This window comes from Ptychodera flava, chromosome 2 (genome assembly GCF_041260155.1).
Source record: "Ptychodera flava strain L36383 chromosome 2, AS_Pfla_20210202, whole genome shotgun sequence".
NCBI classification, from domain to species: domain Eukaryota; kingdom Metazoa; phylum Hemichordata; class Enteropneusta; family Ptychoderidae; genus Ptychodera; species Ptychodera flava.
Window position 1 is genome coordinate 7,182,313 of NC_091929.1, and position 72,089 is coordinate 7,254,401.

The 72,089-nt window shown below is 37.1% G+C and overlaps 3 protein-coding genes and 1 long non-coding RNA gene across 4 annotated transcripts; 2 read left to right on the forward strand and 2 right to left on the reverse strand.

Annotated features, from left to right (window-relative positions):
• Positions 1-3,979: 3,979 nt before the first annotated feature.
• LOC139146974 (uncharacterized) lies at positions 3,980-9,263 on the reverse strand. The gene is made up of 5 exons (XM_070717831.1): positions 9,219-9,263; positions 6,673-6,847; positions 5,692-5,823; positions 5,035-5,129; positions 3,980-4,327 (listed from the first exon to the last, which is right to left on the reverse strand). The coding sequence occupies exons 2-5, from the start codon at positions 6,827-6,829 to the stop codon at positions 4,031-4,033; spliced, it is 681 nt and encodes a 226-aa protein (XP_070573932.1). The 5' UTR covers positions 6,830-6,847; positions 9,219-9,263; the 3' UTR covers positions 3,980-4,030.
• Positions 9,264-17,597: 8,334 nt separating this feature from the next.
• LOC139124150 (DC-STAMP domain-containing protein 2-like) lies at positions 17,598-20,272 on the forward strand. The gene is made up of 5 exons (XM_070690293.1): positions 17,598-17,803; positions 18,260-18,417; positions 18,790-18,954; positions 19,860-20,027; positions 20,256-20,272. Exons 1-5 carry the CDS (start codon positions 17,598-17,600, stop codon positions 20,270-20,272), a joined length of 714 nt encoding a protein of 237 aa, XP_070546394.1.
• Positions 20,273-20,339: 67 nt separating this feature from the next.
• LOC139146985 (uncharacterized) lies at positions 20,340-22,951 on the forward strand. The gene is made up of 4 exons (XR_011555620.1): positions 20,340-20,568; positions 20,836-20,963; positions 21,210-21,309; positions 22,496-22,951. It is a non-coding gene; the product is annotated as an uncharacterized lncRNA (long non-coding RNA).
• Positions 22,952-24,287: 1,336 nt separating this feature from the next.
• On the reverse strand, positions 24,288-58,790 carry LOC139152466 (protein O-mannosyl-transferase TMTC3-like). Its single transcript, XM_070725594.1, has 17 exons — positions 58,687-58,790; positions 56,837-57,035; positions 46,130-46,348; positions 43,737-43,836; positions 41,188-41,303; positions 39,778-39,950; positions 38,614-38,866; positions 37,018-37,166; positions 35,466-35,549; positions 34,699-34,836; positions 33,580-33,808; positions 32,446-32,601; positions 31,356-31,516; positions 30,642-30,762; positions 29,665-29,766; positions 29,125-29,208; positions 24,288-28,538 (listed from the first exon to the last, which is right to left on the reverse strand). The coding sequence occupies exons 2-17, from the start codon at positions 57,026-57,028 to the stop codon at positions 28,089-28,091; spliced, it is 2,727 nt and encodes a 908-aa protein (XP_070581695.1). The 5' UTR covers positions 57,029-57,035; positions 58,687-58,790; the 3' UTR covers positions 24,288-28,088.
• Positions 58,791-72,089: the final 13,299 nt, after the last annotated feature.

The following is a 72,089-nucleotide window of genomic DNA, read 5'->3' on the forward strand; positions in this document are numbered from 1 at the left end:
ATTTAAAAAGATGCCAATCATACTGCATCTGTACTAGCTCAAGATGACAGTTGTCTAAAATTAATGTTGATTTGTGAGAAGTTTAAAACGTACACCAATTTCGCTGAACCATAGACCCTCGAGCTCGAGGGTCTATGGCTGAACAGACAAGACAGGTAGGAGCCCAGCTACCATAATTACAACTTGACAATTTCACTCAAGTGTTTGGTCTGTTACACAATAACTGCTGCACAAGTCTTGAGAGCAACCTAAGGCACCCTTTATATCCTGTGACGAGATGCCTGTTTAAAAAAACAAAACCAAAGCAATCGAATTGTCGTATTGTGAACACGGCACTCATCGACGATTTGAGTTCATTAGTGAAGCGTGTCACATGGTCATACACCATGCAGCTCTAACTTTCAGCCAACAACCATCTGAAGGGAAAAAATAATACCATACCTCTCAAGGAAAGAGAGTAACTGATGAGTGTTCCCAAAATCACGGAAAATGGATCGTTTTTGTTCATTATCACGGTCCGTGAAAACAAGAAAACGAGGACACGTCACTGTACGAGAATCACCCTGATTACTATCACAGGCGCTCCTTAGCCGGGTATTCTGCTAAGTAGATCGATTTTCGGATCGATCTACTGATCCCGTAGTCGATATGCCCGCCACTGCAACCTATATACTCACATTTGGGTCGCAGAGACTGGCATATCGACCGCGGGATCAATAGATCGATCCGAAAACCGATCTAATTAGCAGAATACCCAGCTAAGGAGCGCCTTTGATTACTACGTTCAAGTAAGGGAAGCCATTCCGTGTGAAATGTCGACCCGTCACGCCAAAGGCTTTATTGTTAGCTGCCATGCTGTGTCAGATTGATTGTATAAATCACGTGATCGACCGAGTTGTCCAGTGTAAGAATCACTCAAGGCAGGAAGGACTGCAAGTTCACTTAAATTAAAAATGTTTGCGGTATGTATGACTTGAAAGCATTCCTACTGTATCGTTGCTCTGAGAGTACATCACTATTGGTAAAAATTGCGAGACTGGAGCGAGAAAGTGACGCTTTCTCGCAATTGGTGAGAATCTCTTGTTATTGTCACCGCTGTCGGTGACTTCCAATGAGCTGCGAGAAATGCACACCTCGGTGGGAACAAAGTATTCTCACCGATGAGACTGGGAATTCTCACCAACCACGATGAGCATGGTAATTTTCCCTGTGAGAATGTATCATACTCATCATTTACTGGTGAGAATCAACCAGACTCGCCGTTCATCGGTGAATGGTGAGACTGGTTGATCTTCATGCACTAGAACGGTTGATTCTCACCAGTGAATGAGGAGTATAATACATTCTCACTGTGCTTGGTGAGAATTTCCAGTCTCGCCTATGAGAATACTTTATTCTTACCAAGGAGTGCTTTCTCGCAGCTCACCGGTGAGAATGAAAAAATTCCCACCGACAGCAGTGAGTATAACAAGAGACTCTCACCATCTGCGAGAAAGCGTCACTTTCTCGCTCCAGTTCAGAGTACATGTATAGCCAGTCGATGAAGTCTTGTGGATCACGCTCTGAAGTCGAATCAAAAGCTCTGCTGACCGCATGATGTGAATACGATGACCCGTACACTCAGGAATGGAAATCAGTTGTTCAGGCCGGCTAAGCTCTGAATTAGTAGGTATGGTTAAAGCCCCAGTGCTGCTAAGTTTCGATGGTCTTTTCATTATTTTTAATTTATAAATGAATTGCAACATCTTATTCTACTCCCCAAAGAATGTTGAAACACCCACTATTTAGCTTGTCAACTTAGCGTCTATATGTGTAAAATGCATGGTTATTGTATTGTTTACATTTGAATTCTAGTACGGACCAGAAGTCAGTTTTCAACAATAACAATGCAGTTTACAACCATAGAGGCTGAATTGACAAGCTGGATACTGTGTATATCAACATTCTTTGGGGAGAAGAACAAGGAATTATGGTTCACATTCAAAATAAAAATGGTGAAATTATCATCAAAAGTTAGCAGCACTGGGGCTTTAACATATAGTGACCAAAGTCGTATCTGTCAAAGTTCTAAAATCTTTTTGATATATTAAATGTGACCTCTACTAACGGCTGATTTAGACCATCCACTCCAACAAATAAGAAAGAACGTTGCTGTACCGTCTGGTTGTCTTGTGTTTATCTATAATCCTTACTATTATTGGACACATGCCAACCTGTCTATATATGCAAATGTTCATTTATGTAAATATCACAAAGGTAACTGAAACAGACCAATAAACATAATATTTCATACATTAACAAACAAGGAACAAGAAAAGGAAATGTTAAAATTCAGAGAAATCATGACATGAATGGCAGTATGGTGGTTGTAAGCAATCGAGAAAAGTCATTACTACATATTATACCCTCCACGATTAAATATCAGGTGTTAGACTATATATTCACGAAAATGATGATTTTCGACTGCATCTTAGGTGGTACTATGTGTCTTTCGATATCAAATATCTCGATTTCTTGTGTGCTATGTTTTCGGTGTGGACATAATAAAGATAACAGGATGCAAAACCATACACAAAGTAAAACTGATCTCTTCCACTCGTATAACAAGCTTAAAAATTAGGAATTCAAAAAAATATTACAGGTTTCAAACAGTTGGGAATGGAATGGTTTTTATGGGTTTTTTTCAGGTCCCTTTGTAAAACGTACTGAACAAATGTCATTAAAGCTAGCGTTGAGGCCTTTTTAAATTCCTGGAGAGGAACCACACGGGTTGTGACGGGGAATTTGCACTTCATAGGGACGCAACTTCATCGGAATTGAAATGAACAAGGTGCTTTTAAGAAACAAACACCGGCCTTCAATAATGATCGAATAGGTTGGCACAAGGGTAAAATGAAATATTGTATTAACACAAGTACTTCTATATTATGTATTTCAAATAATCTACAATGGAGAGAAGGGATAAGGTGAATATAATCCATATGCATAATGTAATATTTCTCATACGTTACCACGTATGATGAGAAACATGTTTTGTTGCTTTCGGGAGGGCGCTGTTCGGAAATGTGATAGAACTCAGAAGAAGTCATAGGGTCAATGTATGTGCTTCTACCAGACTAACAGCATCCGTTTCCTCAAACTTATTGTTTTAGTTTAATTCCATGCATTGTTCAGCGAAAGTTTTACCTCAAAGAGGGTTTTTAATCTGTTTTTAGTCCGAAGCTTAAGTCTCAAATTGACTCCTGTTTAGCCGTAATGTGAAATACAGGTTCTCAATTTGACTAATAATCTTCTTTTTCTACGGTTGAAACGAAGCAGATTGTGGTCAAACGGACTCTTAATAATAAAATGCGAAACACAGGTTTTCAGATTTTACATTTCCATGTAATATAGCTGTGCACTCCTTTGTCCACTAAAGCAGACTGTGGTATATCGTAGCCACTCACAGTATATAGGCTGTATGGCCCAGTTATCGTTAGATACTAGTTAGATACTTGTAGTAGTTTGGAGAAGAATCAAAACATTTGTCCAAAGAACCACTATTTAACAACGTTGCTACGGTGTCTTTATACAGAGTGAGACCGATTGTTGTTTGGAATAACTTTTTATAACAGTTTTGTTTTATTTGGATCAGCTAATAAACACTGATATGTTACTCACATTACAGAATACATTTCCACTAGCTATACCATAGCGTCTATGTAATGTTCACCATGTTTTATCTATATATGGCAAGCACTGAAACACAGTACCATTGATAACTTTGTAAGGCCTAACGGCAAGCAAATGAAAGTAACGAATTATTCAAAACCTAAATGGTGCATTAAAATCAGCCAATATGACATTCTACAAGTCACGTGGTTGTTTTTCCAGCAATATGGAAGTAAATCTATTTTTGACCATGAGCCGACATCCTTACACTTCATAGATTGTATGCAGCGATCACATTTATTTTGACTTTGCAAGTAAATCTATTTTTGACCATGAGCCGACATCCTTACACTTCATAGATTGTATGCAGCGATCACATTTATTTTGACTTTGCAAGTAAACCCTCGGGCATCACTTGGTAAAGCGACGTGTCACCAGACACCCCGTTAGGAAGTTTAATTCCGCGCACCAACTCCACCAAGTCCCATCCCTTGTTCTCGGACAGCGTGGTGAACTCACTGCGCACCACATATGAGAATTTCCCATCTTCGGTGAAGCGTTTGTACAAGCCCGAATTTGTGAAACCTTGCGTGGGAGCATTTTCACTCAGTTTGCTTGCCCCGGATATGTCTTTCCATGCTGCTTCAAAACCAGCTAGGTCTGCATCAACGCCAGCCTGTAAGAAATCGTGTGAGAAATCTGTTTAACTTATGTAAAATCGCGTTTGAAATTCTACAGCTTAGCACTGAGAACAGTTACAATTTGGTAGTCGATATCACGAGTGGCGAAATCATATATCAGAAGACGTATTGTTGCATTGTCTTCTGAGATCGTTAAACGTAACAGAGACCAATATAATTGACTGTAAAGAAGCTTATCATGGCTTGTTTGTTTTGACAATGATGTGTTGCACATTGGCTATTTCAGTAGAATTCGGACAGAAGTCTTGCAAGTTATATTAGAACGCAGTTTCTGATTCGCTCAGCACGAACAACGTAGCACAGGCTGAATAAATAATTAGATGATTGACACGTTGAGTTTAAAGTATTCTCAGAAAATCCAACAAATCTATCTTTCCCTGCTCATTTGTAATCGGGCATTGTAGCTTTGAAGGTCGGGCAATTTTTCAGGAACACGTGACGCCAAGGAAGAAATTATTTAATTTATTATGTTGTGATTTATAACTTTGTTGCTAGGTTTACTTTAGAATCAAAGTCCCCATCGTCGCCAGTATTTATCATTCCCACATGGTGCCGAATATTAAATATTAAATAAAGAATTAAATCGATATCAAGGGTATAATATATGTATGTGGTATATTAACTCATCTACACTGTGTAAATACACGCAATTACAATATACATTATTATCAATCATACATACCTCATAGCATGAGATGATGAACAAGGAGGAGTCTTTGACTGGATATGCTGGGGCGATAGGTTTATCATCAAAAGTGGCTATTTCAAAATATCCACCTGAGAAGACGAGATATCATGCAATGTTACAATTTTATATCCATTTTCCCCGGCATAGTCTAAGTTCCTGGTACCCTTGTTGGTATCTGTACGCAATTTAACGCTATAACAAACTCAACAACGCTTGTGTCCTTGAATAAAGTATGCGTCAATTATGAATTAGTTTTCACATTCTTCGTATAGATACAAGAGCAAGAGCCATTTCAAATATAAATACCAGAACGTATGGTCGCCTTGGTCACTAAAATAGTCGACGAGTGACGATTGTTTTCAACCATAAGTTTTACAAGCTCGAACATGCGCACTCTAAAATATTAAATTGTATTTTCGAAAGTGGAAAATAAGCTTCGAATGAACAGCTTTGCTGAAAATGAAACGTCCCTTAAAACATGCCATATACTTGAGGTATCCGATATCTCTGTCCGTTTGGCTGTTAAACCATATCGACAAGTTTCTTTTCAAAGCTCCAACTATCGGTTGAAAATCGACAAGCGGAAAAGGGTCAGAAGAGTGAATGTGAATGGCTTAATTTGTGAACTTTGACCTTGAGATGGACACTTACCTGGATAGGCTACTTTCTGAGTGTCTCTGTATTTGGTCATTTCAGCTTTCCATTCGTCGGTTCTAAATTCGGGGCGGAACATGGGAACTTCATCGCTGTCAAACATTGCATAGTTCACATATTTGTACATACCTACGAGTAAGAGTTTGATTAACGTCTTGTGAGATATAATGGACATGCATGCATCGTCTCTGTTTGCAAGGCAGAGAGCGCTCGACTTCAGAAATATTGCTGAAAAAAATTTGATCTTTTTTTGCCAAGCCAGTGATAGCCTGCGTGCAAAAGATTTTTATTTTATTGTATCTCTGTTCAAAATCCATGCCAAAATGTGCGATATTTTGGAAAGCTGTCTGCAGACAAAGTCAAATAGGTAATTATCTATGCCATATTGCGTTCACTACATCTAACTTTACTAGCGTAACGATAACACAAGCCTAAAAACAAAACGTTTTTCTTTTTTCATACATAGTTCTCACAAAAAACTCAAAATAACTCTCTTTAAATTCTGCCACGCAAAGTTTTGTATTATAATAATAACTTTCATGCACTTTACCAGTATTTAGCATTCAAAATGGCGGCAATAACCTATGTTAATTTTACTGGGAAAATTATATTTTCGATTCGCCCCCCCCCCTCCCCCAAAAAAAAAAAAAACCAAATTAATCCCCAAAAAACGTGAAAATGTCCTTTTACTACCCCTAGTTCAAAATAAGTAAATAAATATAAACTGCGAGACGATTATTTGTTATTTTTAAGGGATTTATTTTATTTTAGTGAAAATTCCAGTGACCGCAAAGATCTGTCGATACGCATTCTACCTTAAATTCCAACTCAGATATACCGAGGATTTCTGTACATGACTCTAAAGCTTGATTATTAAAGTCATAATAAAGGAATGATGCCATACTTATGATTCGGTTGAATCTTTGTCTTTTTTGCCAACAAACAAATTCAAAACCGTCCACAGTATTAAAACAGTACCTTGCTCATTCAGATTCCGGTGAAGTTGCGTGTTCAAAAAGTGTGGGTTCTTAAGCACCATATCCGCCGTATGCTTCCATCCTTTGAAAAACGCCTCGGTTCCTGACGATCCAATCTTTTCAAAGAAGTTGAAAAGAATATGTATCTTCACTGACATGATGTATCTTTGTCCTGTCTTTTGAAAGAAAAAAAAACCATCACATTATATAATGCCATTAAGTGAGAGTGTAATTGACAATGTTGTATGCCGATAAAATTCACTTTGTTTGTTTGTTTGTTCTTTCGTCTCGAGTAAAGCGAGCTACGTCAGTCGATTTCCCTTTGAATAATGCAGTGCCATGGCAACTGCAACCTAACCATACGACAGTAGAAAGTGCTTTCTTAAATTTGCCCCTGTCCTTTCGTTACGTAAACTTGTGTTTACCGTGCAGGGCCTGCCACGAAAAACAATTCCCATTTCAAATATTGATAGAGATTCACTGTCAAGTACATATGGGAGCGAACGAGAAACAAATTTGAACTTTAAAAATCTGCTTAAGGTAGCATGTGTCTCGGGGAAAGATATTCGATGCCAGTCTCTTTTTTTTCAATACTTTCTTTGTCTACTGCTTGTGGGGATCATTTTAAGGCTCTCAGAGTAAGAAAATTACATCATTTTAGTTTGTAGGAAATTGAGAATTTTATTTTTCTCTGTAGAGTTAATACAGGGATGGTGGCAAAATTTCAAACTCGATAAGTGTCAGATACTTTGTTTCTCTAACACAAAACTATGCACGGTCAATTCACATGTACATTTGACAAGAGATAGAATTGTCGAAAGTATTATTGGGCAGATTTTGAGCAAAAGTATAGTCCTTAAATTTCGAGGCGCATATTACCATAGACGTCTTACGTTACATCCCTATTCCGACGGAGCCTATCATTTCTTCGATTTTAAATCAGATTAAGGACAGACTGAAGCAGATTATATTGCACCATAGACCCTCGAGGGTCAATGATTGCACACCTATAAGTACAGCATGTTGTTCAGCTGCATTGGCGGTAAAAAAATACGCTAATGTGATGTGAATTTTGAGTAGGCGCGACAGCTGTGTTGCTCACCTGGTTCAACCATAGACCCTCGTTTTTCTCGAGGCTATGGTTCAACGAAAAACTTCACACAACAACATTCAATACACTGACCATATACAGCTAATGTAGCCGTTCGTGTAAAACGTTTTCGAAAGTGGTTCAGTGGCGGGAGATCATGTATTTATTCTATCCGTGGGCGACGAAAAGCAGATTTCTGCGTCAGGGGGCGTTGTTGTTATTACTTTCAGCACACTCCAGTGGAAAGGACAAGCAGTGGGGAACTTTTCTTGAGAGAAGAGGACACTCGGGAATTCATGTGGTGGGGAATTTTGGTAGAGGGAAGGGAATCGAATGCTGTGAATAGCATGGGAAGCGTTTCACACAAAGGTATAAAAAATAACATGACATTAAACTGGTCCAATAATCATTTTCATTAAAGGTAATGCATTACCAGGTACATGGGACGTTTGTGATATACAAGTAGGACCATAGTCGGATATCCACACTTGCTATAGTGTGGCGGTGTGGCAAGAACTGCTAATTTTTGAATCTGATCGTCTTGTCCCGCCAGTTTTCCGGGCACTCATTGGTGCATAGTAAGCTGTCGGTCCAGTGCATTACTGGAGGTTTCATCGTATTCCTGTCGCATGCGTGACCTTGAGATGACCCGTTGGAAAAAAGTCCGCCGCCATTTAACGTAGTAAAGCCCAACCTGAATAGGTGATATCTTACTAGCATTTTCACTGCTCTGGGAATATCGATGACCTATGACCTAAGATTTATGAAGTAGACAAGTCAAAAAAAAATCCCTTGAGCAAATAAAGAGGTGACTTGGCAAGCATACCGGTTAAGTATTAATCCTTAAATGGATGCATGCAACTATTATATGTCTAGCACGCAAATGTGTGAATAAATTATCGAGTATACTTGTAAATTATGAAACGTTCCTAAAATTTGCTAATAATGTTTCACTTTCAAATATTTGTTTATCTGCTTGACTGGTCGACAGTACACACACTGTCTTTGTTAAACGTACTACTGCTGAATACGTAGACGCTATGAACATCCCCCTCGCTGGCTACGCACTGTCCTAACTGTTGCCCCAATCATCTGCCTCCTGACCTTGATCTGGATATATGGCGATGTAACCCGCTCGGCGAGTAGCTTTCGCTACAGGTGTGGCTGAGACTGAGAGGTTGGCCAGATAAACTACAGGCCGTTGAGGGCACACAAGTGTGGAAGCTGTGTAGCTAACTTGGAGTTGTTCACCTTGTTTTCCGGGACTGGGGAATGTTAGGCTTATATGGTCTAATGGGTAACAAATAGTTTCTCTGTGATACACAAAGGTCAATTGTGAAGAGACATCTGTTTTCAATCCTGCATGGGAAAAAGTCCATACTTATTACTACCGGCCCCGTTTAACTTCTCTCCTTGACGTACTAGATCTGAAGTTTACATTTGCAGATGAGACTAACCTGAAGGTGGCTGGGAGTTCTCCTGCTCGATGCAACGTCTCGCACGTTATTCGATTACGTCATGAAGGGACCCCTAACCTATCGGTCGAAAACAAACTGATACAAGCATTGGCAGAGGAGGAACATCAAACTGATTTTCAATGTTCATGATTAAAAATATGACGAAAGGCTTCTCGTCGTTTTGTTTTAGTTGTATTTTTTGCATGTTGTTTTTATACAAATACATCTGCGAACAGATCGAACTGAATTTGTAGATTTAAGCTGCAGCCAAAGTGAAAAAGTATTGAGCGGCCGCTCTCCGGGGGTACGCTCCTGACAGAAAGGAATTATTTTCGTTTATTCGTAAGTTCAAGCATATAAATCTCGTCTGAACATCCCCTTGCCGCTGTGCAGAGCGAATGCACTTTTCACGATATGAGCTTGTCGGTGCGTGAGCGATTTGATGTTGTAGGACGAATTTGAAGGAATTTTGGTACTGTAAATACCTCGCTTTTATAACGAGACCCGTCATTGTACTTGAAAACGTGTCATTTTTCAATGAAACACGCTGTATTGTTATGGCGCGGGGGTGGGGGGGGGGTTTCAAGTGTACATGCACGTTTTCTCAATAACTTAAACAACAAAGGAGGACTAGGCGAGGAAGAACTCTGTACATCACAAAACACTGCAGCGAAGCGAAGCGTCAATCCGTTCAAGTTGTGTATACGGACAACAGGCCGCGACATAATCTAACGTCACCCGTTCCAATACGAGTAAACCCGTTGTTTGTCTGACATACCGCATTGATATAATTCTCATGCTCTGCAAAGTTTTGAAAAGAAATCGTCAACTGAATAGTTACTTAACCCATGACCACATATGTGCATGTCCTCAGCTTGCAGATAAGTTTGACATATTACAGATACGCTATATGCAAATATGCCCCCAACATGTGTGAAGTGTCTGTAGCTGACTGAAATGAAAAACTACATCGCTGACAAGTTAACAAAGTCACTCGCAAATTACCAGCCAAATGCTATGGCTGGCAATACATCCGGGTAATTTGCTGTAAATGTCATTCAACAGTGTCGCACTGGCTACAAACAGTGGTAATTGGTGTAAATATTTGATCCCCTTAAAAATAACTTTGTTTTTAATTTACATTACTATCGTCACAATTAAACTTTCGAAACATGCTGCTTCAAATATTCATTCCCTTTTCCTTTCATTTCATTAAAAAGTAAGGAAACAGGATTGGTGACCTATTTTACAACCAGTTTCACTCTCAGAGTTGTATTCAAATTTTGATAGTCGCCATGACAACGACGCGACCTTCTCAGCACTGAGACATACTGTAGCAGGGATAAAAATAGACCATATTGCAATATTTCTCTGCAATATATCATCCTCAAACACACAATATTCAGTTTGTCAACAAAGCCTTATATACAGATATATATTAGGTGATAATTTGATTAGAGTCCAGACGGACAGTCAGTTGTCAGTGATACAAATGCACGGTACACATACACAGGCTGTGTTAGCAAGCTGAATACTGGACAGTTCAACATGCTGCAGGAAGTAGAACAAGAACTCAGTTGTATAAACTGAACAAAACTATTGTCAAAATTATCAAAGTTAATACAGCTACTCCCTACGGGCAGTGTCACTATCAGATACTGCCCTGCTACTGCAGTGTCACTGTCACTGCATACCTGAGCAGTGACAGAGATAGCTCTGACTCTGATGTACATGGTAGTTGAAGAAGAGTTTGGGTCAAATGACACTCATGACGACAGTGAAACATACTTGTAAACAAGATTAGACCAGAGAGCAACACATGGAAAACCAGGAGACTTTAAAAGTTATCGGGGATTTTTTAATTCTGGCATATGAGAATAATCAAATATTAAAAAGATAGGGTCACCATGCTTGATTTTCTAGATTTTCACTTTCTCATCATAAAATCATACAAAAGCAAAACTTTGAACAGTAAAGACTAAACGTAAAAATATGTGACTAAATGGAATTAGATATTTTTTAACCAACTTGGCATTATTACAACCAAATTTCAGAGATGAAAATATTTGATTGAATAGTTTAACCTTCCAGTATTGTCAATTTTGAGTAGCATCTAATTTATATATGCCTTGTACTTTTGAACCAAATTTTTGGTAGGTCACTGTGCTCAGTTTTTTACAATATGACAATTAGCCAGAATTCACAATTTGCCTACTCTCTAATGATCGTCATTTTGTGTGCTCTTCACAAGATTGGATTAACTCAAGTTGGCTTAGACTGATAAATCCAAAAAAGTTCATTGATGCGTTTAAAATGAATCAATTTAAGAACTTGCCTTAGGAATATGAATTTAATAAAAAACAGCTAATAAAAGGTAGTGTTGAACATCTGCAAGCGGAACGGCGCGATATGTGTTTATTTTTTCTGAGCGCACATCCTTTACTGATATACGGGCTTGTGATAGTTGGGGGGACTTGAAAAAAATTGATCATTTTTTAGGGTATTGAGGGGGAGGGGGGATTTGAAGAAAATAAAATTTCAATAGCGATTCCGCCAGCCCCCTCCTCAAATCGTTATTTGTGAACGCAGCCTTAGCTCGTCCCAAAGTGACGGACATGGCATGCCAAGTACTGGGCTGAATTTCAGGTCCCAGGCTTTGCAATTGGTAGTTCGTGTGGGCTACCCTTTCATGGATTTTGGTAGCCCTAAAGAAAAGTTGGTAGTCATGGACGCGGGACTACCGCTAATTTCGAGACCTGGGGGGAAGGGGAGGGAGAGAGAGGGGGATTGAGCGCGACGTGCGATCGCTGTTTGAAAAGTACAGCTTCAAGTCAATCAGCGTACTGCAAGCATTCTATCACGTCACTGTTCTCTAATTTGCATAATGCCCTTTTCATCATTTATACCGATATTTGCATACTGTCGGCAAGAGCAAGATTTATGTGGCTCATGTGGTTGTACCATTTGGTGTCCTCCCTTGATGTTTTACAAACATAGTAGATGAGGACACACATCCTTAGTTACACTTTCGTCTCTTTTCGGGCAGCACGCACAATCGACGTACCCACGTTCTGCGCGCCTAGCGCACCTTTGAAGTTCAAGGAAAGATGACGCTCCCGTGACGTTCGAAAACCCAAGCACTTCGAAACCATTGTCGAATTTTGGAAGCCGACGAAAGAATAAATGTTTTCCATCGTGGAATGCTGTTCTTGCAGACTGATGAGTCCTGTTGTGTTGTCCTAAGCTGAGAGCCATTCCGAACTGTCACAATGTTTGTATTTTTCATAAAAAGGTTTGTAAAAAAGAAAGCCAAACGAAAGGGCCAGGAAGACCTTGAAGAAGAAGACAAAGTACTTTCGCAACGTTCACAATGTTTGTATTTTTCATAAAAAAGTTTGCTTTAAAGAAAGCCAAAGAAAAGATCCAGGAAGACCTTGAAGGAGGAGACGACAAGGCACGCTCGTACCGCCCTGGTCGCTTCAAAAGATTCATCGTTTCATCATTGCGTGGCACAATAGGACAGCTTAAGATATTTGAAGAAGGAACATACGCCAACACAGTCTTCATCAACGTCACCGGCTTCTCATCTGGTCTTATATTAACAACATTTTTCTACGCTTTCTTCATTTTCAAATTGGACTATGGGATTATTTACGCAGCACTGCTGGCGGCAATCTTGGGCGCCCTTCTCTGTTTTGGTCTGGCTTTCAGCTCTCCTGTTCGATGCATGACACTGTTGATGATACCTCAACTGTTTTCAAGTGAGATATGTCTCATACTCTGACACACTTCATATATCTTCTCAGAATAATTGAGAACTTCTGTAAGTTTTGCAAAGACACAGAGGCAGACAGACAGACAGACGGAGACAGACAGACAAACAGACAGATACAGAGAAAAGAGATACAGAAAGGGAGAGACAGAGACGGGCAGATAGACAAACAGACACAGAGAGACAGACAGAAACATGCACGGACAAACACAGAGACAGAAATACAGAGACGTAAATGGAAGACGGACGGACAGACCGACAAGCAGAGTGGTAGACGGGGTGCTTGAGTATATTTTTACGAATTTAGACATAAATTACTGGTATGATTGGCGTTTTCATGAAAAAAGATGACGTTATCTGGAACAATACTCATTATCTTCACAGGCACTGGTCGCATCGTCTTATTAGCATACGGTATGCTATTGGTGATGAGCGGACCAATGGCGAATCTCAATCACAATTTGAACGTCGCAAGTAAAAGTCAAGCATGTGGCAGTTCTTTGGCTTTCAATCAATCGCAACAGGTCTTCGATATGGCAACAGCGCCACTTACAAGTGAGTGATAAACATAAATTAATGTCAAAATACGAATATAGGAATTCGCAGAGAAATCAATACAGATAATACATGCAAGTGAGCTACAAATTGATATTCGGGCGATTCCACATTGACTTTCGTATAGAATGTACAGAAAACATTATGTCCCCATTTTCTTCATCAAATGCCTGCAGTGGTCATCGACTCGGTAGAAGCAGTGTTGGAATCAATGAAAGAAATCGTCAAAGATGTACAAAGGTCTTTTGAAGCCATAGCTGATGCTATCAATGCAGTCGGTAAGTTTTTGCAATTTCTATCAAAAATTAAAGTTTTCCTTTTTCATAGTAGAATAGCACTTTATATGAAAATAAAAAAAATCAACAAGAAAATACTAGAAAGATGTTAGGGTAGCTAGATACAAAATAATGACTGCATACTGTGCACAGTCGGATTTCCCCATATCAGGGCTGTCAGAAAATATAATACTTTATTGGGGTTTAGTAAGAAAAAATAAAAACTGAAAATGTCTTTTTTGCATGTAACTACCTTCAGAGCGAACATAAATGGTGACTCATCGATTTTGGAAAGACTTCTCTACCTTAAGGTAGTATGCGCCTCGAAAGTGAAAGACTTAAGCTTTTGCTCGAAATTTCCTCAAGGAATATTCCAACCATTCTCTCACCGAATCAACAATAAAAATCGGGGGTAAAGTTTGGAACAAGTGAAACAAATTGCCAAACACTTTGCGATATTTGAAATTCAAAGTGGCTGCCATTTCTGTGTCAACTTCATGGGGGAAATTGAATTTTCGAATTTCGAAAAACTGAGATGGTGAAAGTTTTTCTTTGAGAGCTTTAAATGAGCCCCCACAAGTGGTAGATCAGAAAAGAAATATAGAAAATTGAGAGTCCGACTATCCGTCCCCGGGGCGGGTTCTATCTTACCGCTTTAATGTACTCAGTTTTGTTCCTATGATCATGCCATTTCTTATCAGTTGAATACATTTTCAACAATCAGGTGATGCGGTCCAAGAAGCTGTTGATTGGATGTTTAGCCTGGTCGATGTCTGTAACGAACGTATGGGGGCGCCAGAAACAGTCTGCCGTGAAAAATTTCAAACTGCCGAGAGAGACTGCAAACAAAAGTTATCCAAAATCCTTGAATGGACGTGTGGTATCGTCAGTTTGGTGGAAAACATATGTGCATTAGCTGGAAGTAAGATAAAGGTTCTTTCAATCATAGCATGATAGAAATAGCATAACTCTAAGGGTCTTAATCATAACTTAATTATATCGCTTTTCCATAGATTGTTTGTAGGCCCACAGTTCAACGCTGTCTATGCGACTTCTGTTTCTTTGTCACGCTGTGCTTCCTATTTTTGTGTGTCTCATTTGCGAACCCTCTTTGATCGTTTTACCATCTATACACTAAGTACTTTCTCCTTTTGATATGCCTCCAACTTTATTTTCTGTAAACGGATCTGTCCGTGTAGAACCTCTCTCATTCCCTCCCTCTCTCAAGGTGCCGTCAACTAAGCTGTTCTTGCAAAAAGGTGTTCGTGTACAGTTTTTCAGCGGACAGGCAAATTAAAAAACTACTCAGCGAGCGAGGGGAAAAAAGCGATAGTTACTGTTGGCGGGGAAGAAATGTAATTTTTATCAGTGGGCGGGGAGAAAGTTTTTGAAAGCGGGTACCGGAAAATACGTAGAGGGAGGGGTATGCCGTGGTTGATAGAACTTGAGGGGAGGTTAAGCGCCTAACTTAGAGGGGATTGGACGATTGGGAATTTCAGTAGAGGGGAGAGGGCAGTGGGGAGCTTGAATTGTTGTGGGGAGCGGGTAGACCACACAGATACTGTAGGGCAGCGGGCATCAGAATTCAGTAGGAGGGCACATTTTCCGTGCATGCCACTGGGAGGGCAGTTACGAACAGCTCTACTCTTCACTCCAAATTTTAGGTTAAGGTTAAAAATTAGTAAAAATAGGTATATCAGCTTTCAAAACATGTTTTGTGATGATTTTGCGAAATAAATTTACCTGTTGGCGGCACCCTCTCTCTCTCTCTCTCTCTCTCTCTCTCTCTCTCTCTCTCTCTCTCTCTCTCTCTCTCTCTCTCTCTCTCTCTCTCTCTCTCTCTCTCTCTCTCTCTCTCTCTCAAACAGAGATGTCAAACAGAGCGAGGTTATAATATTTGTCGAAAATGTAATGCTTAAATGTCTAGAGTTTAAATATTTCGTTCATCCATTACCTGTTGCCAATGTCATATATATATATATATATATATATATATATATATATATATATATATATATATATATATATATAATATATATATATATAGACATATATACACACATGTTGTTCTTTCAGTCGGGAAGCTGTTCTGTTTGATTCCTGCAGCAATTATAGACTTTGTCGTCGGTACCATAACAACAGGTGAGACTTGTCAGTTGAGAGTTGTCAGCATTTCTTCTCATAATCGTCCATTGTTATAGTGATCCAGTGAAAAATACGTCGAGTAGGTGTGAACTTTGATCAAGGACTACGATGGAAGGTGCATTTGTGCGATTCTGATATCACTTGTTCTGTACATTTTAAAGAGGCACTCCCACTTTGTAACATTTTTAAAACACATTTTTGACGGTCGATATTTGACTTGACGACTGCGCGCGGATCGCGAGATATCGATAAAAACATGTCATTTCCAGAGCGTATTTTTCACATCCCGAAGTTTTACGATCGTTCTAATTTTGACTCGAAATCCCCTGAAGGTTTGTTGTTGTGCTGATTGACGATATTCTAGGGAGTCTACAGTAAGTTCGAACGACGCAATTATTTTACTTCCCACTGCAAATACTTTATGTACACATTATGCATTTACCTCAGGTAAGTTTTTTAAAACTTCTCCTTAGTTTTTGTCGTTTTCATTATTCTTAGTCGGTTGTATTATATTTTTAACCAATACCACATAAACATCAGTTTTTACATGTCAAATATTAGCCGCCTCCGATGACTACATTTTGTCGTCTGCCACACAGTACGCCGCGCGCGTGGCATGCGTCTATGCATATCACGCGGCGGCCGCTATGTATCAACCGCACGTAACTGTGCTAGCCACCTTGCCAATTCTGGTGGAATCAGCAAAAATTGTTTTTCGTTTATACGCCTAGTCAATAAGATTCAGCTTTCTCCCACAGGCCATGACTGATCACCGACACCAGTGGTACTGTGGCGTACAGCAGCGTCAGCGTAGACTCCATAGCTTAGTTGACAATGGCCCCAGTGCCGAACGTTCGATGTTCGGAAGCTGAATTTAGGTTGGCCACCGGAATTCAAACTTTAACTTTTTTGAAGACATGTTTTTATCGATATCTCGCGATCCGCGCGCAGTCGCCTCGTCAAATATGGACCGTTGGCATTAAAAAATATGCTTTCAAAATGTTACCAAGTGTGAGTGCCACTTTAATCCTTCCACCCCTCTTTCCAAATGAACAGGTCATCATTGCCCTGCAGAATTGTAGGATTGGGTCAAATCATTTTGTTGAAGCGGCCAGCGTGTTTTCAAATGCATTAGATGCTAAACATACAAAGACATTGGATGAATACATCATGATTGATTGCACTTTTTTTGAAAGCTAAATATATTTTAATTTATAATCATTTATTCCCGTCATATGACAGCTTTTTCATTACCTGTTTATTTGTGACGTCATCCCCAGATAATGTATCCGATTATCTGATATATTGGCCCCAGGATTTTTTACATCTACAAATTCCCTCGCATTGCTAAAACTATATCCCGTCGGCCCGCAATGGACTCAAGCGAACTGTCCGCTACATAATTTACACGGCTTCTCCCCGTACAATATGTTGTGCAAAGTTTCCATTCGTCCATTATGGTTCGGGAGGACATACTTAATTGCGCAAGTATATATGTTGCCTTTGAAAATATATCTACATCATTTCGTTTCAAAGTGTAATTGTATATTGATTTGTACAGTTGGCGCTCATGTTCCCCTTCGTATTTAACTTTCCATCAATGAATCTAAATCTCCTATATCAGGCTGCACCATGGTCCTCGACGAGCTGGAAAAGCAATTTTATGTGGACTTCGACCTCAGTCATAACTTCACAGTCAACAAAGACGTCTCCAAGACAGTCTCCGAGATCACACAAGGCATTGCTCAGGAAATTGAACAGCGCACGCGTGTATTTCGTCTGGTATTGGCATGGGCGAGTCGTGGACTGGCTTTGACCCTGATATGGCTTTTTCTCAAGTATGTTACGCCTGTCAATATTTAAAAGGTCAATAGTTTTGTTTTCTGGAACGAAATAGCTTGATGATGAATGTCACAATTACGGACTCAACAATAACGAAACTCAGACTGTGTAGATTTTGAGCTCTTCAACCCAATTTTCTCTACATAAGACCAAACCACAATTGACATGAATGGGTTTGTGCGAAACCACGATATCGGAAGCGTTAAACTATCTCTTTTGGTTAAGTAATATATAATAGTCTTCATTCAAACCTTGGCATGTGTTTTGGCAACATATATTAGACAAAGAATGGCATGGACGCACAAAAAAAGGTTTCCACGTAAACAACCAAATCTTTTTTTCAATTATTCATCATGATAACATATTATCACTGTTTTTGTACTAGCTGATATTTTCATTTAATAAGTATCACGAAGTCTACCTTCTTCATTCATATCCATTCCTCTCCACAGGGCTTACTTTTACAGGCGTAATTATCTATGCAAAGACAAGTATGACAACTGTTACATCACATCTATGTTTGTTGAAATCGACGACAGAAGAACCTCGATGAACAAAGAAACGTTGCTACCGCTGCGTAGGTCAGAAAGAAGTAAATATATCAGGCCGTGTATGTACATATATGCTCATTGTCTTTTTTCTTCGTCACAATTGAAAAGCTTTCAGACTCGCTGTACCTGTATGGTTCTCTCTCTCTCTCTCTCTCTCTCTCTCTCTCTCTCTCTCTCTCTCTCTCTCTCTCTCTCTCTCTCTCTCTCTCTCTCTCTCTCTCTCTCTCTCTCTCTCCCCTGGTGTTCGACATGGAGACTTACAAGCGTTTTGGTCAGAGAATAGGAGTCAATAAATTAAATATCAACTAATCTAAAACTCTTCTAAACTATATTTATCATGCATTGTATAGAAATCGTATCCTAGCCCCGTATTGCCCTTTAAATGCAGATTGAATTTAGCTTAATGTTCAGTGTTTCCTTTATATGAACAGTTTCCTGGAAATTGGCAAAGATGGAGCGGATAAGCATGTTGACTGGACTCTTGCTATGGGGTTCACAGTGCCTCTGGGTGGCGCTCATCATCTCGGCTGACTACGGAGCGCACTGGCTGTTGCGCATGATTCGGTGGAACGCAGCTCTCAATACGCAGGCACAAAGTGAGTTGAAAGTTATTCAGTTAAAACAAATTTGAATGCATCATCATTTGGCGAAAGAAGCGTGGCAGAAATGGCTATGTTGACTTTGTGGAACGTCGGTCGCACCTTCCAGTTTTCAAACTGGTGATTCAGATGATTGGCAACTTTTAATACTGGTGAATATCTCCGAAAATTATTGTTAAAGGGGAGGGGGTGGTCGGAACTCTGCTCAAAGGTTGCCAGGGACCCCTACGACCGATGTAAAATCTAGGGCTCGTTGGCGATTGATGAAAGTTGAAACATGCTTGTTAACAATAAATACCGTAAACTTTATAAGTTGCAGCTATATTGAAGAGATGCATATAGATATCATGCATGAAATACATTGTTTATAAACAAGAACGTCGCACATGCGCAGTTCCGACGACCATCCCCCGTTAAATATAACAGAACTAGAAATGGCTAAGATCTTTATCTTGATTTTATGGAAAGCCATGTCAAACGGAAAAGGAAGGAAAACAAATGGTTAATGCTCTGACATAACGCAAAAACCGTCCCTCTTATAAAGTGCATGTTTTTATTCAGCGAGGTCGGGAATGTCAATCACAGAGAAACAACAAAATTTTAATCAAGACAAAATAAAAATGATCATAGTTACCTAGATCGCTGTCATTGGTCTTGAATTAGAGCCATGGTGTACCAGTCTCTTGTAAGTCTTTAGGTTAGGTACACGGCGAAGGCCCAAATGACATATAGCGAAAATGACTTGGTTGCAGGCGCTTTCGTCGTGTACCTATTAAACCACAAGCGACTAAAGATGCAGTATCGACAACCAGGTCAAATGTCTGCTGACATTGCGAAACTAGTGTTTATAAAAGAAATTCCTTCACAATAATTTCACTTATTCCTATTTCATGCATTCGCAGACCCGCATCAAGTTCACATGCACGTCGAAGGCGAAGGTCTATTAGCTGACCTGTACAGAGAGGTGATCACCAGCTTTGATCCTATGTCTGGTAAAAATTTCAGCATTGACACGACAAGGTGTCTACCTAATCCACAGCCACCAGATATGGCTGCATACAAAACTATAGGTAAGAATGATGATGCAAGAAGCCTTCCTCGTTCATTTTTTTTCTGTTGCAGTCTCTGTGTGTCATCAAACTGTGTCTAAGGTTTTGGTCGATGATATCTCCATGACTGGCAATAAAAAGAAAAGCCTATATCCGAGTATCCTCGTCATCTACTTTCTGCAGGTTTTGATATCTATTTTATGCAAAAGTAAGACATGTAAATTTAACTCCTATAACATATTATCACAGCATTCTTTTTACTCTAGTAATATCAGCTTCAACATGAAATGTGGCATCATAGAAGGACTTATTTCTCTGCAGGTTCCATATATGGCATATGTCTATTCCTGGTTCTGACAGAAGCCTACGGGCTACGTCTCCGTCGGTTGGTGGCGTCCTACTACTACCAGGAGAGGGAGCGCCAACGGATTGCTTGGCTTTACGGGCATATTCAGAAACGACGTGGAGGGTTTCTCAGATTCCTGCGCCGAAAAATCCGGCGAAATTCAAAGAGTCTCCCTGTTGCACCTAAAATATCTTTGACCGACCGCCTTGCTGTTATGTAAGTCATGAAGTCATGTGCACAGTTTCACATAGTGACCAATTTTCTTAATAAGCAAATGTCCAGTGCGCCATCATCGGGGTCTCTTCCGAAATCAAGAAATCATTAGAATAGAGCATATAAACGTATGTAACAAAATGAAAATTGAGGTTGTAAACAAACAACAAATAAAAACATGCAACGTAAATCAACACAAAGCAAAACAAAGTCAAATTGCTTATTTTCAACTAAGATTTTGTACAGAAACTTCTTTTCAATTTTATTTAGGTTTCCTCTATTTGAAAAAATTCTCAAGATGTGTGGCGTAAAGAAAAAGTACTGTCTTGGATGTTCTCAGTCAGGCGATATGAGTGACACAGAAAATTTCAAGCATTGCGTCTTCCCTGGTTGCAAAGGTAAAAACAAACTGCCAATGTATTCGTACCGACGTGGCGATGATAGTGACAATGATGGTAATCGTGATAATGACGATGATGATGATGATGATGATGATGATGATGATGATGATGATGATGACATTACAAGATGTGTGCAATGATTTTTATGACGAATTTGTGTGGATAAATATGAAAAATTTGTCGCGTCCTATAAACATAAGGCAATAACTGAGCAGAATATATGAACCAATTTACTCATTTCAGGCGTTTACTGCTTAGAATGCTTCACTGATCTCAATAACATCTGCACTTTGTGTATGAAGCCAGTCGATTATGGGGATTTCTCTGACTTCAGCGAAGAGAGGTAAGCATTCCAGAACTACTCGTCGTCAAACGAGGCGGTCAGGAATAATGACAAAAGCATTATACATTAATTAGAGGTTATAAACGGCAAGCAAGGGTATTTGGTTGTGGATATAAGACCTCTGGGGTGAAAATTAGCATATTTGGCGGGAAATAATAACCGAGCGAAGCGAGGTGATTATTTCACCCAAATACGCTAATTTTCACCCCCGAGGTCATATCTGCAACCAAATACCCGAGCGCACCGTTTATAACCTCATTATAATATGTTAAAGTTAAAAACAAGGGGACAATTTCATTATTTAGGGCCGAAGTTGGAACGAGAGTTCAGGATCGCGGAGCGCCGAGCCTCATACAAACTCGAAAAAAGAATGTTTCAGAACTCGCGCGCGTGCACATTTGAATTCATAAAATACGGTTACGTGACGCATCGATATCGTGATTATAAGAATTTTACTCCAAAACAACTCATAAAACTTTAAAAAATTATGTTGTTGTTACATAGCCTCCGCTGCTTACAGAACTCTTCATATGTTGGTTTGTCAAGCCGCACTAGACTAAAATTTAACAATCAAAATCAATCTGAAGCCATAGACTTGTTCGACATTATTTCAAGTTGGCGTTCGAAATTTGCGCGAGCTCAAAAATGTTACGCGGCGCGCAGGTCTTCTTGTTGAGAATATAAACCCCGGCTCCAGCCAATCAGATTGCCGGATTCCAGACAAGCATATTATAATTCCCGTTACATTCATTGTGTAAGCGAAGTTTTCTTCATTAGTGGGTGAATGTTATCATTTGAAATGATTTTTTCGGAACGGCTGCATTAACGTAATTAGACCATATCAAACAAGAAAAGTAATAAATCCAACATGCATCTATTGGATGTGGAAGTTTACTAATTTCATGGAAATATAAATAAGATAAAACGTCTGTCTCATAAGACACTGGTGTCAAATCCCCATCGTCGTGCACTCAGCATTTGAAACTCCATGTTCTGCATGTTCTTTAAAAAAACTTTCCCAATCAATCAATCAATCAATCAATCAATCAATCAATCAATCATCAATCTCTCTCTCTCTCTCTCTCTCTCTCTCTCTCTCTCTCTCTCTCTCTCTCTCTCTCTCTCTCTCCTCTCTCTCTCTCTCTCTCTCTCTCTCTCTCTCTCTCTCTCTCTCTCTCTCTCTCAGAGATTCAAGCGAGGAGGATGAACTTGAGCCTCTACTTGTGAAATCCGAGGACGGTAAAGTAACAGAGACCGATGAGGAGGATGAACTTGAAAGTCTACCCGTAAAATCCGAGGATGATGACGTAATAGAGGCCGATGAGAGCTCATCAAATGACGATACAAGATTGGAGGATGATCGATTGAACTGAAGAACAATTTACATAATTATGTTGACTTGCGTTGAGACTTGTCGGTAGAGCAATCGTCGCGATAATGTATTTTATGTCATCTGTCATCTTGAGTTCTATCATCTGCAAGCTTACAAATAGCAGTCTTTGATTCGGGAGAAAATAAATAAAAGCTTGTAAATTACAGTAGAGCAAACTGAAGGCTATCTTTATGCACTCCTGCAGTTGCAGTTGTTTACCGGGCCCATTTGTATTTACTTTGAAAACAGTTTAGTTTATGGACAGGTAACCGTTCTTATCTGTGGTATATCTCTCTGTCACGGTACTGCTAAATTCAAGGTTCTATTGCTTTTTGCAAAGCATGCAATTTTCAACCACTTTCCTATTATCTTAAATTTACACGGTATATTTTCAACCGATACTTCCTACGTTTCGTAGGATCACAGCCTGCTTTCAATAATAGGCAAAATTTTTAGCTGGAGACAATATTTAATAGAACTCACGAGACTTACTGTCATCAGTACATGTTAAGTTTGGATCACAAGTAGGCGATCACTCGCAATAAATAAGATTTCTGGTATTTAGAGTCGTAACTCAGAGTTCGAACAGGGGAAACTCAAAAGTAGACGCTACTATTATTTTGACTCTAAGTACACAAGTTCCGACAGATTAAATTTCATTTTCCGAAGACATTTGAATTTTCGTAGACTGGTATAATGTAAGGCAACTCGTCCCGGATGCCCAATGCTCGCTTGTGAGAACTCTGTTTCAGCTTACCACGGTTACATACCGATAGGAAAAAGAGCCAGTTGACGTAGGGGTAGGAGGGCTGAATAAAGTCAGTTGCTATAGCAACATTTTACAAAAAACAGGCCTACATCATATTTTTCCTTAAGAGAGTCGAGTAAATGTTTAATTTTCCTAGAAAAAACAAGGGACCTAGCAGCTAATAGAAACCCGCAGTATTCTGTGCACAACTGTTTGTGAAACGTGTGTTGATGAAGGTGGAAATCTTTGACTTACAGATGGGTTGATCAAAAATAGCTGCAAAAATACACAATTGAAGACTTCATCATAATTTGAATATATCAAAGTCAGATCATCCCTACGAACATGTTTTTCAAATCTCAAACCCATCAGAAAAGTAGTTTTTGAGAAACAAATTTTTTGACTAAAATTGGCAAAAATAGCCCAAAAATACAAATTGCAGATCTCATCACAATTTGAATATATCACATTTTGATCTTCCCTAAGAATCTGAATAACAAATATCAAAAGTATCAGACAAAGTTTGGGTGAAAAAAAATGTTAACCGAAAATGTCCATAGAAATTTAAATATTTCATCATGATTTGAATAAATAACATCAATTACGTTCAGTTTTCCTGACAAGTGAGGGAAGTTATCCCACTGCCAAACCTTTTTTATGTGATCAGGTGTTTTTTCTGTTTTTCAAGATGAAGTCTCCGGCAAGTGAAGATATGTCAAAACAGTACCCTTCTCTCCCGGAAGAGAAACAGAGACACAGACATAGACACACAGACAGACAGACAGACAGACACACACACACATGCAAACACTGGTCTGATATAAGGACAATGACAAATCCAAACAAAGGCTATCTCCGAACTTTGTAAATAACTTTATTTTCATATTTTCATACAAAAATACACTAGCAAATATATGTACAGCATGATTTGAATACCAAGTAACCCAACATACTATACATTTAATATTTATTAATCATTGTATGATTACATATTGATATGTGCGGTTTGACTTTACTGTCAGTGAGTAATATTTATTATTGCCTGAACATGGGTTTATGTGCCCAAGAGCAGGTGACAATTTGCCCGACGCAAGGAGGGCAAATTGTCTCCTGCTGCGAGGGCTCATACTCCTATGTATTCAGGCAATAATATTTTTATTACATGCCTCTTTATGGTTTATGTTGTATGACATTTATTTATACGCAGGACATTTTCAAACAATTTTACCATTATCGACCAGCATCAAACGGATTTTAACGAAAGTCAAAATAGAAGTGTGCACATGTATATTTTACAACTATCGTTAAGCGTCTACTTAGGTGTCGAAAACGTCGAAGGGCTTCACTGGCCAGGGTAACCATGGAAACTGGTCAGTACATCGTTCACCGGCCCACTAACTTCCTGGACGTTCCTTTTCAAATCAATGTACTGTTTTGCACTCACATAAAGGCATGTAATAAAACAGGAAAGGGATTTCAACTAATCACAACTGGGTAATATTATATTCTAGTTTTGCACAAAATCACTTTACCCTGGTTTTCGTCTTTACTCCCATCATACACCAAAACTTAAATAACACCAAGGCTGTGCTTTTCAGTACTAAGTGTGCCACACTGGGACTTTAAGATTACCTGGTTCTAGAAGACATATGAGAAAATTTGTATCTTAGTCTTCCAGGAATACACAGCTCTACTCACACACAAGGACTTGTACTACTTCACCAGCTGGCTAAAATTATTGCATCTAATCATAGCTAACAAAAGATTATATCTCTCTCAAGGTGATAATAATATACAAAGAAGTCAGTTTTCTTCATTGTAAATACTCGATAAAATGACAATTTTAAATTGTCATTCCATAAATTATATACATGTGTACATTATGTGGGAAAACACATAAAGTAAGATGACTAACTATGTTTTAAATTATATTACAGGTGCTTCTGTTTCATGCCACAAGAATAACAAAGTGAGGGCTTTCACTCAGACATAGTACGCTGTGCGGAATAAAAAAATTTCTCTCTCTCACCAAGACTTTCTATCGGCTAACCAGCTAGTAAAGAGACATCATTAAATGTTAGTCACTGGGTTAATCTAGGAATTTTCCCTATGATATTATTAAAATTATAGTGCCATTTCGGACAAAATCGTTACAGAAATAAGCAATTATTAAAGAAGATTAAACAGATTAAACAGGTATATTGGGTGATTAAAATCTCCAACATACACATTATTTAAAGCTATATTGATTGTAAGGACCCTTGACACTGCACTTGGCAGTCATTTTAAATTTCCAATGACTTTTGTTCCCTCCTTTTAGAGATGGGAATTCTTAGAAGGCTGGCAAAAACTGAAATTTTGTACATAATCAACTAGCTGCAACTGTGTTGAGCATTTTTATTTGACTCTTTCACATTTGGGTCAAATAGGTTCAAATCAGTGAATCTGAAAATTTTTCAACAAAAAAATATTATCAACCCTTCCCAATGATTATGGAATTACCCTCTTATTACAAACATAACAATTCCTTTAAGAACTCGATCATGTTTCATGAAAAACTGAGATCTCTAAAATTACGATCATTTTGGCACTGTTCTGATCACCTGCGACTTACCACATGAAGTAACGCAGATAAACACATCTGTTGATTAACAAATGATATAAATATCCTCAAATCTGATATTTAATAATTTTAAAATCATATTTTTATCATACAATTAACCACATTTTTATTTACTGTTACATTATGGCCATAATGTACCAACTTCAGAGTACACTTATTGTATGTTATTTTAAGTGGCACTACCAGAAATGTACTGTGCCTACTGCAACCTTGGATTTTGTTTTATCTGTCATATGGATGGGATGTCATACATCTGTCATCTGCCACCATTTCTTGTGACGAAGCATAAAATCATGCATTTGAATGCATTAAAATGACTTGCTGCTTTCTTTGCCATACCCAAACTAACAGATATTCTCTGAGTGCACTGAAAAAATCTACATTTTTCAAATCATAGTTTAAAGAGTTATGTGTACCCCTGCGACATGTGCAACATTGAAAAGTGCAGTAAAGGACAAGCTAATAAATATTTAATTATGCATCATATTTGCACTGCAATTTCAGTACTTGAATTGTGCATATATCTCTGGGATGTCAGCACCAACTACAAAAAAAAAAGATTTATCATACACTGGATATCAGTATAAACAGTTCTGCCTACATGTTTGTCTGGTCCGCACATCAGTCACAAGTGAAGGGCAGTTTGTACTCTGAAATGATATCCCTGGGAGTACTGTAGTACAATATGTATAGTAAAACACAATATAGAGAATGCCTTGCCTGATGACCAAGATAGAAAATGTCAAACTATGAAGTTAAAGTACATACACATATCAGTGCAGCTATGTACACCTGTATAGAGACTCTGATATTGTCCTTACATTTGTACTGTTTGCGCTTTGTTTGAAAGGGGCAAATTATTTCTCAGCTTTATCTAAAAGCAAATTGACTAACTTGATAAAAATTTCAATGGAAAACAAAGGACTAACACTATGTAAATACTCAATGTCAACCTGGGATTGAGGGCTGCCCCTTTAAGGTAGAATGTACCTCGGGGACAGATATTCAGACTCTAAAATTTTTACAATTTTCTAATCTACCACTTGTGGGGTTCATTTTAAAGCTCTTGGTGTTAACTAAGTTTTCACTGTCTTAGCTTTTCGAAAAATGAAAATCATATTTTCCCCGATAGAAATAACACAGGGATGGTGGCTGTTTTGAATTTCAAATCTTGGTAAATGTGAGGTAATTTGTTTCTCTAGTTCCAAAATTTGTACTGTGACCCCAGATTTTGATTCTTGATTTTGAAAGAGAACAGTTGAAAGTTTGTTGGAAGAAGCTTGAGCAAAAGTTAAAGTCTTTTATTTTCAAGGTATAAACTGTGTTTATTGGTTTGTCATCTGTACATGCACTGATGACAAAGAGTCACAGATTTCATAAATTTTGCATATTTGCCTTAGATGCTCATTTCATTGTCATTATTATCATGAAAAATTGTAAAAAAAAAATCACTAAAGTCATAAAAAGAGTACTTTACTTTGTCATGAAGTTTCAGCCAGCTGACACAAAATCATGCATTCCAAATTTTCAACTTCACGGCTTCTGAAGTTGCAAGGTTTCACTCCCTCTATACAAACTAAGCTCACACTGGCTTACTTTTTTTGACGCTAGAGACTCTTGGACAAGGTGAAACTCTATCAGGTGCTAAACGGTGTCCAGCCACTTGGCATGGTCAAACACAGAAAACTCAAAAACTTAAAAAGAGTCTGTAGTGTGTGTGCTACAAATTGTAAATGGTGGGTACTCTAGCATCAAAACTTGCATTTTGTCTCTTAGTTTCTTCTACACTCACTTTATTCAAGACCCAAGTCTTGTAGAAGCTGCAACTTGCGGTGACCTGTCTGCTACTTTTGCCTTCTAGTGCCTTGATTAATCTCATTACCGTGCAAAATATATTTTCTTTGCTGTCTCTGCCATGGGAGCATGATCTGATTGATTGACAGCTGACCTGCAGTCCATTTTCCCTGAGACTGTCACTCTTCTCCTTGTCACCATAGTTACTGAGGTACTTACTTCCACATTGCTGTCTTTGTACTCTACCGTTGTTTATTTGATTGTTTTTCTTGTTGTTTGTGATGTTGGTTTGCCTTGTTTGCTTGATGTTGCTGTTGTTGTTGTTGTTGCTGGTTTTCATGATTCTGATGTTGTTGTTGTTGTTGTTGTTGTTGTTGTGGCTGTCGCTGCTCTTTTTGTTGCTGCTGCTGTTGTTGTTGAGATTGTTGTTTTTGTTGTTGTTGAGACGGTTGTTGATTTTGTATTTGTTGATCGCTGAGTTGTTCTTGTCTCTGTTTTTGATACTGTTGATACAATCTAGCTCTGACAATATTCAAATGTTTCTTGATATATTCCTCTGCCGGGGCCATTTCAGAAACTGAAGACAGGCATTTTTCAGCTTTCACAAGGTTTCCTTCCTCGACATACACCACACACAGGTTATGCCGCGCTTGAATGTTTTGTGGATCAACTTCCAGTATCTTTTCATAACACTAGGGAAGAGCAAGATGGCAAAACAACACAAAACTTTCAAAAAACCTTGGTATTCATACTACATAGGTTTGAATGCTAGCCAGATTGAGAATACTTTGTTTTGTAAGTGTGAAGATAAAACAATGAAAAGAACAATGATACATATGACCATTGCCATCGCAGAAAAGTTAAAAGGCCGACAAAGGATTGACAAACTGTTAAAACTGTGACCCATCAAATAGTGTAAGAGCAGGGATTGAGAAGGGAGGCTTTAGCTGTTTGAGTTCTCTGCATGTGTATATCATACCATTGTACTTTTAGCAGTATTTGTTTAAGGATAATCCACAGGTTTGGCGACATAAAACTGTGGTCATTCCAAGAAGGTTAGTAATTTAGTAACTCAATGTTTCCTGCCAGGTATGCTTACCTTATGCTAATTATGCAAAATTATTGAGCACTGCTATCAAACTTTCAACGATGTTCAAAAATCACTAATTGACAAATAAAATCCACAGAAGATCAGTATACACTTTCTGAATGTTCAAGCCTGCGAACATATGGCTTATACTTCATTTGTAAAATTACCAATGAGCTGGGAATGCTTACCTTTTTAGCATCTTTGAGAGACTTGATTTTGTTCATGTAGATATCACCAAGCAGAATCAAACCCTTTGAATGGTTTGGGTGGTACTGAAAGTGAAAAAAAAAAAATTGATAAAAAGATTTCATCAAATACACAGAAGCAGTCTGTCATAAACTTGCTCACATTCCCATTCATTGAAAAGCTCTTGCTTGATCCAAAGGTTTGTAAAAGGTTATCAGAACTACAATCTTGCAGATATGGATAAAAAGGCTTACATGTTACAATTCTTTTGACATATGCCTGTAATATGATAACATAGTCTGTTTGCAAGACACCACATTGTGGTAACTACTTGCATGTAAAAAGTTATCAATGCCTCAATCATGAATTTGAGTCTGCTTTTTGTGCAACAAACAGGGCATAATGAGATAATAAACTCTTGAACTTTGACCCTCTCCCCCTACCCAGTAAACCTATGACAGTGTACAGAGATTGATATCTGAGGCTGGTGAACAGAGTTGTCAGTCAAATTTACAAATAAGACAACCATACAGTTTACTGACCTTCATGAGGTTATCCAAATATGGTAAGGCTTCAATGTCTCTATTAATCTGTGTTAACATCAATGCTAGGTTGAACAGAGCACTTCGGAAATCTTCCTTGAGCTGCCATTGTATAAAAAGAAAGAGAGCTGTTAAACTTACATTCAAAGCCATGACACAATTCTACATTAACATGTACCCACTTATAACGGCACTATTTCTTCATCGATGTTACATTTTGGTTGATAGTTTAAAAAACGCTGCTTGTAAATAAATTGCAATTTTTGATGTTTCTCATTATATACTGGCTTATGTGACGTGTGTGCATTTCTATATCAATGCACATATCTATTATTCATGTTGATATCATCCATATTACTGTATATGTTCACAAGTGATAGTCATGTGTCCAAGTATGGATAGACCCTTTTTTCAAGGGAGTGTAATACTGTGATGTATGTAAGATACATGTAAATATGAGAAATGACGATACAAATGACTTATATGGAAACACTACTTTTGAAAGGAGATTTATTTCTGTGAAGTAAACTTCTGAAAATATATTCCATTGAATTAAATCATATAGATAAGCATGGTGTAAATAAAATTTTCAGCATCTTACTTTTATACAAATCACACATTTTATTTTCCAACAATATAGTGTACACAGGGATGGAGGCAATATTGAATTTCAAATATCAGTAAGTTTAAACCTTTTACCACGGTGGTTTGAACCAATGACATTGTTTTCTTTGGCAAAGCTGGACCTTCAGAGAGAGAAATGGGTGTGAAAGGGGTAAGGCTAATTTTATCTCTGGTATCAAAACTTGCAGGGTGAACTCTGAATTTTATTCTTGATTTGACAGAGACGGGTTAAAAGTTTCCTCTGAGAAAGTTTGAGCTAAGCCAAGTCTTTCACTTTGAAGGCCCATAATACCTTAAGAAAAGAAAATAAAGCGAGTTCAATGATGACATCACTAATTCTATAATAAACTTACCTCAATTGCCTTGTCAAACCACATTTTAGCGGTTTCATAATTCTTATTGTCCATCTCTAGCATACCTAAGTTGAAGTAAACTTTCTCATTGGTGAAGTCTAATGAGAGTAACTGATTTAATCTGAAATAAATGAAAATTGTGCAACTGTAAGACAACCATCTTATATGAAAAGTGAACCCCAATATTTCCATATGATCCATTTTCAAGGTTTTCACATGAAAAACTAGCAATTTAAAAATATTTGTGTGTATGCTGCTACAACAAACCTGGTTTTCATTAATTCACAATAAGTGTTGCTGAAACTATTTAAACATACATAAATGCATACATACATACTGTACACACACACACACACACGTACATACATGTACAGGCATGCAAATGTGGTGCAAATGAGGCTGAATCAACAGAATACCTCTCTTTGGTATAAATATACCAAATGTGAGCTAAAAAACCACCTCGTACATACATTCAAGATAGCATTTCATTCTCAGTACAGCATAATAAGTTTAAATATAACTGGAAATTGCAAAACCAAGTTTAGCTCATTCATCCCCGATTTTCAATGAACCGGTCCACACTCACCACTAATAACAATGGGTTTTCACCAAACCATGGTACAGAAAGGGTAAGATTACTATTCTCGGTTTCTGTACCATGTTGTGTGAACTTCAGAAATTTAAACAGGACAAATATAGACTGAAATCACAAACCTGCTGATGGCCTCTGGTCTCAAGGCAGGGTTCTCTGTTTCTTGCATAAGAACAGCAGAGTTGAACAAACTTTGTCTGTGTTCTGAGTTGAGAGTCAGGGCTTTTTCAAAACTCCGCAGAGCTAGACTTCGTTCACCTTTCTCAGTGTAAATTACACCAAGCTGGGAAAAGACGTTGAATATTTTAATTAGTATGTCATTTAGACTCTCTAACTTTCACAGTGTCTTGGAAGATCCAAGTCAAAATCAATAATAACATGAAGTGGTCTAAATTGGAGAAATTTCCAAATAAACAAGACCAGAATTTCATTATCGGCGACCTATATGTTAGGCCACAGAGAAGGCAAATGGCAAATCTCAATTAACACAGAACATCATTGATTGCAATTGAAACTGTGTCAAGTGTGGCTAGGCAACCTGTCTAGAAGTCAAAGATAGCTATCCTATCAATATCTTTGCACAGCACCTGTGAATGTGAAATTTAAAAAGAGCAAATTCAAGGATAAATACATGTAGAACATGAGAAAACTGTTCTTGGGAATCATGTAAGAATGATTCAGTGTACTTAAAGGGAATGCAGCTGTAATATTTTTATGATTTTTTGCTGTTGATTTTGTGATGTCAATAACAGTGTCTTGTTCTACTCCTTACGTATGTTGAGATAAACAGTATTCAGCTTATCAACTCAACCTGTACATGTGTAATCTGGGTTATTTTTCTTGACGAGTGAATTCTGGTCCAGACTAGAATTCAAATGTGAATAAATACAGTGTATTATACCGTACACATGTAGATGTTGTGTTGACAATCTAAATAGTAGGCCTTTCAACATATTTTGAGGAGGAGAACAACAAATTGTGTTGAAAAACACAAATTGAGTAAAAGTCATCAAAAGTTGCAGATATGTATCCTTTAAGTAAAAATGACCATATAGAACATTTATTGTTTGTTCAATTCATTTTGATTGTTTGGTACAGAGATCTTATTTCAAGAGATATTACTATCACAGACCTGTATACACCAGTGACAGATTAAATTGTCCTGAGTGATGACAGAACTGTACATTGTATGACATGTGTTTCCAGACTTACATTATAGTAAATATCAGCATTATCATCTTCATACTTCAGTGCTGTCATGTAATTATCAACAGCTTCCTGTGAGCGGTTCAGCTTTAATAACACATCTCCTCGATTGATGTATGCTTCGATGAAGTCTGGTCTCATAGTTATAGCTTTCTTATACAGCTGGAATATTAAATTAATACAGTGTTTACATTAGTTTAAAAGATGTCAATGACAAAATGAGTGTTTACTTACCCTTAGGGTGTTGTAATTTTTCTCGCAAAAATATCCATGCAACATTTAACGAATTTGTATGATTTTCCTGTTATTTTTTGATAATTTAGGACCAATATAGACATCAGTTTTCAATAGCTACAGTTTTTGATTAAAAGTTGGGAAAAATCTGAGAAAAATTGACTTGGTTACATTTTATAAAGGTGACAAAAATCACTCAAAAGGTTTAACCAGCCGTCAATAATTTAAACCTGTGCACAACAAACAACTTACTGCATTTATGCATGGGAAGGTTTAGCTAGATATGTATATAGATTATTGCGTGCAAATTCACTCTAATCATACCATAGTCACACCGTGGAAGCCATGTGCTTGCTTGATATTCTATCACATTCAGTTTTTGTTTTGAAATGTTCATTACTCAAAAGCTGGTCAGCACTTTAATTTTCTCACAACCAAACTTCAAGTATTTCAAAATTTTGTCATCAAATTTTCTTACTTCCAACTTTCATTTTTTTTAGGTAGGTGTTTGATATCAAATGCTGCAGTAAGGTTCATTTGCCATGTGAGTGTATTCATTACAAAGAGTCCTAATATGAACAGAGAATTATCAATTACAACATGAGATCACTTTTTTAACCCTTATCCTGCCAAGTTCATATGTCACCATCAGGTCAGTTTGGTTACAATCAGTGAGATATAACATATCCCAGACCTAAATTAATACACAGTGTACATATGATCCCTCCTGGAGTGTTTTGATGGGAACTGCTAAACTCTACAAAACTGGAAGTCATTGATTATTTTTGCAAATTTAAGTTAACTTTTCAGCTATAAAAAGCATATTCTAAAACATCCCAGTTCTCTACGCAACAAACTATGATAATTTTCGCCGTATTTTGCAGTAGTCTCTCCACACAGACTCACATTATCAGCTTCTACTAGTCTTGATGCGTCATCTTTGATGAGATTTGCCAGGTTGAGGTAGACATTGAGATGATTTGGTGCAACCCTTGTTGTGTATTTTTTCCCTGGAATGACAGGCGGCATCAGATCCATGGCCGTTTTGTATGCAACTTCCGCTTCTTTTGTTTTATTCAGGTTTTTGTAGGCCCTTCCTACATTCAACCATGCACCGATGTCATCCGGTTGCACTCTGCAGACACAGAAAGACAAGATGAAATATCATTAGATTGAATAGGATAAACCCAAATTGAATGGATCATGGCACAAACAAAACACAACCAATGTAATCAAATGCAGATAGAAATATGTGTAATTCCATACGCATTGGGGGTAACAAATTGGCTTGTTTGTACCGCCATCAAATGGTCTTTTGGGCTTACTCAGCCTGTCTAATCTTTTTATTCTGGAATAGGACCATGATGATATATTATAGCCAACACATACATGTACATGTAGGACTATGTTCGAAAGGGTAAGTGACCATTTGTCTGACGTACATGTAAGGTCCGCTGCCTTGAGGGTACATGTAGTTCCTTGTTTGGGTTAGATTGTACATGATATTTGATGTATCTTGGGCAGAAAGTGACAAGATCTGAGGTAAATAAACGCTCTTCTTTCACAATGACTCATTAACTTTTGGTTTGTATATTTCAAAAATAGTCACTGATATAGTTTGCATAAATGAACACTTATGAGTTTCACTTCACAGGAAAAATGCCAATTACACAGTAAAAAGAAATTAGTAATAAAAATTGATGAAACCATGATCTATGAAAGGCGTTGTGATGACTATATGCCTTCTGATATATTGCTGTGTGCAGCTGTCAGGATGAAACTTGATTATATCATTGAAAGTTAGACAAAACATGGAAGTGATACCAGACACATAGTCCAAACACGGAAATAGCTATGTAATTATGTAATTATTTGTACAGACAAAATGAAAATAGACAAAAACGGCTTCAGAAGTACATTCTACTTTAAATTTTCTTACATGTATAGTCATGTGTTTGAAACAGTACCATTATGTGCATATAATGTGTTCCATCAAATTTCATTGGAATTCAGAATTACACTTACTCAGAAGCATGCTTGAAATATTCCAGGGCTTCACCCCACTTTTCCTGATTTTCCAGGGAGTGTCCAACATTATTCCAACACTTGGCATTTGTCTTGACAACCCGTACAGCAGCACTGAATATCGTATTCTCTGATTCCCTGTAGTTTGGAAGAAAAAAGAAGAGCTTTAGGTGTTTACAAAGTGTGAGCAGCAGACACAGCAATACAAGGATCATCAAATCAGCACATCCATCTGTCACAGAATTTGCACAATTTTATTTAGTAATTCTGAAAATATCTTTGTCCTTTGTACGACAGTTAACTTGTAATTTGTTCCCAACTTGGGCGAGCATCCTGCTGACCTTTGTCAGTGTACCGGTAGTATAGTAGACTATTTTTGCAACAAGCTTCCTGAGTCAGTGGCACATACAACCCCTTTGAGTGCTTCACTTTTTCCCACTAAAATTTTAGTACAAAATTTTGTCAATTTTTATGAATTTTGTTTAATTCTTTTGATAATTTTGGACCAAATGAGCATCACTTTTATATGGCAACAGCTTTTGATCAAAATTTTGGGAAAAAATCTGAAAGTCAACTAACTTGGTTATATTTTATTACATGTATGGCAACAAAAAATGAGTTTGTCACTCAAAGGGTTATGCAGTTAAAACAAGACTGGGGCAGACATTCCCTATGCTATACTAGGACATGGGGTATAATTTCTGTAAAAGTGGAAGGATACAAGTCAGTGACATGGCGAATATAGAGAAATCAACAATTGTACTCACCAGTCAAAATTTCTCTTGTATGTTTTAGCCGAGTGCAAAAGAATGAGAAATGCCAATCCCACGTACACTAGCTTCTTAAAATTTCTGAAAAAGAAGATCAATTGTCATTTGACTGTGTGGGGGATAGTGACATTGGCTAGAAGAATGCAGTTGTAATGTGACAGTATTTAGCTTCCAGCAGATTCTTTCCTGAAATAGCCTGCAATCTGTCCGTTATCATATCACAAATTTCTGACGATAATCAATTCTCATCAAAACCACAGGCAATCCAAGACTGACTTCTCAAAATGTTAGTAAGTGTATGTTACTGATAACCTTTACTTGACAGTCTGTCTTGGAATAATCATCTCTGGTTTACTATTACTGCATTCTGAAGCACAGTTGTACAGTGTACTGGTACATGTATCATTGTGGTACAAATAAAAATCTTGAATTTCTTCGAGAGGAGGGAAAAAAACGGCAAAGCTGTATCAGGATGATTAGTATTAGTATTGCTATTAGAGTTACTATTATTTCATACAAATATGATAGAATAATATTTGCATTATCAAAGTACAGCATTCCACTAGATGGTTTCCAGGTTTCTAGAAATCTGCTGAGTCAGTTACAGTATGATCCTCTCCCTGTCTTGAACAGACAAATCTTGATTTACATACAGGTACACAGACTGGCAAAGCTGTGCTGTTTACTTGGTGACAAAGTCCACCTCCATTGAAGTCACTTTGCACGTAATCTGCCCCGTGTAAAGTACATGTGTACCACAGACTAGTCTACTAGACCTGAATTCTATTGAATGAAATACTCATATAATGCAATGACGTCCATTACAATGGTGATTTATCTTGTTTATACCACTGCAACTTCCTAAGTTAAGCTTTTCACCTTTCTAAGGCTTATGCTGTATAATGTACTGAATTTATTCAATATGAGTCATGGAGTCCATGCCTTTTGAGGCAGTAACCTCAGTCATAACACTGTGTTTGAGGTAGAACGCGCCTCGGGGACAGATATTCAGACTCTCAAATTTTTACAATTCTTTTCTGATATACCACTTGTGGGGTTCATTTTAAACCTTTTGGTGTAAGAAAACTTTTCACAGGCTTAGTTTTTTGAAATTCAAAGTCTTATTTTTCTCCATTGAGTGAACACAGGGATGGTGGCCATTTTGAATTTAATATAGGTCAGGTAAATCTTGGGTTGTTTGTTTCTCTGGTACCCAAATTTGCACGGTGACCTCAAATTTTTAATGTTGTGTGTAACTCGATTTTAAAAGAAAATGGTTGAAAGATTCCCTGGAAAGTTTGAGCAAAAGTTGAAGTCTTTCACTTTTGAGGTGCGTTGTACCTTAGCTCAATTGTTCCCAGAAAATCAGGAACATATCTGCACATTAGACAAGGCTGTGGTTCTTTGATTGCATACACAGAATGCTGTGTACACGTTTGATTGCTCAAACCCCAGGTGGGGGGATGGGGGCTGGCTAACTGGTGTAGTGAGTGTGTTGAGTGGGTAAACACATTCTATCAGAATCTATGTGTATGGTATTTCAACTTACTTGTGTTTTGCAATGAGTTGTATACCCAGTGCAACGGCCATACAGAAACCCATGCTAGGCACATATAGGATTCTCTCTGCTACTACAAAGCCGACAGGGAAAAATAAATTTGACGCTGGAATGAACGGAAGGACCAGAAATGCCAGGCACTGGTGAGAGATAAACAAGGAAGTGGTTAGATTTCAGATGAATTATATATAAGAACAAGGAAAACGAGAACAAAGAGATACTAAGCATAGTATCTGTACCATATTGCATAATATGAGGCGAGAGAACATTAGCGCAGTGTGTTGCCTGTCGGGGGGGGGGGGGGGGGGGGGGGGGGCAAGGTTGATGTGTGGCATTAATGTCCTAGTGCATCCTTGAAGAATTTTTTAACAAACTTATACATCTTACATTCAATACTATGGCATCAAATTGGCAGAGAATTCACTGTTTTTGTGCTATCTCAGCAGTTTTCTTTGGATTTAGAGGGTACATTGTAAGTGTGGCCTGGAAACAGTCGATTTTATGGAACACACATTCTGTATAGGTTTTTTAGTGCAGGCAAAATGTAGTTTTCAATGGTAGATGTATTTATTCACTCATACATGTACCATACATCTGCACTATTAATCAGGAGAAAAACTGCTGACATTGCACAAAAACGGTCACTATTAAGCCAATTTTTACATCCCAGTCACAAATATAAGATAATACTATACATGTACTACTAAGTTTATTATGAAAATACCACAAAGGATGCACTCAGACATTTGCTCTGCGCATCATCTTCCACTTTGAGTAGGGTGATACACTGTGCCAATGTCCTGTTGCATATCCTTCATGGTATTTTCATAATAACCCAATAATATTAACCCTTTTAGCACTGTAATTTTTTCCCACCAAACTTTTAGTACAAAATTTTACCAATTTTTATGAATTTTTCTGTAATTTTTTGATAATTTTTGACCAAATGGACATCACATTTCATTGGCTACAGGTTTTTATCAAAATTCAGGCAAAAATATGAAAAAAATTGACTGGGGCATATTTTGTAAAGGTGACATAAATTTGGCGCTCAAAGGGTTAACCTTCAATTATGCAGATGTTCTCAAGTCAAAGTGGTATCTATTTTGAAATCAGCCAATCAATAAAGGGTACATACACTGTATACATAACACACATTGCTTATTACATTACAGCCTTGTCAACACAAGTGAAATGTGTGATGCCATCCCCAAGATTATTACTGATAATGTATTCCATTATCCAGTATTGTGTATCCTATATGCATTTACAAAATTCCTGGCATCACCAAAACCATAAGATAATAGCAATGATGTACATCCTACTGCCCCATTATAGACTCAAGCAAACTTTGCACTCCATAATATACTCGACTTCACCTCACACATTATGTCACACAAAGTTTGGTTTCGTCAATTACGGTCAGGGGATGGGGTGGGGTACTGTACATTATTTCTTATTTTGGAGGGATATTAGAAATTGATTGTGATGGACAAGTACGAATATATCATTGCATTCACAATAATTATTTAAACATACGATAAAGACATTTGTGCATAAATTGTTTGACAGAATTACAATACTTACCATGATGACTTGCTTGGATCTTTTTGTTTCATCACAGACTGCAAAAAATATGAATTTCAGGAGCACTGCAATCAGTGATATTGTCGCTAGGTTTCGCGGATCTAAGATCGACGTCACCAATGGCACAGTTCCCATGGTCCAATCACAGAGGAGCCGTGACGGACAAAGCAGTAACCATACATTCACAGGTAAAAGATATGAAAATGTGAGTTGTTTTGTGGGAAATGTAGACACTGCTGCTGGGTTATCAAATCTGGAGAAATTAACAGAAAAAAGAAAGGAAATTCATTACATTATGTTTAATGTCTGTAGGAAGGGTGTCAAGTGTGCACAGAAGATTGTACACCTCTACTCTATACACTGCTTAAAAACTATCTACTGTTGATTGACCAATCAGAGTGCTCAATTCAGGGTGTTTTATTTACTCGTAAAGCCTTGGTCACCAAATTCCAGAAACGAATGACAGCGCCGTAGTAAAGTACTGTCCAATCAAAAGCGAACATGTCATATTCTGTAGACATCTGGTACGATTTAATATTCAAATTTGGTAACACAGCGGAAACCAGCTGCAACACAAAATCTGCTGTGCCCTAGGGCATTTATATAGGGCATTTATAGGATGTTCCATTACATTGGAAGGCTATTTCACAAATAAGTTTTAATTCATATACTAAACATGTTACATTGACAAAGGGGACGGTTGACGTAAACACATTGAAAACGAAAATATATCAGTTAGGGGCGATAGTTTTTAAATCGGATAAAGCCCGAGTACGAGGGCTCTTCTGATATATAAAGTCCAACCCTATGATAAAATGTCTCGGCCTGCGGCCTCGACATTTTATCGTCGGGTTGGACTTTATATACGAGAAGAGCCCTCGTACTCGGGCTTTATCCTATACATATACCATCCCTGAAACTACGACGGCATAAATGTATACAGTGTACAACATTCGTGTGCTGCCTCACTGAGCATGTGCACATGCATCTCAGAGAGATATATTCAGGCTCTCAAACTTTTACACTGTTTTGTCAGTCTACCACTTGTTGGGGCTCATTTTCAAGCTTATGGAATGAATAAAGTTTTCACCATGTTGATTGTGTGAAAATAAAAAGCTCTTGTATATTTAACTTTTTTATACATAATTAAAAACCAAAACCTACTTTGTAAATACCGGTAACTCAGCGGCCATAACTTTGACTCTGGCTACCAGAAGTGCTAATGTACTGAACACCAAAAATACACATCTCAATATTGCCTTTTGGAAGTGGGAAGGCAGGTGTGGTTTGCCAGACAGAACCTGCCTGGCCAAGTGTAAAATTTGTAGTACTGTCATCTGAAAACAAAACAAGAAAATGAATTAATCAAATACACGTACCTTTCACAAAATCTAAATACACAAATGTTCATTTTGAGGTATTTCTACAGCCTAGGTGAAATAAATTGCATTCCATAGACCTACCACAAACTAAAATATTAAAACATGCCCTTTATTATACATGTATGCCTCACATATTGAATGTCACATGCTCTATAAATTCAATAGTATCTTGTTGATGATGTAGTGGCTGCATAGTCACCATTTGATTGAAAGTGGACTGGAACAATCGTATTTTCAACTTGAAAACTTTGGGATCCTAAATGATCAAATTGCGTGTTTTACATGGGAAATCAAGCTTTTTGAAGTTTTTGAATAATAATATCACTAAACTGCATATCAATCTATCATTTGATGATGAAAATCTTTCCATTTTTTTAACGCATATTCATCTAAAATGGAAATTAAAGCATAGGACTGTCACTTGCAAATCAAAGCCAAACATTTGAAGTGATTGGAGGAACGTTATAATAACATTATAGCCCAAACACGGGACTATGTACCTCAAGGCAGGAAAACGTTTGCCCTCCTGACATTGGGTAAATGGTTACCTGCCCTCGGGCACTTGTTTTGGCTACAGTCAAACATATATGTAATATGGATGGTGCAAATGCAGCGATCTGATTGGTCAAGATGTGAAAATAGCCTTGGTATATTCGGGATATAGCACGGTTAGCACATGCCCGAGCTTTCAGCAAGAGCGAAATATTTTTTTTGATGTTCCATGCAAGAATTTCAATATACTGTTATGATATAATAACAATAAATCACACCCAGCGATAGTATACCACTCAGTTTTGACCAGTTCACTTTATATATGCACTCGCTATTGCTTCTGCACATATGTTGTGGTCTGGTCAAAATCTCCTGATATACCATCGCTGGGTGTGCTTTATTGCTTAAATATTGTACTATACACTGCACCTAACCTTCATTATGAAAGCAATCAGATTTTCTTAAAACCCTCCCTAGCTTTATGCAGCAACTTGACCCTTTAGGTCTAATGTGATTTGTGAGATTGTTCAGTTTGCAACCAGTCATCTTCTATCAGTCTTTCGAAAGATTTGTGGTCATTTTGAATTTTGAATTTCAAGTACAGTACCTGTAAATATTGGGAAATTTGTTTCTCTAGTATCAAAATTTGCAGTGTGACCCTTGACTTTTATTCTTGATTTGTCTTTCAATTTTTTCTTACCTCTTGAGCAAAAAAGACTTCATATATACAACATATACCTATAACTGTTATACCCTGTTCTTTGCATAGTGTTGCTATGACAACTAACACAATAGTGCCAAATAAGGATGACCAATCTGGAAATTGAAAAGAAAAAGCCAGATTTAATGTCTTTCTGTCTACTACCCAGTGACTACTCAGTACATATGATTGTCTAAATTGTACATGAAGTATACTTGTAACAGGGTTCAGGATCGTTGTCAAAAGTCATTATCCTAACACAGAATATACAGGATGTGTACTGTACAAGTAATCCCTACAGGACGAGTGATCCTATATGCTACCTCCTACTGGTCCTCAATGTTACCCATAGACTTACACTCACTGGTTCTCAATCAAAGACCCATGAGAAAAATGTTTCTGGGAGGGTCTATTTCAAAACAAAGCCATGTATTGAACCCTTGGACTACCTTCATTTCCAATTAAATCCACTGTTTTCACTATATGGAGAATCAATATTCGATATATTTTGTGTTTTCCTCTTTCTTTGTCAGTTTACAAGAAAAAGAAAGAAAGAAAGAGGGCTGCTTGTTCAAAGACAGAATATAAAGCTTACATGAACATTAACACATACAAAAAAACTTGTACTTAAATTCAACATATTTTCAGCAATGTGTCGTCAGTCACTTCACCTTGTTACCCCTAATTCCCAGTAAACAGATTCACTATCTCACCACTGATAACAATGGGTTTGGATCAAACCACTAAGGTGAAAGGGTTGAATGACAGGAACCTAAGTACAGGAACATTACTCCCATACTTTACATGATGCAATTGTGACAATGTAGCAGTTGCTTTCATTTAACTGTTTACAAAATTGTAACAGAGTTCAATCCTAAGGCCAGGAAGAAAAAATAAATTGTTCATCGGAATCGCCACTTCTACTTTGGCATATTTGGAATTTTTTTTTTGATCGCGGCAAATTCTTACTTCCGCATTACAAATATTTTTAGTACTGCCGCTGGTGGCGCCCTACACTGTGTCGGGTTTTCGCGGGCACGGGATTTTGAATGAGACTTCATTCGTGTTCGGACTTAGTTGACCGCCAACACGTTGTTACGTCTGAATTTGGCGAATCACGACGCAAAGTGGGTCGATTTGGCCAGAAATTTTCTTGTTTTGTAAAGGTTAGTACATGTCACACGAGTATTAATTTGATTGCCAACATTCGACGTGATGGCCAACAGTTAGTTCCAGAGACGCTATTCAGTGCAGTGTTTGTCCTGATATTACGTTCGGCGATTTGTTCAACAAGATCGTGACAGCAGATGGACGGTGCATCCGATTGAATGAAAATTGCATCAAATGTATAAAAATTTACGGCAATGACAAAACACATGGTTGCGTCGATGTTACAGAAATAACGGGCGACGCCCTGACCATTAACGTTTATTTGTGGGCAAGGGCAAGAGGAAAGCCAAAAATTAACGGGCGAGGCTTGCCGAGCCCGTTAATTTGGCTTTCCTCGAGCCCGCGCCCACAAATAAACGTTAATGGTCAGAGCGGAGTCTGTTATTTCTATTATATTATCAGTGAACCCAAGAAAATCGTCAAAATTTTCTTAAAATTTTAGGAGCGAACGACAACTGGGCCTCAGAAACTGAGCAATACGCGACGCACTGTCACACAAGCTGTAAAAAATTGGCAAATCCGGAGATGTTTTCAGAAAAAAGTATCTCAACTTGACCTACAAGTGCTCCATTTTATTTTGTGGTTGATTATGATTTATGCTTGAGCTGTAAAGTTACGATACTTTGAGTTGTTAATCTTATTATTCATATTCACGGGCATGTAAACAAACCATTACTGTGTACGGTATTTGTGGTCAGTCACGTGGTTCAGCTCGACCAATCAAAATGCGACGGACAGGGCATGGTAATATAATAAAGTACGATCGGAATGATGACTATATAACTTCACTCCGATCACAGTACAGTGTTGTTAGACCATTATGTAAAATGTGTATAGGCCTATATAGACAGTGGTAAAGGGGCCAAAACATGGGGCCAAAAGTAAATGAAAAAACTCAGATGCTAGGTACCACCAGGACAATATTAAAGGACAATACTGAATTGTTGAATTTCAGTGATTTGCTGTACATTTCAGTTTTATTCTGAGAGAATGTTGAAATGCTCAGAATATGTTGTGCAAACACTAACTGTGAATGTAATGGCCTATGTTATTGTTGGGAAATATAGTATTGAATTCAGTTACCAGTATCGATATCAGTGTTTCTTGTCTGAGATATTTCTGGTAAAAAGGGAAACAATTATCTTGCCTTGTCTGCATCTGTGCAAAAATGCCAGAGAACCGCGTTTACCTTCGGCCTAAAAAAAAATTAAAAAAAAAAAATTTCGCTCGCCGCTCCTGGGACTTGGTCCAAAAAATCCGATGAACAAGATTTTTTTTTTCTCTGGCCTAATGGAGTGTTATTGATTTTGAATAAAAAGTTCTGCATCTTTTGTACAGTTTGATTCCAGATAGGTTGATATGCTTGAGACAATACTCACTTATTGGTTTATCTTTGCCAGTGTTTTTTGAAAAACAGAGAAAAGCAAGCAGTAGAAAAATAGACGACAGTAACTCTGCTCGGCCAACCACACCCGTAACCTGCAACGAGATTGAAATACATGTAAATAAGTTGTGAAATTACAGGAAACTATAAGATGTGTAACTAGGGATTCTAGGTCACGTGACATTTGTGTTGAACGTACGCGTTCGATGCAGGTCTAGTCCGAACTTTCGTGTTAATTCTTAAATAGACGAAATAATCAGAGAAAATGGAACTGTAGTGTTGAAGATTATTATTTTAACTCCATTTTGGGAAATTTTCACTTTTGTACTACGATAAATGGCAAAGCAGCACGACTACAAACTCACGCGTACGGGCGATTTTGGCGTCCATTTTGAGCGTTGTGCAGTGACCTCAAATGTCCCGCGAAGGAGATCGAACATATACCTCTTTGATAGGCTCTCCGCATGACTTATTCCGATCGCATCACTATTTTTTAGGGGTGGTACGAAAGTAGAGATCATGGGCTTCATTTTGAGGGGGCGAACGTTAAAATCGGCCGAGAAAAACTCAATCTGTGATCAAACTTTGTGTTTCGTTTGTGTTTTTTTGAAAAAAATCTTAATTTCCTTAAACGTTCGGCCCCAAAATTAATTTTACGATAAATATTAATTGTAATTCTGCAACAATTATGATTCTGACGATGCGAAAAATGATGCTTAAGGCCCTTTTTAGCGAGTATGGTTTCACCCCAACTGTACATCCGGGCACTCCCAGGAATCACATACAAGTAATCAGCGCTTCGCCGAATGTTCTGTGTCCGGAGGGCGTAGCTGAGTTCCGATGATCACGATGTTGCAGCTACATTTGTCTAATTTCTTATCAAACACAAGGATCTAGAGATATATATTTCTATACTTTACCCTTTCAAACGTTATCTTGTTCAGAGTAGTTTGATTTCCGGGTGATATTTTTCAATAGACACTGAGAAGTTGTCAAGCCCAGCACTGCAGTGTAGGCATACGCACGTGCACCGCACTTTGCAGATACTGAACTGCTCACGTGCACCGCACTTTGCCGATACTATACTGAAATTTTAGTTTCGATCTTTAGTTCCCGAGAAGGGGACTATTTTGGTTCTCTCTGAAGAACAAGGCCGTAGATTATTAATTTGTTCTTTCCTCATTGATGGTGTTCCGGACTTTGGAAAAGTTGGTTTTTATACTGGTTTGTATTTCGGACCGCTGACTTCGAGGGTCTATGGTATTTTCGGGGCAGCGTAATTTTGCATCCAGTTAATGCAGTTGTTCATTCTATAAATGCGTGTTGCTGTTTCACGGCATAGACAAAGGTTTGAGAACGAATTTTTTTTGAATTTTTGGAAAAGTTCTTTGTAATTGTTAAACTTAAAATTTACACTAATCAGACATGTTTCATAATCATTCAATAAAAGTTGTAATCACACCAAAAAAAAAAATTAAAAAAATTCCGACGTTGTTTATTTGTTTACCTTGTAAACAGCATTCTAAATAACATTTTTCATTCATAAAAATTAAAAACCATTGAACATTTCATCAGCAATATCCACAAAAAATTTCATCAATTTTAAATTAAAAATGCTTGAGTTATTGCAAAAAGCACAAGACATTGCAATTCTAGTTTCCTCATACAATGTTCAAAATGGGGTCACCTGGTTGTTATGAATACTACAGGTGTCTCCCATGGCATAATTTCTAAATAGGAAACCCTTTTTTTCAAATTCAACAGGACATATCTCTGCATGTACTGAACCGATTTTCATCAAACAAACAGCAATCAATTGGTCTTGAAGAGAGCTTTCTTTTGATATATAATTTATCATTATTGTAGCTATCTATCAATTTCATGTAAAATCCCTAGTGTAACTGCTGTAGACTGAGCATCAATATGGAGTAAAAGAAGAAACGAGGCATCTGATAAGCACTATAGTCAGTGCACTGAGTCCCATCATACACCCTTGAGCTAGAGGGTCTATGGTCCAATCTTCATCATGAAAACAATGGGGTTTTCTTGGGGGTCTTCCTATTGCTCTTTGAAATGACTGGACCCCCAAGACTACAGTGTATGTAGATTTGTAGAACTGTCCAATGATGGTCTATTTTTTCTTTAGTCTTACTGATCAGAAACAATATATGTGAATAAGCAAAAGGACTGTACTATTGAAAACAGTGCAAGTAATTTGTAAACAATACTTTTTTGCAAAAAAGGTATGTCTCTAACCTGTCCATCCCAATGATGAGAATTTGTATGTAAATCAAATGATGTCACATAATCAATCTGAATAATAATTTTACTCAGAATCATGCATTACCATAATATGTACTGCACTGAAATATGGAATATTTCACTCACAGCTTCCGTGTGGATCGGGTGGACAGCAAAGAGAAGAGCTGCGATAAAGCTGACCGTCTCGGTGAAGAAGACTTTACACACGGCTAAATAGACAACACAGACCATACCATGCAGCAGCATGTTGACAAGGTGATAGGTCATCGGCTCCAATTCACTGAGAGCGTAATTCAGACGGAAAGTCAGCACACAAAGCGGCCGATATGATTTGTGACTTTTCTCCTGTAGGGTACAGAACAGAGAGAGGAAGTCAGATGTTTGTAATAAAATTGTATTTGAGAACATATCACATGAAATTTAAAGCTACAAATAAAATAAAATAAACATTAAATAAAATTTTTGGAGTGCTTGTCAAAAGTTTAAATATCTTGTAATACCAGTGTTTTTGTTAAGGCTGGTACCCCGGTAAATGTTACCAGGGTTCCTGGTCATTTTACCTGGGATCCCCTTGGTACATCAATGCAATCAGATTAGGGGACAGCAGAAATGTTACCACCGTTCACAAATCATTTACCAATGTTCCGCAACCTTAGCAAAAACACTGGATACAGCCTATCCAGGTTTATGACAAAATCATTCAAGTATATTATCTGACTTATTACCATCATCAAATGTAAGCACCGGTACGTCAATAACCTTTTGTTTGGTTTACAAATGATTTTACCACAGTCTCTTTTACACCCTTTAATCCATACATTTGGTGAGGCATATATTACACTGCAGTGCACAGTACAAACACCAGGCAAATTCATACATTATGAAAAATGCAAGGGTGTAAAGAGTGGTCAGATTTTAGAGTCATACATGTATATGGAGAATACATGAACTGTAAAATCTGTCTCAACCGAACTCTACAGGAACTGACAAAATTGTTCGGTTTGGAGAGGTGTTTGGTTTATAGAGGTCCTTTAAATATAGAGTTATATTAGAATGCGACTTGGAAAGGGGCTCAGTTCAGAGAGATTTCCAATTTAGACAGGTTTCGGTTTAGACAGATTTCACTGTACATGTATAAATATATAAAAATACATGTAGGCAAACTTTTCCTAAGAAAAATCTAGAGTGGCAGCAAGTTCACAACACTATATGTACACAATGTCAGTATCTATGATCATAACAGTCCCAGCGCAGACAACCTATTTGTAATTGTGATGCTAATCTGGTGATCAAGGGATTGACTTTTTTAACAGTGTTACATGTATGTCAATTTACATGTATTTACTTGTAAGTGAACGCAAAGAATAAAAGTGCTAACCATAGCAGAACTCTTTTGTACACATGTATGCTCTATTTATGATAGAATTACTTGACACAAAGTGCAATATAAACTTATGTAAATAAAAATATGAATTACATATCAATTAATATTAGGCATGCATGTAAAGTGAAAACGAGCAGTTTTAGAAAATCATCATAAAAAAAAGGCAAACTTTTGAAAAAATGCTCAACCAAAGAAAAATAATAAAGTGACTTTTCTATTGCATAGCTGATAACAAACATATAAAATTTAATGTGCCTCGAAAGTAAAAGACTTCAACTTTTGCTCAAACTTTCCTCAATGAATCTTTCAACCATTCTCTTTCAAAATCAAGAATAAAAATCAGGGGTCATGGTGCAAAATTTGGTACTAGAGAGACAAATTACCCCAGATTTTTCGATATTTGAAATTCAAAATGGCCGCTGTCCCTGTCTTAAATCTATGGAGAAAAATAAAATTTTCAATAATTGAAAAACTAAGACTGGGAAAACTTTTCATACACCAAGAGCTTGAAAATGAACCCCCTACATGTGGTAGATCAGAAAAAAATTGTGAAAGTTTGAGAGTCCAAATATCTGTCCCTGGGGCACATGCTACCTTAAGTTGATACTGTAAAAAGTAATTGAAGTCTGTTCAAATATTCGGTTGACCACTATCCAGTCATTTCTATTTATTCAACACATGAATTAGTCACATCACCTTTTAAGTTCCATGGCTTGCATGTGGTGATGATTGACTTACGGGGATGTTTTTTATCTTATCAACATTGTTCTTGTTTTTCACAAAACATTTTTGAGTAGGTGACCGGTAAATGATTTGTTGATGTAAAGGTTGACCTCATAGACCTCCTGTTTCTGTCTCCATTCACCATCAAACCATGCTCTCATAAAAGCCAGCTAACATTATGTCAGCCTAGTATATTTTGAACAAAATTTCAAATAAGTTCAGATATGACTAATCATGTAAGCAACTGGTATCTCTCCTGCCACTTTGTGCTGAATATGAGAGTTATAATGAATATAAAGATTCATGTACATGTACACCAAATCTTGATTTCTTCGTGTTGTCCTGCATGTGGTCAGCACTATCAGTGTTTCACCTTTTTGGTGTGCCACAAGTGCCTTGTCGAATCTAATGAAATCACATATCGCTGTGTGCACTCATTGGGTGTTTCTGGGAAACACAGAAGCTTCTTAAGTTTATTCCAAGTCATGGTTGAAAAATGCTTTGGAAGTGTGGTACAGTGCATCACAGTAAGTGAGGCTACCCACAATTCTCCATGATCTGTACACATGGAGATCACTCACTGAACTGAAGCAAATTTCTTCTGTACAGAGAACAACTCGGTCCATATTTCAAAATTCTGGCAACATAGTTCTGATCACTATAATTTTCTGATTTCTCACTGTGAATAATGAGAAGATCAACCCCTTTTCCGCGGAGGAGATAGCAATTTTGTAATTTTGTCGACACAGATTTTTGACAGCCATACACAATATTTTCAAGTAAACTAAGGGAATAAGTTGCATCTGTGTTGGCAAAAGAAAGGGTATTGATTTTTTTTAATGTTCGTAACAAAGGAAATTTGCATGTCTGACAGGTGGTATGATGAGACCATCTTAGTTGCTGATAACTTTATCTTGACAAGTGTGCAATTTTTAGCACCTCCAAACATCGACTTCTCAGTCAATTTACTCTTGAATTTTAAGCATAATCAAACATTTTGGAACATAGTTTTAACAAATAATCCTGAACTTAAATTGTAAGTTAAAAATTGTTCAGAAACTGATAAAATTGAAAAAGCCTTTAGCAAAAAATGTCTGAGTGAACAAATCAAGGGGAATTGTGGGTAGCCTCACTTACTGTGTGCATGTTCATGTATCTGTGTTTTTCCCAGGTTTTTCTAACAAGGGAGGAATGTCTCCCCTCTGCTTGATTTTTTTTTTTTTTTTGGGGGGGGGGGGGGGGGGGGTTGGTTCTGGTTAAGAAGGATTCTAATAAAGCTATTTAAATTTTAATCATGCAAATTAAGATTTTTCAGGGTTCAACAGACCTTGAATGAAATATCTACATAATATATCCATCTCCAGTTTCTTACTATTTTCCTCCCAGTAAATGTTGAATATGCAAGAAGCCTACACAAATCATTCACACTTAATTCATATACAATGTAATTGAAACACAGTTGTGTAATCTGGAGGCAAACTCTAGTTGACTTATATTCACATCACTGGAGATTAGAAGATAGTAATATCACTTAACTGTGGCTTCAGATAGCGAATCAAATAAAGTATGTGATGTTATGTCATTGGTAGCTATCACTGTGTGGATTGCCATTATCAATACTCTGCCATTGTCAATATCTCAGTATCTCATTTTAAAGTACATGTATAATAGACAATAGAAGCTGAGCGGCTTCTACTGTCTGTGTTTATTTTAAGCATGGACAGTGGAGTGCCCACATACATGTAGGTGGAGATTCATGCATTCGTGCACTCTGGAGAAAACACTGATAAACTTTGACACTGTACATGTATGTCTGTATATTCAGTATTGCAACTTGCCTGATAGCTCTACATCAAACAAAAGAAAGCCATAATTGAAGACATGCATATGATATTACTGTATGCACATATATCGTGTACATGTTGTATGTGCAGTGAAGTGTGACTGGGTTTTAAAACACAGCAAAGTGTTTGCAGTCACAATTATGATTACACATAATCAGTCTGTGTAATTTCGAAAATTATTCCTTTTAAATTATTCCTTTATAATTTACAACTGGAGCTGTATGTTTCTTGTAAGCTGATCACTTGTCTAAAAAGTGCCTATATTATGATGGAAGAGGCATGTTTACATGTACACCTCACTATGAACGGTAGCTTATCCACTTTGCAGGTTTGTGAGTAATTCTGACAAGAATGGATTTAAGTGTATGTTTAAAACTTGCTGAAGCGAAAAAGGATTAAGTTTGTAATGGAAATGGATAAGCTTCCATGTGGATATAAAGATATTATGATCACTTGAAGAAAGTAACAAACAGAGTACATAATCCAGGTCATTTATACAGTCCCATGTCACGTTGCCTGGTTACCAAACATCGCTGTTGATAAATTTACCACACAAAAACACCTTATCTGATTCAAAGTCCTGTAACCCTCCACTGAGGGTCCAATAAATTGATATTTGTCATTGATTCTGTTGACCTGAGATGACCTGTCACACCATATGACAGGTATAAAGCTGCCAAAACTGTCAAGGCCGAGGGAAAATAATGGGGCATTTCACACCTGAAGGCTGCTGAGCTAGCCACAACCTACCACCTGAACAAATACTGCGACCATAACTAATCCACCATAATCTCATTTCAGAGTTACACAGATAAATACAAATAAAAATTCAATTTGTGTTCATGGTTCTTCATTTTTTTGTACACCGGTCGATGCGCAGTGAAGTTTGGTAAATGCTGCCAGTTCAGATCTTTTCTAAATGAACATATTTCTGCTTTGTGACAAATAACACAGTTATCACATTTTCTTTTTCGAGAAAAAATATAGACATAATGATATACACGTGCTTTGATAGACTTTGCTGTATTCTTAACTGTCAAAATAATAAATTGTCTCAATAGTTTGCATGCAGCATACATATCACAGATGTTATACATTTATCAAAATGGAGATTTTCATGGCGATTAAAACTCCATGATGCTCCTGTTAATGTGACATTTAATTCAAAAATATTGCCAATGTAAATGTTACTCTATATTCCCAATAGTTCATCACATTCGAAACAGCTGTCTCACACAATATCTTTGTTGTACGACAAAATGTGACTGTTGTGTGGTAAATTTATATGCATTAATCTTGCAAAATGCTTACATGTATCTCTTGATGGTGTAAAATTGCCAAGATGAAAGTTGATCCTCAATCAGAACTACTTTACATGTAAATATCATTCATATTTTTTATAATGAAGATTAAATTATTTAATGGAGTTCGGAGGCTGAGCTTATGCAATGGTGTGATGTAGAGGTTACACAACGTTGAGATATTGAATATAAATCTTATCAACGGTAGAAACCTGTCAATGTACAGTTACATTGTTCGGTTGGTCAGCAGTGACGAAAGGTTGCTGTATTTTATGCTCTGACTAGGCTTTTTGTGCATTGTTGTCTCTAATCACAGCAAGTTTTGAATGATACATTGTGTTGGAAACATTTCCTGCTCCAATGTTAAACTGAGCATGACAGAACGCAATCAAAAAGAACACTTCCTTAAGGCTTTTGAACATTCATTTTAATCTGAGAAATATTCGATCTCATCAAAGCAATCAAGAAAACCATACTGAATTCCAATATGTACATTTAGGTATTTAATTACAATTTTTTTTCAAGAATACTGACCAAAACAATGTTATGAGAGAACCACTTCATTATTGGAAATATAAATGTACATGATTACTCAGTCCTTTCAAAAGTTAACATAAATTTAAGTGGACCTTGTTTTTTGTAAAACTAACTGACATTTTGTAGTTGTAAGGTGTTTAACCTGTTCATCCCCGATTCCCTGTAAACAGGTCCACAACTACCATTGATAACACTGCGTTTAGGCCAAACCATGGTAGTGAAAGGGTTTATCAAGGTATTTCAAATTCAAATTTTAGTATCACCTATTCAGTGTAATTTGTGTGTTTAAAGTGACCATTTGTTTTGGTTACATGTATATAATATATGAAATCATTTTCTGAAAATACTACATGCATTTGAGACATTACATGTACATGTATTGGTCACAACAATGTTATATTTCATTATATTTAAAGCCTTAATAGCAGTACCTCTTTGACGATTTCCAGTGTACACAGCTTCATTTGTTAAATTGTATTTCATTGTGTTTTCTGGTCTACTGTGTGTGCCACACTGGAACCCTTTTTGATTTAATACCTCCTGTACAGTGCCAGTACATTGATGTTGAAAATTCAATTTACATGTATATCTTATTATAAATAAGAATGTCAACAATAACATGGCACACAAGCTGTATTCCAAAAAAGAAAGATTAATTGGTATTTCAACAAGTTTCAGATAGTACATTCAGTTGCATTCTTAGTAATTACCTAGACAAATAATGGTAAAAGCTGTTAAAATCTATATTTTCTGTGACTTTTGCCAGTTTCAATTCAGCACGACAAAATTAATAACATATGGGGCATTGGTAACATGAGTATGTTAAGTCTTTTTCCCTCTCAACATTTAACAACGTCTTAGTGAGGACTCAAAAAAAGAACCTGTTGAAATAAAAACGGCCTTCACTCCCCCTCCAAGCGAGCACCAGGTTGACCTTTGACCTCGTCTGCATATATCTAATAACAAGAACATTATTATTGATTTAACTCTGGTTCGAAGTCTGACCTCTCGCAGGACATGGAAAAGCAGAGTCTATGAACAAACGAACCATTCACAAAATGCTTCCCACCACATCGGTTGCTATGTGCATTGGTTTCAGCTAAAATCCTATTGCTTAAACCCCTACTCAAAAAATTTGAGTCTGACAATCTTTAGATACAGTATACTTGAACAGGAACCAATTTACAAGGCTTAGCTGTGCCACATTCTGTGCAATACTGCATTGTGCAATTTCCTGAATATCATGCACATAAAGCATCATAAATTGTCAGTTTTGTAGCCTAGATTCTATTCGTCCGCTTGCCAGTAGGTCGGAGGTACGGAGGCAAGCGGACGAATAGAATCTAGGCTATCAGTTTTGATGTACTTTCCTATATGTGTTCAATTTGTAATAAAACGACAATTTCTTTTTCTTCTCCAATAGTTTTCAATACAGTACATCAACACAGCACATGTGAATTCTGAAAATCAGTTCTGGCCGACAGCTGAATTTTGTTTTGTACAACAATGTGTTGCATTCAAACGACAAATACTTTCCTTTTCATGTTTTATATACTGAAAGGAAGAGAAGGGGAAAATGTACCATCGTTTTTGGAACAAAAATATGAAAATGTTGCCAAAAGTTTTAGCAATTATTCTGTTGAATGCAAAGCTGATTCTGATGTTTCAGCTTCCCTGGTGAGAAATCTAACGAATTCATGACTCAGATATATTGTATGATGTAAATGCAATAGCAATTGCTATTCACTGAATGCACATTCTCACATGTCCTCCCCACATATGTTCAAACCATTACCTCCTGCAGTCTGCCGATTCAGGAATTCAACCTTGGAATTTTCACAAAGCCACAAATAACTTCTTTTCAGTGAGCTACAAAGTGTTTCTTTTTTGGTATGTGAAAACACTGACTTCCCAATCACACCCTAAACCCTAACTTCATAGCAATAGGGCAAATATGTGACTTGTGCTACGGGCTGGACCGTTGGATCTTGGGGGTTGGTGGGTCGGTGGTCAAAAATGGAATGAAAAGCTGCAAAAAAATCACTATGAAAAAAAAAGATTTTTGAAGCCATACTGAGGTTTGAAAAACAATAACTTGGAAGAAGATGCTGTAAAAATCCTGAAAGAACAATTTGTTAAATTTTGGAAAGTGAAAAAAGAAAACCATTGCAATTTGGCACGGTGACCTCACCGTCCCAAGATTTAATGATCCATCCCTTAAACATAATATACTGCAAAATATCTGTTGGTGTTTATATTGTTCGGATTCTTGTTTGCCATACAGAGTATGATGTTTTTGAAATTGTGGCAGCCATTCAAACTCAATGGTGGAAATGTAAACGGCAGGGAAAAGTTAAATTTTAATATCTATTGATCACTGTACAGTGAACTCCTTGATGAATCTCTTTCTTTTGCAATCACCAGTACTGCATCAACGCAAGGGTCAATGCTCACATACCTCTACACAGAGTGATTGACGAGACACGTACTCATTAAAAAGATGGATACAATGCAAATACGGGCAGTTGGCGCCTCAAAATGAAATAAGTAAACTTTTGCTCAAACTTTGCTCAACCTTTGTCTTTCAAAATCAAAATGAAAATCACCAATCACCGCCCAACGTTTGGTACTAAAAAAACAAATTACCAAATATTTACCTACATTAGAGATTCAAAATGACTGCCATTATTGTATTATCTCCAGGGGAAAGATAAAATTCACAAAAATAAGTCAGTGAAAACTATTTTTACCCAACAAGCTGCAAAATGAGCCCCAATAAATGGTAGGCCAGGTAGAATATTTTAAAAGTTTGAGAGTGTGAATATCTGTCCCACAGGTGCATTCGACCTTAAACAGGTGTACCTCAACAACACTGTTGGATTTCAACATAAAAGAGGAAATAATGACGTAGTCAAACTAACATGATTGTGCTGATGGGACCCAGCTGCAGGAGTTTAGGCATTAACCAAAACCAGTGTACATGTATTTCCATGGCAAAAGTCAAGAGGACAAGTTCGGAGTACGGGAATAGAATGGTATACTGTATTTTTCTACTGAAACATGTTTATTTAAAGGGACAAAGTCAGCCATTTTTCATGAATTTTGTTTGATACAAGATACTACTTATATTGTTTGACATGTTGAAAGATACTGAATGAATGGGTGACCATGCATATATTTGACCCCGGTTTTAGACATGATAAAGGAAACCATCACGAAAATGAATTAATGGTCATGACTATTGATTCATTTTTCGCGATGTTTTCATATGATTCGCCTAAAACTAGGGTCCAACATATGCATGGTCACCCATTCATTATCTTTCAACATGTCAAACAATATAAGTAGTCTTTGTGTATCAAACAAAATTCATGAAGAATGGCTGACTTTGTCCCTTTTAAAGTGTTATGCATAAATTATACGCACATGTGCGTAATACTGTGATTTCAAATTTTCTGTATTAAACAAACATTAAACATCATTCTGTCAAAGAAAATCCAACAGATTTAGTAAATGAGGAATGGTTTCAGCATTTACATCTACAGAGCCAATTACGTGTATCTTTTGGTGACATTTTCATGAATTCTGTTCATTGTTAGTGACATATTTTCTTCCACCATTCCCTAAAGTTGTTGAAATGCAAGATGATGGCCATCCAAAAACAATGCAGCATGCATGAATTTTACAAATGAATTCTATACTAGACTGAAGTTTACTAGTCATTCTGTTCATTAAGTCTGGATTTACAAGTTGAACACCGGACAATTTGACATGATTTTCCAAAGTTGATCAAGAAACTGTATTTTGCAGAAAGAACAAAACATTGTAAAATACATGTAGTACATTGTACATGTACATCAAATTTCAAAAGTTACAACTTATGGGAGCTTTAATTGCAAACTGTACAAGAATATGAATAACAAAAGGTGATATTTTAGCATGAAAATGCCTTATGTGGTGCTTGTATTTTTTGTTAGTGTGAAAGTTGTGTTCATGTTCAACGTACATGTGCCATTAGTGAGACTCATGGTGAACCATTTTAGCACAATGGTTTGGTCCAAACTATTGTTATCAATGGTGATTGTGGAGCTGTTTACAGGACTTTGGTCAAACAACTTAATTGGTGTTCCACCCAACCACATGTACATGTATCTCTTATCCTACAAAGTTCACCATCAGGTCAAGTTGGTTAAAACTAATGAAGCATAACATGTCCCATATGGGGCATTTTAACAAATTACTGAACATTTGAAGGCCCTTTAAAAATACTGCAACAAAAGATTTTTACAGACCGCAGCTGTTATAAGCTCCAAGTGGGTGAAAATACATATAGTTTTGGCTCAATACTGCTTTTAACTGACTTGGCAGATGGGGAAGTGATACAGTCTGGCAGGAAAAAGACTATTGCTGTTACCATTACTTCATACTGTGGTTCCTGTTAAATGTCAGTATTGTAAAACGATATGAAGGAAAAGCAAAAACAAGACAGATGTTTTGAGTCTAGCTATCTACAGCTGCTGTAGCTGAACCCTGGCAAATTCCAAGGCTATAGGAATACTGAGGGGTCATTAGTATTGTATTTCTCTCAGACACAATGTTATGACGTGCTGGAGGTCATTGAACACTAAGGGACCGTTAGTGTGAGTGCACCAACTTCTCCAGCCAGTCAACTGTTAACCTTACATTGAACCTCTACAATACTAGGTTGTGATTTCATAATCTAAGTAATCATCAAATGATACTACTGTAAAATCATTAATTTTCACAGGCATTTAACTTCACTGTTTTGATGTTTGAGACATTTCAGAGCAAGTTCAGAGTTTTTTCCAGTAAAACAATACATTCTATCGTTGTTGAATTTTTTCATCCAGACTTAATTTATCAGATTTCATTTTCAGCTAAAACAGTGAAATTTAAACGCAGTGAACAATCAATGCTGTCCCAGCATCTCAGCATCACATAATTTTATAAAAACGACCACCTAGAATAACTTTAAGACATGCACTACTTAGCTGAGTTTCATTAAAATAACTCTTATTCTCACCTTGTACATTGGAGTGCCCCAGAAATCATTTTGGAAGAGCTTGTACATTGGAGTTGTAGGACGCAGATCTTTATTGTCTTTGATAGCCGAGGCATCATCAAAGACAAAACCACAATTCAGTGAGTTGAAATAGCATACAGTAACCACTACAAACACTATGGCTGAATTTATCACAAATCTTGAAGCTGCCATTGTTAATCTGGGAAAAATTAAAACAGTATATGTGTTTTTAAAAATGACACATATAAAATATGATAAACATTTCTGTGAACAATCACTGTATGTATATGCCTGTGTATATCTATATCGATATCTATATCTATATATATATATATATTATATATATGTTATCTATATATATATATATATATATATATTATATATATATATATAATATATATTTATAATATATATATTGAAGTAATATATATATACATATATATATATATATATATATATATATATATATATATATATATATATATATATATTATATATATATATAATTGAAAGCAACAACTTTGACAAAGTCTTTGATAAGGAAATGTTAATACATGTAACCTTATAGGAAGACAGGAACCAGGGGGGTGGGGGATATGATTTTGGACCTGTTTACACGCAAGGAGGGGTGTGCAGGTTAACATTGTAATGCATCATGTACAAACTACATGTATTATAAAGGGACATAATGTGGTGAAAGGGTAAAGTCAAACATTATATTTAGCTTATGATGGTTGGTGTGATCATAAAAGCTGGTTTTTATAGAGGAGTCTTATGCAAACGACAGAGATCTGTCCCTTTCATTCATAACTTCAAGATGACACACAGTATATTTTGGATAAACACTGAGCATTTGTAGCTCTACCAAATCTAAAGAATGCAAAATTGACCAGTTAATCCATGTCCTGATATTCAATATCAAAAGGGTGTATGTGTGGTATCCATTACAAATTCTTTATATTATCTACATTGAGGTATGCTATCTAAATGCTATGAGGATACTGGTATGTGTGTGTTGAGCGTACACATACATATATATTGTTGTATTCCTGCTATATTATGAAATAAACGCCTAAATTAATTGTTTCTCTGTGCTATTAAGTAGTTCTCTTAACCATTGAAAAGTGCGAAATCACAGGAAGTAACTTCCTCTACCATTATGCACATGAAATTTAAGCACTACCGGTTTGTACTTCCTGTAATGCTATATTTATACATGGACGTATGATGTATATTGTACATGCAGACACCGCATCGGAATCAACATTCTCATAAATCTATTATTCCTGGCTTGTTCACAAATAGATACAAAATGTAGGTTCACAGTCATTTCATTTTCACAGCTGATCTCAACCATACTGTTGACACCGTGCGAAGCATAATGAGGCATGCAACAAATGTGGTTCTGTCGCTAGCACGCCGATCGTTTCCAGTTGCAAATATGACAGCCATAGCTAGGCATAGTACATAACGATCATCTCTATTTATACATTCTGCATTGGTACAGTAACCATGTCACGTACTATTAGCACGGCATGCACCGAAAGGGATTCTGAAAACGTCTGACCAAAGCTGTCACAGTAAACGTTCCATGCAGATGCGTTATTTGACGTGTGGCACAGAAGCAGAGTAAATCTTGCGTGGAGTCATGTTATTGCCGTAGGGTGACTCGCGTCCTGATCGTTGCAAGGTCGGGTTGTTCGCGAACCCAACTGCTACCTGCCAACTTTGCGCTAAAAGACGCGTGAACGATACATCGCATGGTGTCAACAGTGTTTTGAGCTTTCCTTGACGCCTTGGCAATCGACAGAGAGCGTGAAGTTCGACAAAATGTCAAAATATCGCCTTACCCGATTCAGTCTGCGAAACGTGTCAATGGGGCAGCACCTCCAGAGTATAAGTATGCAGATAGTTTATTTGCGTTTCTTGACCCCGGGTTCATGCGTATGTGGAGTTCAATCATTGTTTGATTGTTCGATCTTATCTACTCTTACAGGCTCGTTCAATGTGCACAAAACGTTCTCGATAAAACGGTCTCGTAAAAACGTGTAGGTATCTAAACATTCAGTATAGCAGTAATTATGTATACAATTCAAATGGACATTTAAATGATCATCGGAATGAAAACTACTTTATGGCACAGTACTTTGCAATGCCTTATAGGTGGAGAGTTTTATTAATTAAGTTAAACGGTCCTGAAAACACTGAGTAAGTTACAAGGCCTGGGTTTCCCCTGTCAAGTAGATAGACGTGGGCAGACGGGCAGGCTACATTGAGTAAACAGCGCGAAGCGTGAGTTTTCGTGACAGGTTAATAATGGCCCAGATCGACATGACATAAAAAAGAAAGATACATTATGTTTCTCTGTCTGACATGCATGGAGTCGCCCTGGTGTGTTGTGTAACTGAGAGCATGTAGCTGATTAAAGATGTAAACAAGACCACATCAAGCCCAGTGTGTTAATTAATGTCGTAAAAATCGCTGATACTCATCGATTAAAACAACACCTTGGTGTAATGAAGTTCTGCAGCTTGATCGAATTTCACTGTACAGTGTATGTTAAACCTGTATAGGATACATGAAGACATCTCGGCATGCATAACAAAATAGAGCTATATTTGTCCAAAATTTTCTCTGGAAACCGGGTAAAAGCAAATTTCAAGTTGGTGAATAGCCGACAAGCTTATAGGCCTATCAGTCACCAAATATGAACACCTGTCGGCTGAACGTGTTACTCGCAACTGGGAATAAACTGTTTCCTTTGGGGGCTAAAATAAATAAATGCACACTTAAATTTCGGGATACCGATCTCTAGTTCAGGATAACCGAGTAGAGACGTTCGAACGTCAATTCCTCATATTCCTTCTAAATTTAGTTTATTCCAGAGTCTACGGCCATTTATTTGGATTTTTTTGCGTTTTTCATTACCATAAACATTTAATTAAACATTCAGATAATATTAATTTTATTTAAACATTCGGGTTTGAAGCTCACTCAATATGTGCAGGTAGTTTTGATGTGTTCGAATTCCACAATGATAAAAGTCAGGCAGAGTTAATTATAATGTAGACAGGTGTACTATTATGATAGTCACCAGAGGGCGCCCGACCGAGAAGCGAACTTCCCGACCATCTGCGCGCTCAGTGTAGCTGAGACCTACTAGGATCTTGGCCATCAGAATACGGCACTGGTCTCACAGTACAAGGCTGCGTTCACAAAAAAAAAAGAACACAGTGAGAGGGGGCTTGAGGAATTCAGGGGGATTCGAAAATTCTGGTGCTAGTAGAGGAGGGCTTGGAAGTTTTGGTCGGCAAATAAAAATGTTTGGTTCCCTTTTTACAGTTTACTTTTTCCGATTCCACGGTTGTGTAGGTAATTCAACGAAAATGAATAAAATTTAAATGTCATCCAATTGTTCCAATGTTAGTCACAATTACACAAAATCTAAAACAATTTTGTCACATTTCATGGCTTTTATCTCGAAAAATTCTAAATATGTATGATTTTTCGTGAAAACAAACAAACAAACAAACGTATGGGCCTAGTATGTATGTATGTATTTGTATGTATGTATGTATGTATGTATGTATGTATGTATGTATGTATGTATGTATGTATGTATGTATGTGTCTGCCTGTCAGCCTGCGTGTCTAGGCTGTCTGTCTGTCTATGGAACAAACTTAAACATTGTATTTGTATCGTATTGAACGCAATGCTCTGCATACATAGCGCAGGAGCCGGGAGAGGTTGACGTAAGTTGAGTGGATAGATAGGCCCTAATATTTAGTGTGCGTATGCTAATACCCGGAGCGCCAAATTTAACGTAGAGCATAAAAACAATGCTTACATTTCCTTACAGATTTTGAGGCTATAATCGTTCATTCATCGTGGCACAGGAGTTTCCGGTTCCCACCATTGAATTTTAATGATTCCAACATTTACAATAATGCAACATTTGAAATGGTCGACCGTGAAAACGACAGTTTTATCTTCATTCCTGGGAGGACCATTGCAGCGGCAGTGGATAACGGTATCAACAAATAGTTTTACTTTGAAAATCAATTATGGTTGGTGAAAATTTTACTCACTCAACATTTTCGTTATATAAGTAGAAGTTGAAGAAATAAGGACGTTTACGCAAAAAATCGCTCCACCGATGGATGCAAAATCTTAAAAGAGTGGTACATCCGTTACTGAGGTGGTTGATTGCTGTTACATTCTAACGTCGCGTTGACACCAGGCTGGAAATGTTAATAATTTGATTTTCTCTATTGACAGCTCTTACGAATTTCAACCGTGCTTTAATGCATGTATTGCACTGTTATTTTTACGTCTCAACGTCATATTATACAATGATGATCAAAGTAGTCATTCTGGCCTTCTTTGGTGTGTGTAATCAAGTACATACGGGGCAAGGCAAATACGGGATGGCTGATATCTGTATTCTTATGCTTTTGTCATTGCAGCCCCAGAGAAGAAACTCGTTATTATCAGTGCACTTTACCGTTATCTCAGTGGAGTTCTTTCGGCATCAAAGAGATCCATGGGAGAGTAAGATGAAACGTGTCTTGCAATTTGACGTAAACGAAAACTTCTCACTGTAAAATATCTTGTATTGGCCTCTAACAGATTCCTTTAAGAACTGGATATATAAACATATTACATCCTCTTGAATTGCACCACTATATCTTTGCACACCTATGATGATAGACCCGTCAATGGATTTAACGGAGAAACGAGGGAAGCTCGATGTCATAGTGTACTCAGCCAGGCATATACATCCAGAGGGCAGGGAAAGACAGGAACCTAAACCAGGATACAAGCCCAAGCTATAGTCTGTTTTGTTACTAATTTAATGAAAACAAATGCAATACAACGCCACCCCGAAGCTGACCTGAAGGATAAAAGAGCTTGTCGCTGAGGCCTGAAAAAGTTGTATTCGGCGTAGAGTGGGTGGCGGGATTGGTGGGAAAGAACGTGAACTTTATGCTTGCTGCCAATGAAAATATGGCATATGCCTTGCAATTTCTTGCCGAAATTTGAGACATTTATACAAATGGATAGGAGAGATGATGCGTCTTATGCAAGGGTTAACACTGATCTAATAACCTTGTCCCAAAATTGTCACGTGCAAATTCACAGAACAAGAAAGAACGATTCATTTACGAGGGTAAACTTGTGCAATATCACTCCATATCATTCACCCTAGTACAAAAAATATCGTTCATATATACAAAAAGTGAAGGTTGCATATGATAGAAGTACAAAATGTTACTGCGCACTTCAAGAGAAGTCTCTGTGCCTATGTGTTATATTTGTAAAATTCGCACGATAATCTGAACTGCCCCTAAACCTTAACTCACAGAGAAATGCGAGAATGGGTGAGAGCAATAACTGCACGAAAAGATGTGGAAGCTGTGAATTCAGATGTTCTTTCGGTGGTTCTACACCCGAACAAACTCCCTGAAAATTTGCCAGAGCCAATCATAATGAAGTACTATCATAAGCAGGTGAGAGCTTTAAACGGGCAATATAGTACGGCGCATATGATGCAGTGTGTTCATACAGACTACATGAATCTCTTTTTCTGTATGCCATGCATCAATATCAGATTGCGTCTGATTGTCAGTCTGTCAGACGACAGGTTTGTCTCCCGCCGAGTTCTCATAATTGTGCTATTCATTAAATCAATTTATTTAAACTTAATCATCATCACCATAGACATTACACCATAATCTTCTACTACACTAAGTCAAATGAAGTTATAAACTTTCTTTTTCCTTTCTCATGGTTAACAAGTTATATGACATTATCAGAACGATTGTTTAGCCATTATAATACTACAGCCATGCTTATTATTTGCAACAATTCCGAGTCTCTCCCTTTATAGGAAGCGTGGGACCCACAATGTTCGTTCATCGACTTTTATGGAGAAACACTGTAAGTCACACCAAACATTTGGAGGTTATTCCTATTATTATCATCACTTCTTGATGCCGCGATTTTGTCAAATCGTGTAAGTATGATCGCTGTCTTAAAATGCTAGACCGAGTAAAAGTAGAGCCTCGTTCGTCGGCTTGTCCTCTCGATAAATTCAACTAGCCGGCAGGACTTATATTTAGGAAGAGTGAGCGTTTCCCTCATTTTTTATTCTGCATTTTACAGTTTGTGGAGTACGGAAGATTGCTTGTTATCGACCATCGATCCAGGGATGAACGGCCCGACTATTTGCGAATGCGGACACACGACGAACGTTGGCTTGGTGATGAAACTCGGACTCGGTAATGTATCTGATACACATGTGTAATTACGGAGATGGTTTTATGTCTTGTTGAAAACGAGTCTTCCCTTGTTTTATTTAATATGCCATATACATTTTGAATGGTATACATATTAAAAGAAATAAACAAGTGTATTGTAGCTAACACAGAAAATGCAAAATATTTCGAGGAAATACTCTCCGACGCAATTATCTTAGATAGAAAAAAATTCCTTTTACAGTTTTTCCTCCTGGAAGGTATGAATATTGCAGTAATGGTTTGTTATGCTCATGTTGTGGCGTTCCTCTGCCTCGCATTGGTGTCAGTGCTGTTATCACGGTGAGCAAGCCTTGGCCTTCAAGCAACATACATACATGTCTTTCAAAAGTTTTGTAATCGTGAATCGTCATCCATTGAGAATGTGTTACCGTGTGGATGAGATGATTTGTAAAGTTTTGAATTATTTTATATTATCAATGTGTAATTGATGTGAAAAGAGAATCCATTCTACCCTAAGGGCGCGGGAATACTACCATCCACTGTCACTTCTGACATCTTCAAAGTTCCCCTTTTGAATTTTACAACATGACTAGTATCTCATTGTACATGTAGCAAAACTTTCCGACATCTATCAATATCTTCCAGTGTTAGCCTATTCATGTATTCTATTTTTCACCATACAGATGAGTTTTCTTGGCAAAAATTAACATACAATCATCGACTCAATAATCTATACAACTTATTCATTAACTAATTTATAAACAATTTAAATACAGAAAGAAGCATACATACCAAGAATGAATTCATAAACATATGAAAAAATAAATATATAAATAAATAAATAAATAAATAGATAAATAAATAAACTAATTAATTAATTAGTTAGTTAAATAATTAAATAATTAATTAATTAATTAATTAATTAATTAATTAATTAATTAATTATTTGATATTACCACTGATCGTATAAGGCTGTGTCATCCATGAAAAATGCTACTGCCGATTCTGTGTTACATACCAGTGTATCAAGTTTATCATCTTAATCAATCTCATTCACTTAATTAGATTGCGCTCAGAGTATGGTGACAAGTTTTCTTTGTTAATGGTAATGTTAGTACTTATAGAGATTGAAAGCTTAATTTCATTGATATCTTATTTTTAAAATTAGAATCCGGACGGACCAATAATTTATCATCATAAATTGCCTTACTGCCGAACTCTTGACAAACGTGTCAATGGTGATTGCATCCCAACAGAATACGTCAACTGTAAGTAGGAAACCTTATAATGCTACACCCTCGAGAAAATGTTACTTTAGATCCCTAACATATTACGAATTTTGGTGACAAATCGCCTGTAACAGATTCATTGTTAGAGGAATACGTTTAAATCAGACAAGGAGATTGACATGGTTGTCAAATATGCAAAACGAAATTACAAAGTAAAAATAGTTGTTTATATTTTTTCAGTAGCGCACCAAATGTAAAATACATCGATGTTTCCCAATTACAGACTTAAGGGTAGGACGGCGAATGTCAATATTGCTACGGAAAATATATATCGTAAATTTTTAATTCGCAAGAAATTTGCATGTCGCCATGTCAACCATACTAGCCCGAGATCTAATGATATTTCCTTTAAAATGTATGTTTTCTAACCTTAGAAGTCCAGTGGAACTTTGTACAATCAGAAAACACAGTATACATCGTCTTTTAGACTGATCTGATTTTTAAAAAAAAGATGGGAACGAGCTGTGTCGTTCCTTGGCGACCCAATTTAGTCGTGTCTGAGAATGGGATAACAGGCGACCCAAATTTTAGACGAGGGCCAAATTATGTTTGAGTTGGCACTGGGACCAGCTCACGTCCTAACAGCAGGTGACAAGAGCGAGGATGATAGCAGATTCAGAGGCGGATTCAAATATTTTATCGTTGTACGAACGCGTGTCAAATTCTTTATCTCGTTACAATCTTGGGCACGGCACAGAGGCAAGCCATTGTCCGAGTCTGAACATAGCCACTGTATTTTCAAGTTGTGCAGTCGAATAGGTAATCCAAAACCTTCATAATGCGTAACGATATTTGCGCCATGTTTACTCCATAATGTAGGAAACATTCAAAAGACACTGATACAGAGTGAACGCGACTCATAGTAACAATAGAGTTTGTCTGATAGTGGAATTCCGTTGTCCAAATATGCATTCCCAGAAGACAACAGATAACCTTTTGGCTATCTGAACTACAAATGAAAGCAATGATGTCATTCATCTTTAAGCATGAACCAGTGCACTATCCATTTTAATGAATCTCTACAGTCATTAACTTTAAAGTTAATTTTGTCTTTGGAGAAGATATTTTGAATCTTCAACAATATTTCTGTCGAACACTCCTCGCTATATTAATTTCATTGCAATTCTTAAAAAACATGTCAATACCTATTAATTTTCATAAATTGCAGACAAATGCGCAACTATGGCGGCAATAATTCACGGCTGCTTTTTGTCATGCTTCATCTGGACAATGGTCAAATATCTAAGATTTTATCGGAGGGTTCGGTATTCTGAGTATGACAGCAACAAATATCGACGGTAAGAAAGTTTTCTTCAATTAACGATTATAGTAGCTATATTTGCAAAAGTACTATTAGGTTTACTGGAGCTCGGCAAATAACATGAGGTTTTATGAAGTTCGAAAGCTGAATTACTCCTGACGCCATAATTACTTAATTGTGTCAACTTTGTGCCAGTAAACTCGGTTACTTCCATGACTGCATTCTTGATTTCAGACTGACATATCTCGTTGCTGGGTGGCTGATTCCTGCCATCATCGTTGCTAGTGCAGGCCTGTCCCGATTGCACATGTAAAGACAAAGCAAACAGTAAGCCTATAATTAGTTACAACCAGTAAGCAAGATGTGAACAGGGGGAGGCCAATAATTTGTATTGTTTGAAATTAAATCATTTCAGTTGCAATCAATTACAACATTTTACAACCAGGGGGAAGACGCAGGTTAGCGAAATACTGTATTTTTAAAAACGCCATCTTCAGAACACTGTGCAAAGTAAAAAAACTTGTAGAATTGAAATAAAAATGGTAAAAACTTTCAAAGTTTCTGTTCACTGATATCGTTCTGTTTGTTACAGTTGATATCAATGATTAATTTGTTGCCTCTATTGGGTTAAACCAAATCCTAGTTGAACGGATGCTAAGATTTCAAGTTAGTCAATTGAAGTCGGTCGTTTTAATCGTTTTCTATAAATTTTATGTGTCCACAAACGGGTTAATAGAAGTTAATCTCAAATCTCCTTGTAATGTTTTTTTTCCAGATGCTGGGCTCTCGTTGACACAATGCTGAGAACGTTGACTATGTATCTGCCCATTGGCGTCACGTTGACTGTAAGGGACCGAGAAACTGTTTGCTTTTCCTGAACTCATCTCAAAAGTGAAAACTTTGAAATGAATTACGCTGTCGCTTAAGAAATATATTCCCATTTTCACCATACATTTCACACTTTGGTATCATCATAGCTTGATTTCTGACAATTCTTAATCTGCGTGTGTAATGTTTCGCTGATATTCTGATGCAATTATTTTTATTGTTTCTTAGTCTCCAGACTCTTATGTCTGACGACGATTGAACAGTAATGCTAGACGACAAATCCGTTGCCAAGGAATCGTCCAGCTTTTTGGATGCACCAAATGTTTTCAGCATCCTTTATTTTCTGTCTAAATGATAACGTACGCTTTTTGCTATACTTCCAGGTGTCGATTGGTATTAGTTGCTTTACATACTTACGATTTGACCCGACAAAAAGCGTGAGTGTCAAGTACGACAACGAAAGAACACTGTAAGTCCATAATATTTGCACTAAAATGTCAAAGAACATGTTTGAACACATCCGTTTTCTGAGTAATTTCGTCGATTGTTGAAGATGATGTTTGGTAGCTCTTTAATGGGAAACTTGATGATTCTTAAACATTGCCCATCAGTCAGTGCGTCCCCCACATAGTAATTGGAGAATGACACAAGGACGTTCTGTGTTGCCCAAATATCACTCTACATAACTATACCTAAGCTATGTGTGTATTCATCTATCTTTGAATCTGAAAGAATCAGAAAGCCGCTTCGTGATTGGTTTCAGTGCTCACTTGTCCAAAACTATCTTTTCATTTGTGGGTAAGGATTTCAAAGCCAAAATCGCCAGATTAAAAATATGTCATTTCTTTTTCTGTAGGTTGGACGCGCAGGCAACTTTCATTTACCTTGCCCTTCTACCGACGTCATGGTGTACAGGTATCGCTGTCGCATTCGCCGACGTGACTTAAGTATTTCTCCGATACATTAATGCTGGACTTATATTCATAAAGGTGAAAACTTCTCACCCTACCAAATATGAAAACAGATTTATTTATAAATGAAGTAATTGTTCGTACAAATCTAAGAGATTGCACAATGAACATTGCTATCAATCTGATGCATATTTCATTAAACATCAACTTGGTACTGCAAATGTTTAAACATATGAATGAATATTCTTAGTTATAAGACCTTTAAGAAACCTAAGCCATAGCTTATTGTCCAAAGATTCTAATATGTAAATGTCCCATTTTTATACCTGCTAACAAGTTCCTTTTTGAACATTTCCAGGGCTCAGCGCTTCTTCTTGGTTTTGTTGGTTCCAACCCCGAGGCAAGTAGAAGGCATTTTTAATGACCATATCTTAAAATGACAATAGTTTTGCAACCACAACACTTGACGACAAGGTCAACAAAGAGACTGATTGGGTATCTTTGCAGTTTCATTTAGTAGTGTGATAATTGCATACCCGAGGGATAGTACTCACATTACAACAAATAGTATCAATTGGCATACCTATGGGCGAAGCAAGATTACAGTGCACATAATTAAGTCAGTTACTCTTTGTTAAGAAGAAATCAACACCCGGCGCTTTTTACATCTTCCTGCAACACATTTACCATTATCTCATAAGAACCTCAGAACTGAGAACTGACGTCCCTGGCAATAAATAGATGTAGCCTAACAAGCTTTTCTGAAAACTGAATGTTTGTCCTGCCTTACATCAGGTTCGACAAGGAATACGATACACGAACTTCTCGGACAAGGATTACAAAGGAGCATGGTATGAATTACGAGACTTGGAGAAGACCAGATTGGAGATGATGGATGAGTATGAACAAGATGTAACTGACAGGATGAGAGATCGTGAAATTTCGGTTCGGAGACGAAGCAACAGAGTGCGACCTATGGGTTCAAAGGTTAGTTACTATATTCAAGTATCACATCTGAGAGAAATGAGAGCACATCAAATTATACTTGCTTCTCTTCTCTTCTCACAGAAGAAATTTTGCGACATATTTCGTTTATATTCATCAATGTTAGAGATCCTTTCAGAACTGTACATGTTACTGAGCGGTAACAATTTCAGCAAAATCACAAATATAAGGATTAATCTTGAAGCATGAAATGACTCAATTGTTAACTGTCCAAACAAACAAATAAATGTTATAACTCTTTTCTTCTCATGTCAGTTTGGTCGACATAACGCGTTGTATATCGATTGCTGTTAAAATAATAAGGTGTATCAAACCGTTTTTATCTCTTTCAGAAAAATCTATCGACGTCTAAGGGTATGAAAGACGAAAGGGACCTAGAACTCGAATCGTTGGAAAAGTGATATCGCGCTTCATATGGTATCGCCGTTTTCGTTTAAACTGTATTTATTATTTTTATTTATTTATTTTGTGTTTATGTATTTATATATTTATTTACTTATTTATGTTTTTAAAATAATGCATTCTAATATTTATTTCTTTATTGATATCTTGTCTCAAATGAAATTTAGAAGTATATTGCAACCATCATCCAAATATTATCATTTCATCGCCATACGATTTGAATGTGCATTTCAATGTAAGCAGGTCTAATTTTCTCATTAGTTTTTTTTTGAATATTTTACTTTTTTCACCTTCACAATCGATTGCATACATTTATTGGAAATCGGAAATCCATACCGCCAAAGAAAACTCGATTTGTATTTAATAGGTCATTGAAAGCGACGGATTAGTTGTGTGAAGTCATTTTAGTTTTTAATGCAAATTAGCAAATCTGACTAGGATCGCATTTGGTAGAGTCCGTAAGTCACCAAACTAGTTCCAATCACGCCGCGTCATTTATTTAAATTCATTTCAATCCATCCGTTAATAATTTAAATCATTAATGTTGGAATTTTAACAGTGTGTAATATTTGTAAGGTGAATCATTATTACAATATATAAGTATCAGTGTACGCAAAATGCATGATATTACATTTTCAAATATACGATTCTTTGAAGTGGATTACAGAACGTAATGAAATCAGTACATGTGATTCGATCATCTTTTTGGAAAGCACAAAATAATCAAACGCCATACAACTTGGTATTTAGAATTTGGAGTCAGCCGAAGTAACATCCAAACCAACGAGGAGGTAGGGTTTTTATCTCGAATCTGACATAAGGAAGTAATGTTTGTCATTTGTAAAGTAACACGTGTCAATATATTGATTAACAGAATGAATATATTGTTCACAAAATATTTATGTTTTACATTAGAATTGTAATTGCACTAAACTTCTAATTGTTTATGTAGAGTTCTGAAAGCACCACTCAAAGTCATACTACGTTGATATCCTTTACACTTGCTGTAATTACAGCATTTGGTTGTCGTGATGTGTTATGCACTAGATTTGTGACACATTTTAGCTATACGTAAAACGGCTTAGTCGTAAATAACATTTATTTCAATACTGCTTAAAAATCATTCATTGCAAGGTAATACCTACAGAAATTACAATTTTACGATTTTCAATGAAAACGAACACGTGTGTATTATTCACTGGTGGTAGAAGTGTCACACAACACTACCCTGTTATTATATGCCTCACATATCAAAGGTTTCGCGCCCTTTGGATTTTACTAAGTCTATTTACAACGCAGCGGACCAATCATCATTCGACTGAAACTGACCCACACTTATTTTCACTGTGACGACAACATCTAGATTTAAAGACCATCACGACATGAAAAATAACCACTGCGCTATAATTGGGTAATGACTGTTACAGGGAATCTTTTTCGTTTTCTCAAAATGATACAAAAATAGATAAATTGCATAAAGGGGAGACGTAAATAGCACATGCGCAGATCGATAACAGAATTGCTTATTGTTTATTGATTTGTGTCTATTATAAAAATCATCATTATTGTCACTTACAATCAGTAAAACATTGCATATTAAAATTATGTGGCGAGGCATGTAATAAAGAATTAGAGCCCCAACAAGGGATTATTTGCTCTGAAAGCAGGTAACTGCCCCCTTGAGTTCGGGGAAATGATTACCTACCCGAACACATTTAGTGTCTTGTGAGGGCTATGATATCTAAGGTATATAAAAAGACCAATGCATAAGTTTTGTGTTACCAATATTATTATCACGTATTTTTTACGGTAATTATGTCAGAGAACAAATTTCACGAATAATAAACATGCACATTTAAGCAATAATACGACAGATTTGTCTAATTATGTCATTGTGTCAACGGTAAATATGTTTTAGCTGCTTACTGTTGTTAAACAGTAAACTCTCCTGTTTAGAGTTAACAGGTGTACATATAATGAAATACTGGTGATGTCGACAACTGCCAATTTCAGTTATATTCAACTAGCAAAGTGGCAAAGAGAAAGGTTTCAGATATACCCCAACCTCTTTTGTTAAACAAGAAAATCATTGCTTTTCAGCAGTATGACTGGTACGGTGACAAATACCAGTATATTATCTTTCAAAAACTTACTATACAGCGGATTTTGATCGGAGATGACCATAACCATCACTCGCCAAAATTTAAAATATAAAACTAAAATGATATGATATGTGTCGTTTTGTCGATGACCTACGAGTCACTGCTTTCTGTCATTTCTTTTCGAGTGCATTGAGTCTTGATGATCTATCGTCACACATTGCCAATTTCGGGAAACGAATAACTAAGTTAATCAAATCAAATTTTGAACCGTTTAGGGATGACCAGCTTGCTTGTTCTTTGTGCAGATCAATAATCGGCAGTATATTTGATACGCCTTAAGGTCTATTTGATTTTTTCCCCCTGGAAAGTGATTTTCTTTTAAGTTTCCGGTCTACTCGACAAGTACAAGTAGAAAATTTGAATGAGTTTCACAAACTAATTCTTTTACATAAAGCTTCTCCGGGTACATATCGTGAGGAGAAGGATAAATCTTAGTGTGCTTAGTTGGCATTGGACTTTTAAGTTTACCTTTTTTAGAAACTCTTGTGGCAAAGTATGCAGCAATACTGGGAGTTCGTACCTTAGACCAAAAACAAAGTGTGTACTATCTAGAGACAAAAAATATTTAGTGGAACACTTCGGGCTAGTTGCTCCAACGACTTGTTGCTGTACAATTAATAAATCCGTAAGATATCATTTTTACACATAGTGCTACAGTTACAAGGCTTGCGATGATAATACTGAAAGAAATGCCAACAAATATATGCCTAATATCTTTATGGCATTTCTACTAAAATGTGAAATTGTATCTCGTATACTGTGCTTGATTTATTCTCAACTGCTGAACGATCTTATTCTTTTTTGCATCTATAAATTCAAGTTTCGATTGCTTCTTTAGAAGAGCTATTGTACTTCGGCGAACGGGAAAACGACCTAAACGGGGGCTTGAAAGGTATACATTTGGCAAACGTACAGTTGGCAAACATACTGTAGAGGCTTTGCCGGGAACTGAAACTGATGCAAGTTGTCGCTGATTACAGCAGCTGCATCACTTTTAGTTGCGGTATTCTTTTTTGCCATGTTTATCATTATTAACTACTTTAGCTCTCATAGGGAATACACGTAGTTTATGGCTTTAAGGAAAGGCACTCTTCCGCACCTCAACTCTTTGACCTTGACTTTGAATGGCGGACAA

Bases quoted from the DNA above. Each gene is read 5' to 3' on its own strand.
- LOC139146974 (XM_070717831.1), bottom strand. From the start codon at position 6,829: ATGTCAGTGAAGATACATATTCTTTTCAACTTCTTTGAAAAGATTGGA. The intron at 5,130-5,691 runs GTAAGTGTCCAT...TCGTCTTCTCAG, and splicing joins TCAGAAAGTAGCCTATCCAG to GTGGATATTTTGAAATAGCC. The intron at 4,328-5,034 runs GTATGTATGATT...GATTTCTTACAG, and splicing joins TCATCATCTCATGCTATGAG to GCTGGCGTTGATGCAGACCT.
- LOC139124150 (XM_070690293.1), top strand. From the start codon at position 17,598: ATGGTCCTCGACGAGCTGGAAAAGCAATTTTATGTGGACTTCGACCTC. The intron at 17,804-18,259 runs GTATGTTACGCC...TCCTCTCCACAG, and splicing joins CTGATATGGCTTTTTCTCAA to GGCTTACTTTTACAGGCGTA. The intron at 18,418-18,789 runs GTATGTACATAT...TTATATGAACAG, and splicing joins AAGTAAATATATCAGGCCGT to TTTCCTGGAAATTGGCAAAG.
- LOC139152466 (XM_070725594.1), bottom strand. From the start codon at position 57,028: ATGGCAGCTTCAAGATTTGTGATAAATTCAGCCATAGTGTTTGTAGTG. The intron at 38,867-39,777 runs GTAGGTTTTGGT...TAATTTCTCCAG, and splicing joins GAGTTACCGGTATTTACAAA to ATTTGATAACCCAGCAGCAG. The intron at 35,550-37,017 runs GTAAGTTGAAAT...CTTCTTTTTCAG, and splicing joins CAACTCATTGCAAAACACAA to AAATTTTAAGAAGCTAGTGT.